This window comes from Bubalus kerabau, chromosome 17 (assembly GCF_029407905.1).
Source record: "Bubalus kerabau isolate K-KA32 ecotype Philippines breed swamp buffalo chromosome 17, PCC_UOA_SB_1v2, whole genome shotgun sequence".
Taxonomy (NCBI): domain Eukaryota; kingdom Metazoa; phylum Chordata; class Mammalia; order Artiodactyla; family Bovidae; genus Bubalus; species Bubalus kerabau.
In genome coordinates this window covers 55,283,604-55,353,633 of record NC_073640.1, presented here as the reverse complement: position 1 = coordinate 55,353,633, position 70,030 = coordinate 55,283,604, and the positions used below count along the sequence as shown (strand labels likewise).

The window sequence follows — 70,030 nt, the reverse complement described above, 5'->3', positions numbered from 1 at the left end:
GGCCCAGGGCAGGCTCTGGCCCTGCCACACACTGCCCAAGACCTTAAGCAGGACCTCCCTTTGTGACCCCCAAGATTACTGAGAACTGTTCACTGCCCTCTTACAGAAATGCTTCTGAACCCTTTGCCTCATCCCGCCCCCCTACCCTGACCTGCCTGGTGGACACCCTCCTGACTGCCCTCCCCAGCCAGGCAACTGGCTTTTCCCTGCCTTGTCACAACTTAGCATGCCTGTGTCTGTCCCATCCCCGCGATTCCCAGGGGGCTGCTGGTTGATGCGGGGTTCACCAGAAGAGGGAAAATAGGGGCCATGGCCAGAGAGGGCACAAGACCCAGGGCGCAAAAGCACGAGACAGCACACGGCTCAGTCCAGGACAGTTAGGAGCTGGAGTTTCTTCTTTCCCCTCCCCCAACACCCCCCCAGCCTGGGCACAGACAGAGCCTGCAGGCTCCCAGCCCCTCGCTGCCACCTCTGGCTGGCCTAGGCTCTGGGCTGGGACCACTGACCATCCGGGAGCCTGCGGTCGGGGTTGAGAGAGGCCTGAACCAGCATGCTCTGGGCATCACTGACAGCCACGTCCAGGGAGGTGCAGAGCATCCGGTAGACGGTGGCGAAGGACAGGCCACAGGAGGCCAGGGAGCCCAGGATGGGCACGTTGAGGAGTTTCTGGCTGAAGGCCGAGGCATCCCCGGAGGCCTGACCCAGCAGCTCTGCCACCAGCGCCTCGGTGACCTTGGTCTTCGGGCCCTGGAGCACCTGCAGGATCTTGTGCAAGGGCTGGCCCGTCTGCTCTGCCAGCCTGACGAGGGATCCCCTGTCCAGGCCGAAGCTGTGGCGGTAGCCCTCCAGGGCCCGGGTGAGCATGTACAGGTCACACGCCACCTCCGGCAGGCCTGGCACGGGCCTTGGGTTGGCCCTGCAGGCCACCGTGGCCACAAGCCAGGTGTGCTGCCTCAGCGAGGCCGCCTTCCGCTCCAGTGTGGGCTTGGAGACGTTGGGCAGGGCCACCAGGAATGCATGCCGCTTGTGACTCTCAAGGTCCCTCACCATCGACTCCTCCAGCAGGTGGAAGTCGTACTTGCCCAGCTCGAACATGGACAGCAGGAAGACCTTGGGGTCCCTGAGTCCCTGTGCTGCAGGAGACAAGGGCACCTTGGGTGAGTTTCCCCACTGAGCAGACCCAGGTGTCCTGACAGCTGCCCCTGTGTGTGGGGGAGGGGAGGGAGAGGGGGCGGTGATAAGCTGTGTCTACATACCATGCGGCTTAAGAGCATCAGCCCTGGAGCCAGGCTGCTTGAGTTCAGATCCCAGCCTCCCTCCTATTCGCTGTGTGGCCTCAGGCTAGTTACCATACCTACCTCTCTAGGCTTCCCTGTAAGTAAGTAAGTAAGTAAGTGAAGTCGCTCAGTTGTGTCCAACTCTTTGCGACCCCATGGACTGTGGGCTACCAGGCTCCTCTGTCCATGGGATTTTCCAGGCAATAGTACTGGAGTGGATTGCCATTTCCTTCTCCAGCGGATCTTCCCTTTCCCAGGGATCAAACCCGGGTCTCCCGCATTGTAGACAGATGGTTTACCGTCTGAGCCACCAGGGAAGTCCATGTACTTATCTGTAAAACAAGAGGATGGGTGTACCTTCCTCCTAGGGATGTCACGCTGGTGAAATAAGCTGTGAACATGGTGCCTGGCCTCTGGTGAGCCCCCAAGAAATGTTAGCTGCCCCCCGGCCCCCGGCCCCCGGCCCAGAGGTGTGTCAGTGTGGTGTGGGTGCATAGCATTTCCATTGGCCAGTGGGACTTCCCGGGTGGCACTAGTGGTAAAGAGCCGGCCTGCCAATGCAGGAGATTTATAAGAGACTGAGGGTTCGATCCCTGGGTTGGGAAGATCTCCTGGAGGAGGGCATGGCAACCCACGCCAAGACTCTTGCCTGAAGAAGCCCCATGGACAGAGGAGCCAGGCAAGCTACAGTCCATGGGGTTGCAAAGAGTCGGACACGACTGAGCGACTTAGCACACACACATCCTTTCTTTTCTTTAATGCAAGTGACTGGTCTCTATCATCTGTGACTGAAATGGCAGCTGTAAGCGGCATTTCACCAACAGGGGCCACATAACTTGGGTGGCCTTACCCCCACCTTGGGCCTCAGTGGGAAGATGTAGGGGAACCGGGGTAATCCCTCAAGAATCAAGCCCCCCCCAATCGATGAATAAATAAAATAATTAAAAATAAGATAGATAGGAATTTCCAGGCAGTCCAGTGGTTAGGACTCAGCGCTTTCGCTGCCAAGGGCAGGAGTTCAATCCCTGTTCTGGGAACTAAGATCCTGCAAGCCGCATGGTGCGTCCAAAATAAATAAATAATAACCCAGCCCCCCAGAGCCTGCCCCTCACCCTCCAGCCGCTGCGCACAGTCATCCCGGATCTGGTTGAGCACCCTCTCCTCCGAGAAGGAGCTGGGGCGGCGGCTGCGGGAGGCGGCGATGTCCACATCCACCTTGGAGCGGACGCAGTAGAAATGCTTGCCCCGTCGCAGGATCTCGAGAGCCAGCTCGGCGAGGTCGGTGGTGAAGCTCTCCGAGGTAATGATGAGGAAGAAGTCATACTGGAAGAGCTGCACCCGCTGGAAGTATTTGTCAGCCCGGAAGGTGGGGGTGCCAACACCCGGCAGGTCCCAGAAGACGACACTGGGGTACTTGGGATGTGGGTACGGTGTGGGGTCCACGGTCATTTCTACCACGCCCGTGCAGGCCGAGTTGGGGTCCTCGTCCCCCAGCCCCCGGATGGCATTGACGAAGGTGGACTTGCCTGAGCCCATCCCCCCGGTGACACCGATGTCCCAGCCGGACGTTCTCCAGAGAATGAAGCGTAGATTGTAACTTGGCGGCGACTGCTGGCAGATCCCCCGCCTCAAAGGCCTCCTTCAGGGCCCTGGTGTCCTTTGAGAGCTCCAGGATCTTGCATTGGCTGAAGCATGATTGGAAGACCTCGCTGGCCATGGGCTGCCAGAACCCCAGTTCTCCGTCTTCAGGACTTGACCTTGGACAGGGAAGGGAAAGGAGTGTTTTCACTCTGAGTTGCCCTATCTTCTCTACATCCCTCAGCTTGCCCAGAGTATTTGTGGCATCACCAGTAATAGCGCTGAGGGTGTTACAAGATGCCAAGTCTGGTGCTAAGCGCTTTATTTTAATTCACATTTACTCATCACCGCCAGCTTCTCCTGAAGTATCCACAAATCCTCAAACCAGCTGGAGAAGGAATTTCCCTCCTTTCTTATCCACATTTGGCATTGAGAAAATAAATGGGGCCCAAGGTCCTCCCCTGGAGAAGGAAATGGCAACCCATTCAGTACTCTTGCCTGGAAAATTCCATGGACGGAGGAGCCTGGTAGGCTACAGTCCACGGGGTTGCAAAGAGTTGGATACGACTGAGCGACTTCACTTCAAGGTCCTCCAGCTAATGCATAGGAAAACTGGGAATGGGGCTAAGGTCTTCTGGCCCTAGAATTCAAAGTCTTAACTTTGAGGAAGGGGGCAGGGGTTTTACCACGCGCCCAGCACCAGGATTAAGAGCTGGAATCTTCATCACTGGTAGTCATAGCTCGGGTTTATTTGAGGTTTACTCGGGGCCAGCCACTCTTCTAACCACATGCATGATTTTGTCAAGTCCATATGATGGGTGGGGCAGCCACGCTCACATCCTGGGATTGTGTGACTGTGTCTGGTCCCAGCCGTGCCAGGGATTTGCAGGGGTGACACCAGCCAAGTCACAGCACCCCAAGGCTTTTATTTTCCCCTCCGTGAAGGGTGGGGGGCGCCAGTTTCCTCACCTGTGGATTGGAAAGATGACTCCTCAGAACCCTCCAAGCCCTACTGTTTTAGGAAGACTCGGGGTCTTACTGCTGACGAGATTCAGGCAGAGGCCAGCTTGGGAAGGGCGTGGAGCATTCGGCTGCACTTGATCGTTATCTGTGGGTAGCTGTGGAAGGGTTCTGAGCAGGGAAGGGAGAGGTCCACTGGGGACGTTACCAAGAGCCCTCCTGGGAATTCCTTGGCGGTCCAGTGGTTAGGATACCACACTTTCACTGCTGAGGGCCCAGGTTCGATCCCTGGTTGGGGAACTAAGATCCCACAAATCTCATGGTGAAGTCAGTAATTTTTTCCAAAGAGCCCTCCATGACCTTACAGTGCAGGAGACTGGGGCCTGGGAGACAAGGGGAGGGGCGGGGGCAGGACCTGGGTGGGCAGGGCCAAGAGCTGGAACAGGGGCTGGGGGTGGAGATGGGGAAGGGAGAGATAGAGGCAGAAGGGACAGGACAGAATGAGGCCACCAGTTGGAAGCAGGGGACAGTGGTCACCTAGGCGCTCTCTTTTAACCTCAGGCCCATTGTATTGAGAGCATGCCCAACCTTTCCATCCCAGCCACTTGGGGCCAGTGAGTCCGAGGGTCTCACATAGGGATGTGGGCTGTGCCTTTTGAGAATGGATTTGAAAGAGACCATCTTTCTTATGCATCTGAGAAATGCCTACCATGGGGATTTCCCCCTGGGCATCTGGAATATCCCTACCATGATCCTTTGTACCCTCTTTGGTGCAGAAAGGTCCATGTGAACCCCAAATAGTCCTCGCAGAGCCAATGGGAGGCCTTCTGGGAAGACAGGAATCTTTTTTGCAAAGCAGAGAGTTCTTCAGCAAAGAAATTTTAACACCCCAGGTAAAAGTGGACCCTCAGTCCATTTCCCAGAGTCAGGGGTAATTTGAAGCCCCTAGATGGGGCTAGAGGAGCTTCCCAGGTGGCGCAATGGTAAAGACTCTGCCTACTAATGCAGGAGACGCAGGAGATGTGGGTTCGATCCCTGGGTCAGGAAGATGCCCTGGAGTAGGAAATGGCAACCCGCTCCAGTATTCTTGTCTGGAAAATTCCAAAAACAGAGCCTGGCGGGCTGCAGTCCATGGGGTCGCAAAGCATCATGTATGACTGAGCACGTATGCACATACACATATGTACAATGAGGCTAGAACCATCATCAGGTCCTGGAACAGCTCAGGGAGTGTTAGTGAGGCCATCTCCACTGCACCAGAACCACCCTGTGAATTGCTGAAATCCCACCCTTCCTTGGACCCTTGTCCCAGTCCACGGATGCTCTTGGGGCAACCCCTGTCCTGTCCAAGTGCCCCAGTCTGGTGATTCCTTTTTAAACATGCGTGACCCTTGACTTGGCATGTGAGTTTTGGTTTGAGCAGATAGGGGGTCAGATTCACTTCTGTATCCAGCTGGAGAGCCCAGTACAGAGCCGAGGGGCTGTGGCAAGCAGTTGAGGTCCCAGGGCCGCCTCACTGTGTAATACATCCCATGTCTTTTGAAACCTCGTGCAGCTTCAGAAATCCCAACAGGTGCCCTGTCAGACCCACGGCCTTACAGCACCATCCCCGAAATTCGTTCCCAGCCGTGCAGCTAGGTACACACAGACCTGGAACCCCAGTCTCAGCCAATCACTCACAATCTTAGACCCACCCGCAGCATCCAAATCACCAAGGCTTACCAAGATCCCTCCCAGTCAGACACACCAGCAAGCTCATTCCCGCATGCATCCACATGCAGACACACTGGCCATCTTTCTGAAATGAGGCTTGTTCCAGGGGGCTGGTGCCGTCCCCGCCTCCTTTCTCCGTGGATGCTCATAGACACGCCCACCCACCCCCGCTCTCATTCTGTGTCCCCAGGTTCTGCACAGAGGCCAGTCCAGTGGCCACCTAGCTGCACCCTCCCTGCTCCCCACACCGCCCCCACCCCCCCATCACTCACAGGCAGCAGAGCTGGCTCAGGATGTCCCATCTCCCTGGCATCTTTCACTCAGTTGGTTGCTAGGCACTATTGTGCCCAGCCCGGGGAACCAATTGGCTGCCCCTCCCCCACCAGAGCAGGCCTTTGGAGTTCTCAGAAAGGGACATGAGAATGCAGGCCCCAGGGCCCATTCAGCCACCCACCTATGTTGACAGTGGGCTCCTGGCTTGGCTCCAGGCCAGGTTGTCCTGTTGCCCCCAACGCCCCCCCTCCACCCGCCATGGCCACTTGGGGATCAGGGGAGAGAGAGGCTTTTTTTTTTTTTAAAGAGTCCTGCCCCACCCTCATCCACACCTTGAACCTCTGCCTCCCAAGATAAATTCCTATCCTCAGTTAGGGACTTGGCCCTGGGCCTCCCTCCACCTGCCTCCCTTAGCCCGCCCCACCCCGTCCCCACTCAGCAACTGCATCTCTCATTTTCACCACATTAGGCCTTTTTTGATTGTTTGGTGGGTTTTCAAAAGGCTTGGTTTGTGGGTGAGGCAGTGGATAAGGGCTGCACTTTCATTTGTCTTCGGCCAAGTCTCGCTTCTTCCAGCTGTCCAGAATGTACTTAAGGAGGAGGCCAAGCTTCCCGCGGGTCGAGAGGGGGGCTTCCTCCATGCTCCCCTCCCCGGATCCCCGCTTCTCCACTCCGTTGTCACCAGCCGCCTCCAGGCTGACATCGGGCTGAGTGTCCTCCTCCTCCAGAGCCTTGATGCGGACGCGCTGGGCATCCTCGGCCATTTCGTTTAGGCAGCCCTGGAGCATGGTGTAGACGGTGCCGAAGCTGATGCCCCCCGCCACCAGCGTCCCGAACACGGGGATACCCTTCTCAAAGGCCCGGGCCACCCTCATGGCACCATCGGACGACTGGGAGTAGAGCCGCAGGACCGTCTCAGGGGAGACCTCGTTGGCCAGCGGGGAGCGGATGACGGAGCGCAGGTCCCCCGCCTGTTTGCCCACCTGCTCGGCCAGCTTGGCCAGCGAGTCGTCGTCCAGGCCGAAGCTGCGGTGGTAGCCGCGCAGCGAGCGGATGAGCAGCGCGTCGTCGTAGGCGGCCGCCAGCCCGGGCACGGGCAGGGCCTGGATGACGCCGGACACCAGGGCCGTCTTGAGCACCTGCTCCTGGAGCATGTCCTTCTTCTTCTGCAGGGCCTCCAGCGAGATGTCCGGCAGCGACAGCAGGCCGGCGTGGCGCCGGTGCGCGGGCAGATCGCGCTCCCAGGTGGACATGAGCAGCGGGAAGTCGTAGCGCGCGGGCGAGAGGTTGGACACAAGGAAGACGCGCGGGTCGTGTACGCCGGCCCCGCGCAGCCGCTCGACGCAGTGCTCGCGGATCTCGCGCAGGACCGCCCCCTCGCTGAAGCCCGACGGCCGCTGCATGCGCGTGGCCGCCAGGTCCTCGTCCACCTTGGTGCGCACGAAATAGAACTTCTTGCCCTGGCGCAGGATCTCGGAGGCCAGGCGGGTCTCCACCGCGCCGCAGCGGCGGGGCGAGACAAGTAGGAAGAAATCATAGCGGCCGAAGTCCACCTGCTTCAGGTACTTGTCGGCCGAGCAGCCGGGAGAGCCGGCCCCTGGCAGGTCCCACAGGGTCACGTCTGGAAACTGCAGGTGCGGGTAGGGCGAGGGCTCTATTGTGGTCTCCACGACGCCGGTGAGGGCCGCGTCGGGGTCCTCGGCGCCCAGGCCGCGAAGGGCGTTGATGAGGGACGACTTGCCGGCCCCCGATTCGCCTGTGACCCCCACGTCCAGCCGGGTGCAGTCCGAGGAGGCCAGCAGCTCCCGGAGGCGGGAAGCGGCCTGCGGGATGTCGCCCGACTCGAAGGCAGTGCGCAGGGCCTCCAGCTCTTCCTTGGCCATGAGGATGGTGGTCTCCTCCTCCCCGGACACCGCTGGCAACTTCGAAGTAGCCATGGTGACTGGCGGGTCAGAGGGTGCGGGGGGGTGGGGGAGAGTCACGGACGGACGCGTGGTCCTCAGTGTCTGCGGAGGGGAGAGCAGAAGGGAGCCAGCCGTTCAGGCCTCCTGGAACGTGGCGTGGGGCAGGGAGAGACACACCAGGGCTATGAAGGAAGTCTCTCTGGAGCCCCATAGCCCTCTCCTTCTTTAAAAACAAACAAACAAACAAACCCGGGATACCTTTTAGACAGGAGGTAGGGAGGGGGCTTTGTAGTCGGTGGCCCCAGGTTCCCATCCCATCTCTGACACTAACCTGCTGTGTGACCTAGGGCAAAACGAAGCACACCTCTCTGAGCCTGTTGGATTCTTGCTTAATGAGTGTAATGACTGACCTGCCTCCCAGGGCACTGAGGAGTCTTTGGGATAACCCTAGGAACTCCCACCATTTTGTGAGCAGCTTGAGACCCATGCCATCACATGGGGCCCCACATTAAAAGGCCCAGCTCTCCTGGGACTTCCCTGGTGGTCCAGTGGTTAAGAATCCACCTTGCAAAGCAGGGGATGGGGTTCGATCCCTGGTTGGGAAACTAAGATCCCGCATGCTGCTGGGCAAAAGGCTGCGTGCCACCTCTAGAGAGCCCAATTGACCCGACACAGCCAGATAAATAAATTAAAATAAATAAAATTTTAAAATAAATAAAAAACAAAACCCAGCTCTTGCCTTAATGCTCTTTTGACATTGACTAAAATTCTAAACATTCTAAGCAAGGGTGCTGCATTTTCACTTTCGACTGGGCCCTGCAATTTGTGTATGTAGCCAGGCCTGCAGTGGAAGGGGCTTTAGCTCAGCTCCTGGGCCCAGGAAAAGGGAGCAGTGGATCTTCCGCTGCTGCCTCTGCGGTGATTAGAAGCAGCAAGAAGTGATGGCCAAGGGGACCCAGACCCTGGAGACACACTGCCTGGGATTCCATCCAGGCAGGCCCCACCACACACCAGCTAAGAGACGGGGCAAGTTCCTGACCGCTGCCTCACTTTCCTCATCTTACAGATCAAAGCGATCTGCAAGCCTTATAGCAGACCACCTCCTAGAGCTTTTGAGAATGAAATGAGTTCATCCAGAAAAAGCACTTAACATAGTGCCCAACCCATATCTGTCCAACAGAACCCATTGTGAATTTTACCGCAGAGGCCAAGTACGGTTAGCCTGGCATTGAGCTGTAATAGTTTTACTTTGATGTGCATTTTGAATTTCAGCTACACCTAGATAGACGTAAAATGATAATTAAAGTGCTGTAGCCAACTTATCAAATGAAATCAGCACCCAGCCACTATTTTGTTGACTATGAGAAAGTTTATGTTAATTTTTAGGGTCTGATAGAATATTTCATGTGTATTACTGTGGTATTCATACGCTATGTCTCTAAACTTTATTTTCAAAAGCTTAAGGCCCAAATAAAAACTTCTCTGGAAAAAAAAAAAATAGTGCCCGACCCAGAGCAGGTGGTCTGCATTATCAGCATCACTGTTATCATCATTATTAATATTCCCGGCTGTGTGACATCCCTGCCCTCCTGTAGCACCTGCATGGTGGAAGATAACCTTGCCCACATCACAGGGCTTCTGTGACCATCATGAGCCCCATCACCTGTCTGTCTCTAGGTCACCTTTGAAGATATTCTTGGGTTCAGCCAGGCATGGGAGGGGTGCCCCCACCCTGGGCGTCTCCTTAAACACCCAGCCCTGCTTGGCAGGGCTGGCTAGGCTAAGTCCCCTCCCTCCTCCATGAGCCTGTCATGGTGGTCTCTCCTGAGATCCTTCCTCCTCACCTGGGAGCTTCCCTGGCCCTCCCTCTTCCCGATCACACACTCTCCTTGTCTATCGCCTCTAAAATACACTTCCTCATTGACTAAAGACTCTTCAGAGAACCCTGGGAGAGATGCTCAGGTCAGGGATCAGTGTCCCCATCAGATGGAGATGGATTGAGGTTCAGACTAGACATGAGAGGTCCCCACTCAGAGGCACAGCCCGGGCTCCAACCCAGGTCCTTCTGAAGAGCTGCTCTCCCTTCAATCACGTGTCTTTACCTCCCCTCTCTCTCCTCAGCTGCACCTGGCCCCATCCTCACCCAACCTTCTGCAGGAAGACAGTCCTTATTCCATTGTTCCCGCCAGGTCTAATCTCCCATCCCAGGTGGGGGCATTTCACCCTGGGGCTCAACCCAGTCCCTCCTGCGTCCCGACCCCTAACCCATCTCAGAGCGTGGTCTGGGTAGAGGAGAAGGGGAATCCTTGAATAGGTCTCAGTGCAAGGGGCGGACGGGCCAGTGGCCACTGGGGTGGACCGAGGGGCTGAGGGAGCTGGGCCTGGGATTGGACAAGGGGAGCTGCCCTTGGGGGGACTCACCTGCCCTGTGGGCTCTCCCTCTCCCCTTCACTCTCTCCGCTGGTGGGGCCTCCTCTCCTGTTAGCACAGGATCAGGGCCTGTTGCTAGGACCCATTATAGTAGCAAACCACAGCTTATTGGTCAGCCAGCCCTGGTGCAATAATGTGAGGGTGATGTCAGGGGGCGGGATCCCAGCCCCCCTGTGGGACCCCGCCCCTAGCTGTTCATGGGACCATCACTGGGTAGTCTCAGGCCCTTAGCCCCCCTCTACCCGCCCAGGGACCCAGAGAGAGCTTTCTGACACCAAGACTTGTTCAAAACCCGCCCGTGGTCTCCATCACCCCCAGCACACAATCCGAGCTCTGGCATCTGAGAATCTGGCCCTGCTCACCATCCCACCCTCTATTTCTCCTCCATCCCAGGACTCTAGTTTCCCAAACAAGTCATTCACTCTCCCTCCTTTGCACTGTCTACCCGTTCACCCACCTCACCAAGGGTGGTGTAGGCTCTGTGTGGGTGGTGATTAAGCTCAGCCAGCTCTGGCTGAGCTGGGAGAGCCCCGTGCAATTTGGCCTGTTCCTGGCCGGGACTGGTGGTCCATGGGGCAGTGGGGCAGCACCCACACCCCAATTCAGTATCTGGTTTCCAAGCTCCCTTTTGGGCTTCCTCCTTCCCTAGCATTTTAACATCCTCTGATGCTGGGAAAGATTGAAGGCAAAAGGAGAAGAGGGCGGCAGAGGATGAGATGGCTAGATAGCATCACTGACTCAACGGACATGAACTTGAGCAAACTCCAGGAGATAGTGAAGGACAGGGGAGCCTGGAGCGCTGCAGTTCATGGGGTCTCAAAGAATCGGACATGACTGAGCGGCTGAACAACATTAACAGCAGTGTACCCTCAGCCCATCCTTCAAATCCCAGCTCGGGTGCTGACTTCATAACACTTTCCTCCTTTCTCCTGTCTCCCTCCCCTGCTTCCTCACAACCATTTAAAATGGCATTGAGGGGGCTTCCCTGGTTGTCCAGTGGTTAAGACTCCACAGTCCCAGTGCAGAAGTCGTGGGTTCAATTCCTGGTCGGGGAAGTAAGATCCTGCATGCTGCATAGCATGGTCAAAAAATAAAAATAACTTAAAAAAAATAAAATGGCATCTTTTAGTATGACAAAGAGGGAGATGGAAGCAGGGGGAGATGTGAATGAGAAAAGAAAGTTGAGGGGGGTGGTGGGAGGGAGGCTCAAGAAGGGGAGGATATATGTACACTTGTAGTTGGTTCACATTCTTGTACAGCAGAAACTAACATTGTAAAGCAATTATCCTCCAATTTAAAATAAATTTTAAAAAAAGAAAAAGAGTTGGGATGGAAAAGAGACTCCTTAAGGAGGAAACAGAGGGAGAGTCAGGCAAGAATTCAGGGATGAGAGACTGAGTCAGAAAACCACCAGAGATACTCTCGGAGGCACAAGTTACAGACAGAGCAAAAAGATGCAGAACCACAGAGATGGAAAGCAAGGCGTGGACCCAGATGCGCACAGGGAAGAAGCCAAAGGTCTAGAGACCAGGACACAAGAACGCCAGCCTTCTGGGGGATATCTCTGGCTCTCCTCAATTCCAGCCCCCATCTCTGCACCTTCCAAGCCTCCCTTCCAGTCTAGGGAATCTTTTATGACAGTCTCCACCCTGGCTCTCCTCCCAACCCCTTCTCTGCCTAGGCCATGTGTCCCACCCTTACTCCCATTTCCTGGGATGTAGCCAGAAGCCCCCACTACCCAGAGGCCCCTGCTTCCAAGGTGGCACTAGGGGTAAAGAACCTGCCTGCCAATGCAGGAGACATAAGAGATGCAGGTTCGATTCCTGAGTCAGGAAGATCCCCTGGAGGAGGGCATGGCAACCCACTCCAGTATTCTTGCCCGGGAAATCCTATGGACAAAGAAGGCTGGCAGACTATAGTCCATGGGGTTGCAAAGGGTTGGACATGACTGAGCAACTTAGCACGCACACAGCCAGAGGCCCTGGCTACTCAAAGGGTTTTGCTGACAATCTGAAGCTCAATTCTGGAAAGAACCCTCCAAAAGAACAGCTGAGGAAGAGGTGGAGCCCCAGAAAGGAATGAGAGGGGACTCCCCCCTCACCAGAAAAAAAAAAAAAAAGGGAAGAGACTAGTTGAAGACCACACTGAGAATGGGAAAAGGGTACTCTGCTGACTACACCGAGTTCTTAAACCACAGGCGAGACAGAAATGCAGGTCAGCACACAAACTCATCCACATCCTCAACTGACTGACACAAACACAGAGACCAAGAGTTGAAAAAAGATCCTCAGACATTCCCAGACAGCACACACACGAACTAAGGTTTCTCCCCGCAAATCCAGACCCAAAGCCTGGCCCAGGAGGGAAAGGAAAGACACAGAGCCTCAAGTACAGAGTCATTACAGACAAGTCCAAAGCAGGCAGACTTAGAACAGCCTCGCAAGCCACACGCACGCAGGCACACACAGACTAGCAGACCAGAGGAGACCAGTCACACTAGCATATTCAGATGGCAGCCCCTGAAACCCTCCACGTCCATTCATTCTGCTCCAGCTCCTAAGCTGTGTGAGCAGCCACGAGCCAGGGTCTCCAAAGTAGATACATCAGGCTCTGCCCTTGGGAGCTCCCGGTTGGAGGAAAGGAGGGGGATGGTCACGGCTGAGGGTAACTCTGGACCAAGACCAGGATGCAGGACGCCTGCGCAAATGTGTCTAATGCAGGCTGGCACATTGCCAGGGGCGCTTCTCCTGGCTCCGGAGAGTGCCAGCCCGTGGGAGGCTGTGCCTGTGCCTGTCTGGCGGACGCCAAACCTCCTCTCTGTCTTCATTCATCAAACACTCAGCACCTCTTCAAGGCCCTGTCCTGGGCTAGATTCTGGGAACACAGACAAGACCAACACCCCCCGCCCCCGGCTCTGTTCCCGCAGGACTGATTCATAGTGCAGTTAGAGCGTTAGTTGCTCAGTTGTGTCTGACTCTTTGCGATCCCATGGACTGTAGCCAATCAGGCTCCTCTGTCCATGGGATTCTCCATGCAAGAATACTGGAGTGGGTTGCCATTTCTTCCTCCACGGGACCTTCCCAACCCAGGGATTGAATCCGGGTCTCCTGTATTGCTGACGGATTCTGTACCATCTGAGCCACCAGGGAAGCCCATGTAGTGGGGGAGTCAGATCCATCCCCAGGCAATGATGACCTGGAGTGGGCCAGACTGGGATGGGGAGGGTGGCCCAGAGGACTGTGGGAGCACCAAGGGACCACCTGAACTAGCTCAGGGGTCAAGGAGGGCTTCCTGGAGGAACAGGCGCCTGAGCTGAGAACTGAAGGATGAGTAGGAGTGAGCCAGATGGTCAGCTAGGAAGTTGCATCCCAGCCCTAAAGAACCTAGGCAAAGACCCCGAGCTGAGAGAGAGCTCTCATTTGTCTTGTAACTGACTCAGCTGTGTGGTCATCCCACAAACATTTGTGTAGACCTCACCAGTCCCTGTGCTGGTCCCAAGATGTGACTCACACATCCCTGCTCCTACAGACCTCCCAGGCTGGTGGGGGCACTATCGTGCTCACATGCTAAAGCCAAATGCTCACTTACAGGACATTTTTGATACACCAGGTGTGCATGGACTTCCCTGGTGGCTCAGTGGTAAAAATATCTGGCTGCCAATGCAGGAGACGCAAGTTCAATCCTAGGGTCAGGAAGATCCCCCAGAGAAAGAAATGGCAACCCACTCCAGCATTCTTACTGGGAAATCCCATGGACAGAGGAGCCTGGTGGGCTACACTCCATGGGGTTGCAGAGAGTCAGACATGACTTAGCGACTAAACAACAACAAGGTGTGTGAAGCCTGTCAGGTGGAGTAACTCATTTAGCCCAGACTAAAATTCTGTTCTGCCACCTGTCATCCCAAGATAGACACAACACCCAGGAGCTGAGACTGGAATAGAGAGAAAGATAGAGACAAACATACCAATTCATCCTCTCCGTCTGTGGGTTCCCCAGCTCATCCAATCTGAGGTACCATGGTTGTCAGATGCACTGTTTTCTATCCCATTAACAAAATTTTAAAAGTGCTGCCAATAAAATTATGATGTATTTCACTATCACTTAAAATGTTTAGGAAATTCCCTGGCGATCCAGTGGTTAAGCCATGGCACTTCCACTGGAGCAGGTATGGGTTTGATCCCTGTTGGAGAACTTAGATCCCAAAATATCACATGAGGTGGCCAAAAAAACCCAGAAAATAAAATTAAATGCAAGAGCGCTTGGTAGACTTACTTAGAAAATATAGGTTTGTATCTTATACTATCCGTGTGTGTGCATCTAACTAGGAAAATACAAGAGAAATGTTAGCTAAGCTGAGCCTAAAATCACAGACTCGGACTCTGTGGAGTCACTTTTGCTCCAAGCAGTGGATGTCCACACTTTTTCACACAACACATCTTCTGTCCTCCATGCCAACAGGCACAGCCATGAGGCTATTAAAAGCAGCTCAATTATGGGTAAAGAAGATGTGGCACATATATACAATGGAATTCCACTCAGCCATAAAAAAGAATGAAATAGTGCCATTGGCAGCAACATGGATGCAATTAATGATTATCATACTAAGTGAAATAAGTCAAAAAGAGAAAGACATATGTTATCACCTATATGTGGAATCTAAAATATGACACAGCCACAACTAAACTGAGCCCATGTACCCTAGAACCTGTGCTCTGCTATAAGAGAAGCCACCTCAATGAGAAGCCTGCTCACGGCAACCAGAGAGTAGCCCCCACTCGCCACAACTAGAGAAAGCCCGCGTGCAACAGTGAAGAGGCAGTGCAAGTGCTACTCACGCAGTCGTGTCCGATTCTTTGTGACCCCGTGAACTGTAGCCCTCCAGTCTCCTCCATCCATGGAATTCTCCAGGCAAGAATGCTGGAGTGGGTTGCCACTCCTTTCTCCAGGGGATCTTCCTGACCCAGAGATCGAACCGAGTCTCCCGCATTGCAGGTGGATTCTTGACCATCTGAGCCACCAGGGAAGACCAGTGAAGACTCAGCAGAGCCATAAATAAATAAATAAATAAATAAAAATGTTAAAAGTAGTAAAATGTGACACAAATGAGCTTATTTATGAAACAGAAACCTACTCATGGACATAGAGAAGACTTGTGGTTGCCCAGAGGGGCAGATGGGAGAGGGATGAAGTGGCAGTGTGGAATCAGCAGATGTAAGTTATTATATGTGGAATGGATAAACAGCAAAGTCCTGCTGGGTAGCAGAGGAAACTATATTCAATATCCTGTGATACCTCATATTAGAAAGAAATATTAAAAAAAAAAAGTGTGTGTGTGTGTGAATCATTCAGTCGTGTCCAACTCTTTGAGACCCCACGGACTGTAGCCCGCCAGGCTCCTCTGTCCATGGAATTCTCCAGGCAAGAATACTGGAGTGGGTTGCCATTCCTTCCCCAGGGACTCTTCCCAACCCGGGGATCAAACCCAGGTCTCCTGTATTGCAGGCAGATTCTTTACCACTGAGCCACCAAGGAAGCATACGTATGTGTAAACTGAATCACTTTGCTATATAGCAGAAATTAACACAGCATTGTAAATCAACTACACTTCAGTAAGAAAATAAATTTTAAAAAATGCTCTCCGGTGAAAATAATGATAACCATCCGGGGCGGGGGAGGAGGGGGGAATCTCCGTATGCACACCCAGTCAGTGACAGCTGCCTCACAATGACTGCCTGGCTGTAAGGTGTAACCTCTATGACTCTTCCTGATCTCAGAATTACTAAAATGCAGGGTGGGTGCGGGGGATGAACGGTGCATCTTAGAATCGATGAAAGTGCTTCCTGTGTGTTTGCTCTGCGTCTGCTAGTCCGGGAACACAGCGATGACGCAGACGGTACTTCCTGCAGGGAGGAAGTTTGTGCAATAGACACTGACTGTGGGCCAAGGCTGTTGGTGACGGGTCTCATTGTGGTGGCTTCTCTGTTGGGGAGCCCGAGCTGTAGGGTGCTCGGGCTTCAGTGGTTGCAGCCGCAGGGTCAGTTGTTGCGGCTCCCCGGCTCTAGAGCACAGGTTCAGTAACTGTGGCACATGGCCTCAGTTGCTCCGAGGTCATATGGGATCTTCTCGTATCAGGGATTGAACCCGTGTCTCCTGCACTGGCAGGCGGATTCTTTACCACTGAGCTACCAGGGAAGCCCCACCTTCTCTCCATTTGCCATCATCCTGGGGAAACCTGAAGCTAGCCCCCAAGGATTCATTCATTCATTCAGATAGGTATTGTTCTGCCTTCTGGATCTAGACAGAGTTCTGGGCACTGACACACGGGCGAACAACCCACAGATGACCTTTGCACTCATGCAGCTTATATTTTTGGAAAGATATAGATAATAAACAAAAGCAAGATAGTGTCCAATAGCAATAAGAAAAGAGAAGAACAAGGCAGCAAGTGTAAGGGATGGATTGAGGGGTTGGTGGATCGCCTGCAACTATGACTGCTGACCATCTCTCCATCTCCTTACACACACACCACTCTTCCCCACAAGAGGGGGAGTCTTTGTCCTCTCCAGAGTCTGAGCTGACCTTGTAACTTGCTTCGATCAACAGAATGTCTGTATAGGATTGTCTGAGTTTGGGAAATGAAAACAGGAAGAGATATCTGAGATTGTTAACATGAGATTCCTGGGATGAGCTTCCCTGGGGAAAATCTCTGGGGAGAAAAGAGAAAATGAAAAAGGAAAAGGCTTGGTTCAGAAAACTCAAAGCATGGACATAGGTAGCAAAACTGCCACTATCGTGTTTGGGGCAGAATTTATCTCAGGTGAGGAGAGAGGAAAGGCAAGAGGCCAGGGAAAGGGACGCAGGAGATTTCAACTGTTTTGTTAATTCTTTCTGCCTTTTAGCTGAGCCGTGAGAAACACTACCCATTTCTTTATTTGTTTTTATAGGTTGATTTTGTTTTTTGTTTATTTTTTAAATTATTTAAAACATTTTGTTTGCTTATGTAAGCTTAAATAATTAATAGTAAAGATTTTTACCTTGAATCATGGACCCACATGTATGCTGTTACAGAAAACTGGAAATTAAAAGACTTGACAATAAAAAGACCTGAACAGTAAAATTCAAGCTTCTGCCCAGGTCAGCCCCACCCCACTCCCAAAGTACCTTTCTCTTCCTGCAAACTCCAGGGTTGCTGCTGCTGCTGCTGCTAAGTTGCTTCAGTCGTGTCCAACTCTGTGTGACCCCATACAGCCCACCAGGCTCCCCTGTCCCTGGGATTCTTCAGGCAAGAACACTGGAGTGGGTTGTCATTTCCTTCTCCAATGCATGAAAGTGAAAAGTGAAAGTGAAGTCGCTCAGTCGTGTCGGAATCTTAGCGACCCCATGGACTGCAGCCTACCAGGTTCCTCCACCCATGGGATTTTCCAGGCAAGAGTACTGGAGTGGGGTGCCATTGCCTTCTCAGGACTCTAGGATTAGAGTCATTCAATGATTGTTTCCTTCTATGAGCAGTTCCTGACCACCTGCCATGGGCTCCAGCTCAGCCCAGGTGGATCATATCCTGGCCTCATCCCTACAGACCTCTGATCTCACAGAAACACTTCCTTCCTTCCTCTCCCCTCCCTGCCACCCCAGGTCACTCCACACTCACACCTCAGGGCAGGCATCCTCTAGACAGGCCATGTTGGGGAGCAGAAAGAAAGGGACTTTATTTTTTTTAATAGTGTATGTTGTTGTTGTTGTTCAGTCGCTAAGTCATGTCCGACTCTTTGCGACCCCACGGGCTGCAGCACGCCAGGCCTCCCTGTCCCTCACTACCTCCTGGAGTTTGCCCAAGTTTATGTCCATTGAGTTGGTGATGCTATCCCACCACCAATAAACAGTGTGCGTTCTTTTTTAAAGATTTATCTATTTTATTTTTTATTTGATTTTTTGGCTATGCTGGGTCTTCGCTGCTTTGTGCCTGCTTTCTCTAGTTGCCGCAAGCAGGCGTGGTGTGCACACCACACTCCTCGTTGTGGTGTGTGGGCTTCTCATTGCCGTGGCTTCAGTCGCTGTGGCGCACGGGCTTAGTTGCTCTGTGGCGTGTGCAATCTTCCCAGACCAGGGATGGAATCCATGTCCCCTGCACTGGCGGGTGGATTCTTAACCACTAGACCACCAGGGAAGCCCAAGAAAGGGATTTTTAGAGCCAAAGGACATTCTCCGTCCCAAGTAATAGTAGTAAATGTTCTTGGTTACTTACAAGAAACTCTTTCCACATGTGCTTTTCTGATTTCTGTACACATATCAACTCTTTCAACCCTCACTTCAACTCTTGAGTAGGAAGCATGATCACCCCATTTCACCAATGGAAAAACTGAGGTCTAAGGGCTCACCCAATGTGATAAAACTAGTAACTGGCTAAGCTGGACTTCTAGCCTAGACAAACTGGTATCAGAGTCCATACTCTTAACTACTGCGTTGGACTCTCTCTTTGATTGTGTCTCCTGACTGCAAATTGAACTTTTGACATGATTTTTTTCTATGAAGACTTTAGAAGAATGTCACTACTCCAGGGGTGAAGTGAGATAGATATCTGAAGGTGAAGGACATTCTGGAGCCTTTTGCTAATGGGCAGGGATGGGGGCAGGTCATGCTTGGCTCTCATCAGGTTTATTTTAGTTAATCCTCTCTCTCAGGAAGGATGGGTAACCCAAAGGGACTTCCCTGGCAGTCCAGCAGTTAGGACTTTGCCTTCCATCGCCAATGCTTTACAATGTTATGTTGGTTTCTGTTGCACAACAATCATTCAGCTGTATGTAAACATACATTCCTTTCCTCCTGAGCCTCCCTCCCACCCCTCCAGGTCATCACAGAGCCCTGAGCTGGCTCCCTGGGCTACACCGCAGCCTCCCACTAGCTAGCTATTTTTCACATGATAGTGTATATATGTCAATCCTCCTCCCCCAATTCATCCCACCCTCCCCTTTTCCCTCTAGGTCCACATGTCCATTCCCTCTCCATCTGCATCTCTATTCCTGCCCTGCAAATAAGTTCGTCTCTCCCATTTTTCTAGATTCCACATATATGCGTGAATATAGGATATTTGTTTTCCTCTTTCTGACTTTCTTCACCAGATCAGAGTTTTGGATGACAAATCCGGCACAGTCTGAAAGGTTATAGCGATGGCCTGGGAGAAATGGGTGATGGTGTTATCTTTCCAGACCTGTGACAGAGTAAAGGAAAGAAAGGCAAGAAGAAAGAAAGAGTTTTATGTTTAGCTCAAGTACAAAGTCTTTATCTGGCATCTTGGGATGAAGCAGTCCACCGCAGTGTCAGCTACATCTCTTCCCAGTCAATTTGATTCGGAGGTCTCTAGCATTTTCACGGGATCAGATGCCAGGCAGGGCCATTTCAGCTGTGAAATGTGTGGCCAAGTTTCCTGTGCCTGAAGTTTGGCTGCCATCCAGGTAATGAGGAAGACCTGGTGTAGTCCCTACCAAGGAGATCCAAGGGCAGTGGATCCTTTGTTCCTACTGATTGAAACATTAGTTTGGGGATTAATAGCCAGATATCTGTGGAAACTAGCAGAGTTTAGGGGCTTCCCAGGTGGTACATTGGTAAAGAATCCGCCTGCCAAGGCAGGAGATGCACGAGATGAGGGTTTGATCCCTGGGTTTTGAAGATTCCCTAGAGGAGGGCATGGCAACCCACTCTGGTATTCTTGCCTGGAGGATCCCATAGACAGAAGAACCTGCCGGGCCACAGTGCATGGGGTTGCAAAGATGCTGACCACACACACACGTACACACGAAGAAGAATTTCCAACATCCAGTTCAGTTTATAGGTATATAATAAAACCTCAGAAATTGTTGACAAGATTAGAATATATACAAAGGTGCAAACATAATTTCTCTCTCTACAGTTGCCCTCATTTTTATCAAAGATACACAGGGAATCCCCTGGCATTCCAGTGGTTAGGACTAAGCGCTTTCACTGCTGGGGCCCCAGGTTCAATCCCTGGTTGGGGAACTAAGATCTCACAAGCCACACACATACACACAAACAAACAAGACCCCCAAACCCACACACAGTCAAAATAAATTTATTTGCATGAAATGTTGCCCAATTGTTGACACAAATACAGCAAGAGCAGTGATTGACTACATATTAATAAGCTCTTTTTAAGACTGCTTTGTTGGAAATTTTTATAGGGAGTCTCAGATTAAATGCTTAAAAAGAACTCTCAAGGCCAGGAAGTCATACCAAAGTTAAAGTCACTCCTTAAAGCTGTCTGGTCATACTTAAGCCTATGCATATCTCTCTTGACTACAATATTCCGGTCAACAACTTGGTAATACATCCAGTGTTTCTAATTATCCTGTTACTAGGAGAATAGTTTTTTTGGGGGGAGGGAGTGGGTTGCTGCGTGGTATGTGGGATTTTAGTTTCCCGACAAGGGATCGAACTCATGCCTTCTTCAGTGGAAGCACAGAGTCTTAACCGTTGGACCACCAAGGAAGTGCCAGGGAGGACAGATTTTTATTGAACTTATGTAAATAGCTAACTATATTGCCACGAGAATAATGTGCTAGGATTTCCAAATTCTGGAAAGATCAAGTAGAAAGAGAAAGTAAATGTTTCATTTTTGTTTACAAAGTTATACTTTGCCAAGTTGCTATATGTCATGATAGCTTAAGGCAAAAATGTATATGTTAGTCTCTCAGTTGTGTCCGACTCTTTGTGACCCTCATGGACTATAGCCTGCCAGGCTCCTCTCCATGGGATTTTTGCCAGGCAAGAATACTGGAATGGGTTGCCAAGCCCTCCTCCAGGGGATCTTCCTGACCTAGGGATTGAACCCACATCTCCTGATTCTCCTGCCTTGGCAAGCGGGGTCTTTACCACTCGCGCCACCTGGGAAGCTGAGCCAAAGACAAAAGACTTCCTTAAACTTGAAAAAAAAAAAACACTAAGGAACAGTATGGTTTCAAATGAAAAGTGATTTAAAAATTATAATCCTCTCAGTTCATTTGATCCTATCTGATTAACACTTGTTCTTGAATCCAGTTTTTCCTTTAGCTCTGGAAATTCTTACCTAGTTCAGTTTGATGATCTTCAAGCTATCAGAAACCTGTACTTGTGAAAAGCCCTTTCCTTGAATCTCTTTGAATATGAAATACTTCCACAGGAATGCTTTTGTGAAAGCATGAGGATAAAAGAATGTCTATCAATGACAAAGGCTTAAAAATGGCAATGGCTAGATATCTGATGAGAGTTTAGTACAATGCAATTGACAAGAAAATGCCATTGTTTCTGTGACACGCATTTTAAGACGGTAACTAGAATTACAACTGAAAACATTATGCCAGAACATATCAGAATGTTAGGGTTTTATACAGTTTCTAGAACACATATTAATGATATTCACCCATGCAATATAACTTAAGGACATTTATCATCACTTACTTGACATTGCTTCTCATGTCATTTAACATACCAAAGAAGCCTAGTTAATTTAAAATTCTATTTTCCATAAAGAGAACAATTTTTTTGCAATGTTCCAGAGGCCCTCTGGAAATCCCCAGAGTTACTTTAGATCAAAAAGACTTTCTTTAGAATTTGGTTTTGGGGAAGTTTGGCAAAAATATCAAAAGATTTTAGACACTTGACTAAATTGGGTCACAGACTATCATGAAATGATAATTATCTACTTTACCAAAGTGACAAAAAGATTTCTAAGGTAAATGTAGGAAGTTTCATAGTTCTGAGCAAAACTTAGCTCTTTAAATATTAAGGAGTCTCTGTTTTCCTTAAGTAATCAAAGATCCGATTAAGATGACATGAAGCCCAGGAAATAATTTTAATAAAACACAGAATCTTTGCTTTTTAGGCATATTACTTAAAAAGTAAGGGAAACTGATTCACATTTTTGTACAGCAGAAACCAACACAACATTGTAAAGAAATTTTCCTTCAATTAAAATTTTTTTTAAAAAAGGGAAACCTTTAACAAGCCCCTCTCAGAAGCAGACCCATACTCCAAGAAGCTGTCATTTTAGCAGAAGAAAGAAGGTTAAGTTCCAATTTTACACATAAGTACACCATTGATATTGAAGCTTATTTAAAAAAAAAACTTTCATAACAAACTTTTTTTCAATCTTATCCAGCTTGATCACACCATAAGATTTCTTTCCCAGATTCCTTTTCCACAAATCTTCAGATTCCTGTGTTCATTTTCATTTCTTTCCCTTTCCAAAACAACCAGCTTTATTTTAAGACAAAATCACTTTCATTTCCCTCAACAAAAATGCATCTCCACACCTTGTACACTTTTGTATTTTATTTATTTTTTTTGGCTGCACTGGGTCTTCGTTGCTGCACACGGGCCTTCTCTAGTTGTGGAGAACGGGGGCTGCTCTCGAGCTGCGGTGCTCAGGCTTCTCATCGCAGTGGCTTCTCTAGTTGCAGAGCACAGGCCCTAGGGTGCTCGTTGTGGTTCACAGGCCTGGTTGCTCCTCAGCATGTGGGATCTCCCCAGACCAGGGATAGAACCCATGTCCCCTGCATTGGCAGGTGGATTCTTAACCACTGGGCCACTAGGGAAGTCCTCTCATACCCTTTCTAACAATAACAATAACAACAAACCCATATCTTACTTTTCTTGCATACTGAGTCATTTCCCTTATCATTTCCAGTAGCTTTAATTGCATATATTAATTAGAATTCTTTACCCTTAGATCTTTCTGTGTTGTTGGGTGTTGTCAGTATAGACATGCCTGAACCGGCTAAGTCTGCTCCTGCCCCTAAAAAGGGCTCTAAAAAAGCTGTGACCAAGGCCCAGAAGAAGGACGGCAAGAAGCACAAGCGCAGCCGCAAGGAGAGCTACTCCGTGTACGTGTACAAGGTGCTGAAGCAAGTCCATCTGGACACCGGCATCTCGTCCAAGGCCATGGGAATCATGAACTCCTTCGTCATTTCTCTTCTTCCAACGACATTTTCGAGCGTATCGCTGGCGAGGCGTGGCGCCTGGCGCATGACAACAAGTGCTGGACTATAACATCCAGGGAGATCCAGACCGCCATGCGCTTGCTGCTACCTGGGGAGCTGGCCAAGCACTCCATGTCTGCGGGCACTAAGGCTGTCACCAAGTATACCAGCTCCAAGTAAATATAATATGCCCAGCCGCTGTTAACAGAGAAGGCAATGGCACCCCACTCCAGTACTCTTGCCTGGAAAATCCCAGGGACGGAGGGCCTGGTGGGCTGTAGTCCATGGGGTCGCTAAGAGTCGGACACGACTGAGCAACTTCACTTCACTTCACTTTACCCTTAGAAGGGCTTCCCTTGTGGCTCAGCTGGTAAAGAATCAGCCTGCAACGTGGGAGACCTGGGTTCGATCCCTGGGTTGGGAAGATCCCCTGGAGAAGGGAAAGGCTACCCACTCCAGTATTCTGGCCTGGAGAACTCCATGGGCTGTATAGTCCATGGGGTTGCAAAGAGTTGGACATGACTGAGCAACTTTCAAAAAACCCTTAGAAACCTCAACTTTTAGTGACTATAAAAGAGTAAAGAATTATGAACTTTCTTTTCTAATTAGCATTCTCTGGCTTGGCAAATTTAGATATACTTTTTATAACTTCCAGAAACATACTTTCTCATGGAACATTTTCTCAGTATGGCATCAAACGTATTTACCAATAAGCCCAAATGTCTAAAGGAAGCCCAAAATGATAAACCTATGTTCAATATTTAGTGTTTCAGTGTTTTATCTTATTTGGAAATGATCTGGATATTCAATGATTTTGGCTTAACTCATTATTTAACTGAATTTGACTTCCCTGGTGGCTCAGATGGTAAGGCATCTGCCTACAATGTGGGAGACCTGGGTTCGATCCCTGGGTTGGGAAGATCCCCTGGAGAAGGAAATGGCAACCCATTCCAGTACTCTTGCCTGGAAAATTCTGTGGATGGAGGAGCCTGGTAGGCTTCAGTCCATGGGGTCGCAAAGAGTCGGATATGACTGAACGACTTCACTTTCACTTCACTTAACTGAACTTAGCAAAACTAAGGTTTCCAGGCTACCAAAAGATATGGGGAAACTATTTGTAAAATTATCCTTAAAACTTTTTATTCTGCTTACATCTATTTACTTTTGGAGGAGGGAATGGCAACCCACTCCAGTATTCTTGCCTGGGAAATCCCATGGACAGAGAAGCCTGGCAGGCTACTGTCTATGAGAGTGTCCAAGAGAGTTGGACATGACCTAGCGACTAAATAGCAACAACTATTTAGATTATTTGTGAAAATTTCTTCAAACCAACTTACTTTTCTTACTGACAGATTTTGTGGCCTGAACTTATTTGACTAATAAACCCAAGTAGAATAAAAATTGTATGTTTTCATTACACTCCATATTTATAATTCGAAGACATGTCTATTTTAATTGAACCAACAAAGTAGCTCTAATATTGAATATTTTCCCATATCACATGAACCTGAAAAGCATTTTGGTGATGTTCTACTGTATTTCCTAAAGTTTTATGAATACTTAATTTATGCAAGCACTTTATTTTCTTTAAGCCAATTCAATAGAATTCTTTTACACATTAATTTTTGTAATACCATCCAAAGGTAAAAAATACCACACATCTATAACACACTTATTGACACACATAAGCAGAGACAGATACAGAGACCTTAATAGTTTCATTCTAAAATTTCTGCCATGAATCAGGTACGATAATACAAAACACGCTAGTTATAAAAGGACAGTTGGAACAAGTTCAGCTTATCTTCTCAAATGGCTATAGCTCTTCTCTACCACCCAGGTATATTTTAGCTTAAAAGAAAGGGCCTTACAGGACATGGAAGCAACCTAGATGTCCATCAGCAGATGAATGGATAAGAAAGCTGTTGTACATATACACAATGGAGTAATACTCAGCCATGAAAAAGAATACATTTGAATCAGTTCTAATGAGGTGGATGAAACTGGAGCCTATTATACAGAGTGAAGTAAGCCAGAAAGAAAAACACCAATACAGTATACTAACGCATATATACGGAATTTGGAAAGATGGTAACGATAACCCTGTATGCGAGACAGCAAAAGAGACACAGATGTATAGAACAGTCTTTTGGACTCTGTGGGAGAGGGAGAGGGAGAGGGTGGGATGATTTGGGGGAATGACACTGAAACATGTATAATATCATATAAGAAACTAATCACCAGTCCAGGTTCGATACAGGATGCTTGGGGCTGGTGCACTGGGATGACCCGGAGGGATGGTACGGGGAGGGAGGTGGGAGGGGGGTTCAGGATGGGGAACACATGTACACCCATGGCGGATTCATGTTGATGTGTGGCAGAACCAATACGATATTGTAAAGTAATTAGCCTCCAATTAAAATAAATAAATTTAAAATTAAAAAATAAGAAAGGGCCTTAAAAAAATTTATATCAGGGACTTTCCAGTGGAAAAGAATGGACTTTCCAGTGGATAAGAATCCACCTGCCGATGCAGGGGACACGGGGTCAATCTCTGGTACGGGAAAATTGCACATGCCACAGAGCAGCTCAGCCCGTGCACCGCAACCACTGAAGCCCTGGCGCTCTGGAGCCTGTGCTCTGCAACAAGAGAAGCCACCGTAATGAGAAGCCGAGCACCGCAACTAGAGAAAGCCCATGAGCAGCAATAAAGACTGAGCACAGCCAAAAATAAACCAATTAATAATAATAATAATAAAAGAATCTGTGCTTTCACTGCAGAGGGTGTGGGTTCAACCCCTGGTCAGGGAACTAAAATCCCACATGTTTGTGCGTTCTTAGTACCTCAGTCGTGTCTGACTCTTTGTGACCCCCATGGACTGTAGCCCACCAGGCTCCTCTGTCCATGGGATTCCCCAGGCAAGACTACTGGAGTGGGTTCCCATTTTTCTCCTCCAGGAGACCTTCCCGATCCAGGGATCGAAACCAAGTCTCCTGCATTGCAGGCAGATTCTTTACTGTCTAAGCCACCAGGGAAGCCCTAAATCCCACATGGTGGTGGTGGTTTAGTCACTAAGTCACGTCTGACTCTTTCAACCCCACGGACTGTAGCCCACCAGGCCTGGGATTTAGGGCTTCCCTGGTGGCTCAGACTGCCTTGAACGTGAAAGTTGCCCAGCCATGTCCAACTCTTTGCGACCCCATGGACTATACAGTCCATGGAATTCTCCAGGCAAGAATACTGGAGTGGGTTGCCATTTCCTTCTCCAGGGGATTGTCCAGGAATCGAACCAGCGTCTCCTGCATTGCAGGCAGATTCCCACATGTTCTGTGGCAAAAGGGGTGGGGGGAAGGAAGGAAAGAAAGAAAGACAGTGGTTATCTCTGGGAGAGGAAGAGGTCTGGATCTGGAAAGGAAGAGACATTGTGAAATTTTATATTCTTCTCTCAACTGGACACTACAGATGGAGATGGGGGAGAACTGATTTGGGTAAGAATTTTCACCTTTTGTTGGCTCCTACCAGATTTTTTAAGCATCCTGTCTACAGGTTCTATGTGGGATTTAAAGTGGATAGTGTAGCTCCAATATTTACCGGAATTTGGCAAGGTTTTCTTATTAATTTTTAATTTTTGTTTCCCCTTAGCTATTTAAGGGTATAATGTAGCATTTACCAGGAAATCCCAAAGCCTTGTCAACTCTAGGAGAAACTATGTGTCAAGACAGGAAGTGGCAGCTGGAGAGCCAGAGAAAAGGGGAAATTCAGTGAGAGGGTTAGAATGAGGAAGAGGAGGGTATGAAGGAGACAGGGTAGGAGCCAGAGGGAAAGAGGAAATGAGTGTAGTGGGGTGAAGGGGGTGAAGAGCCTTCCGATGACTTTTTATATCTTTCAATCATTTATTTGCCTCTGTCAATTTAGAGATTGTTGTCATTCAAGCTAAGTTATGTCCAACTCTTTGTGACCCCATGGATTCTAGCCCGCCAGATTCCTCTGTCCATGGGATTTCCTAGGCAAGAATACTGGAGTGGGTTGCCATTTCCTTCTCCAGGGGATCTTCCTGACCCAGGGATCGAACCCAGGTCTCCTGTGTTGGCAGGAGGATTCTTTATCACTGAACCACCTGGGAAGCCCTTGAATCTTGATTAGGCAAAGTCAGTCGAGATAATCCATCACCTTGCCACAGATCGGCTGATGGGACATGACAGAGTCTGCTTGATGATGGGGTTTCTGACAAGACAGAGATGGGAAGCCCCTTCTTCCAGCTTTGGATGTGGTTGTACGAGGAAATGATGATGGAGCTCTGGCCACCATTGTGCAAACACCAACATGCTGAGGACAGGAGGGCAGCAAGGTAGGTCCCTAGTGACTTCTAGGAACTGCTGAATTAATGGCCCCTGCATATCTCCATCTCCATTCTTTCTGTTATGTTGTATTATATTAGGTATTCCTTACTGCTCTTGAGAATCCCTTGGACAGCAAGGAGATCAAACCAGTCAGTCCTAAAGGAAATCAACCCTGAATACTCATTGGAAGGACTGATGCTGAAGCTGAAGCTCCAATACTTTGGCCACCTGATGCGAAGAGCCGACTCATTGGAAAAACACCCTGATGCTGGGAAAGACTGAGGGCAGGAGAAGAAGGGGGTGACAGAGGATGAGATGGTTGGATGGCATCACAGATTCAATGGACATGAACTTGGGCACACTCTGGGAGATGGTGAGGGACAGGGGGGCCTGGCGTGCTGCAGTCCATGGGGTCGCAGAGTCGGACACAACTTGGCAACTGAACCACAACTGCTCCTACTCTAGCACCTTTGTTTGCCGTTCTTTCTACCTGGAATGCCTCCCACTCGCTCTCCAGACCTCTGCATGGCCCTCTCTGTCAGCCCCTTTCAGGTCTTTATTCAGATGATGCTCTAAATCCTCCCTGCATAAAAGTGCATCCCAGAACTTCCCTGGTGGTTCAGTGGCTAAGATTTCGAGCTCCCATTGCAGGGGACCTGGGTTCCCTAGTCAGGGAACTAGATCCCAAATGCTGCAACTATGAGTTAATATGCTGCAACGAAAAGAACCTGTGTGTTCCAAGGAAGACTGAAGATCCTGTGCGCCGCCACTAAGACCCTGCATGGCCAAATCAATAATAAATATAAAATATAAATGCAATTTTTTAGAAAGTGCACCCCTTTGGCAGCATCCCCACTTCTTTTTCCAAACTGTGTTCTCCAGATTACTCATTACGGTCTGGAATATCATGAAGTGAAGTGTTAGTCACTTGGTCTTTGTGACCCCATGGACTGTAGACCACCAGGATCCTCTGTCCATGGGATTTTTCAGGCAAGAATACTGGAGTGGGTTGAGATTTTCTTCTCCAGGCGATCTTCCCGACCCAGGGATCGAATCCGGGTCTCCTGTCTTGCAGGTGGATTCTTTACCATCTGAGCCACCAGGGAAACCCAAATGAGAGGTTTATTATCTTCCTCTCCCATAAAAACGTAAACTTCCTGAGAGCAAGAGATTTTGTTTACTCAGTGTCCCCCGTGTCTACAACTGTGCTTGATGTATATAGTATTGTGATCAATACATTTTTGTTAAATGAATCGTTTCAGTTCTTCTCGTTGGACTTTCTATTACTTTCAGCTGCAAGCAAATGTTCCTGGCATTCTGCCTGCGGTGAGCTCCTCGATTTTATTATACCTCTCTGCTCCGTCCTTTGGATCCAAAGCTTGCTCTAAAATGATGCTCACTCCACATTGAGCATATGATCTCAAGGCTCCCAGACCTTGCCATCGGAATCCCCAGGGTATAGAGACATCGGGAGGCCCACTTGAGGCTGCAGTGTCAGCAAAAGGAGGTTCAAACCACTAGGCACTGTGCAATGCGATTCATTCAGTTTTGGTGACAGCTAGGATCAAACCAGTCAGTCCTAAAGGAAATCAACTCTGAATGTTTATTGGAAGGGATTTAAGCAAACTCTGGGAGATGGTGGACAGGGGAGCCTGGCGTGCTGAAGTCCATGGAGTTGCAAAGAATTGGACACAACTTAGCAACTGAACAACAGCACAGCTGAGAGACTGTGCTGCGACTGAAGAGGGCCCATGGTGGGGGTGGAATGTGCTGCCCTGAAAGCCTGAGGAGGGGGTGTATTTTGTCCTCAAGCCCCAGGTTGGCTGCCAGGACTTTACTAGACCCTGAAGAGGGAAAGAGAAGGAGGAGCTGTTCTCTAATGTTTGTGAGAAGAGATACAGTCTGAGGGAATAGCCTGGTATTGGGAACCTCCTAGTTTGAGGAAGGATGTTTATTTAGTCTTTGGGCCCCCCAGTAGGAAGGAGAATGTGTAACCATGGAAGCATCTCTCATCCGAGGAGGAAAAACAGCCTACTCTGAGGAAGGAGGCATAGCCTTTGAGGCCCATGGTGAGGAAAGAGGACCAGACTTGAGGAAGCCCTAGTCCGAGGGAAGAAGCACAGCCTCTGGGGTCCCAGCGTGAAGAAAGAGGACTAGCTTTGGGGAATCTCTTAGTCTGAGGGAGGAGGCTCACCCCTGCTTTTTTGCACTTTCTCACCGGAAGCTTCCAAACCCCTAGAAATGCCCTAGTAGAGGGGCACCATCTGGCAGAACAAGCAGGGAGGCTTCAAGGAGGGGGTCGGGGGTGCAGGCGGGCTGGCTCAGGAGAGGGTCGCGGTGCCCAGCGCGACGGTCAGCACCGGCAGGGCGAGGCGGAGGCCAAGCGCCGCGCCCGAGTGGCACTTGGGGTCCAGGATGGCGCGTTGCCTGGCGTTGCAGACGGGCGGGCCGGCCAGCCGGTGGCCCGGGAGCGCCGGGAAACCCTCTTCCTGGCACAGGTCGCGGGTGCCGCAGCCGCGCACGCTCAGGTTCCGGCCGCCTGCGGAGACGAGGGTAGGGACGAGGACATGAGGATGCGCCCCGCGAGCGCGCGCCTGGCGCACGCAAGTCGCCACTGGCACCAGCGCCGCGTCGCTGTCTCCAGACTCCCGGAGTTCCTCCAATGCAACAGATTGCCCGGAAACTCCCTCCAGCCTCGCGGGGTCGCCTTCCTAAAAGACTCTGTCACGTGGAAAGGGGAACACAGAGCGGCCAACCTCGGAGGGAATGGCGCCCTCAAGTCCATCCGTGCCCTCCAGGAAAACTTACCGGCAGTGTTCTGAGCCTTTATCTGGAACTGGTCACGACCGTTCCTTTCCTTAATCTTTGTATGTTACTCATGTGTTACAGGTGTTCTTTCACTTGTATTCAATATTAATAAAAATTATGACACCTGGAGGCCATTCGGCTTCATACATCCCTCCAACCAGTTTCCCAATTATTTCCTAAGCTCCTCACAGCCCTATATGATTAGTATGACAGGATGTGACGTATTTATATAAAAATGTAAATATGCCAGAGTAGCCAGTTAATTAAGCACTTGTGAGAAATTTGAAAGTGAAATAGTCTGGCTTCCCAGGTAGCGCTAGTGGTAAAGAAACCACCTGTCAAGGCAGGTAGAGATAAGAGATGAGGGTTTGATCCCTGGGTCGGGAGGATCCCCTGGAGGAGGAAATGGCAACCCACTCCAGTATTCTGGCCTGGAGAATCCCACGAACGGAGGAGCCTGGAGGACTGTAGTCCATAGGGTTGCACAGAGTTGGACTTGACTGAGCAGCAGGTAGACACCAGCAGGAAAATACTTAACCAGAACTGTTGGTGTTATTTTTAGGTCCTTATCTTTTAGCCATATGTGGAAATGCTTATGGTTGAGTAGTAGGATATCTGCATGTATTCAAAATAACATGGGGCCTGGGTAGAGATGAAGCAGGATCGGCCATGAGTAGATAATGATCACAGTTGGGTGAAAGGTCCACAGGGCTTATTAAACCGTTTACTCTTATATTTGCCTTGGAATTTCTCCATAATACAAAAGTTAAAAAGAAATGTAAGCCTCACAGCACAGTCTGAGTTTATGTCATCTTGCCCTGAACTGGAGTACACTTCCTCAAAGAGCCAAGTTTGTGAGTCATGGTCCCACACCCACCATCATGCACACCCACCCACACATGTACACACACACACACACACACATACCTCAATCACAGTCCATATGAAACCCAAGAGACCACAGAACAAACCACACACACACCCAGGCTTCCTGCTCACTGACATATCACCCCTTCTCCAGAAACAGCCACACACTTACCCCATTGTGCACAAAAAACTAACTTCCCCAGTTCATCCCTTCCCTGGACAGTGATCAATTAAAGAGCTATTCAGTCCACCTGAGCCTTATTCACATTTAACAATGATAACCACTAACACTGCTGCTGCTGCTGCTGCTAAGTCGCTTCAGTTGTATCCGACTCTGTGCGACCCCATAGACGGCAGCCCACCAGGCTCCCCCGTCCCTGGGATTCTCCAGGCAAGAACACTGGAGTGGGTTGCCATTTCCTTCTCCAATGCATGAAAGTGAAAAGTGAAAGGGAGGTCGCTCAGTCGTGTCTGACTCTTAGTGACCCCATGGACTGCAGCCCATCAGGCTCCTCCGCCCATGTGATTTTCCAGGCAAGAGTACTGGGGTGGGTTGCCATTGCCTTCTCCCAACCACTAACACTGAATGTCATCAATTCCAAGATGCAAATCCCTATTCCCCAACAGACATACACACACACACACAGTTGAGTCACTCAGTTGTGTTGTACTCTTTGCAACCCCATGGACTGTAGCCCACCAGGCTCCTCTGTCCATAGGATTTCCCAGGCAAGAACACTGGAGTGGGTTGCCATTTCCATCTCCAGGGAATCTTCCCAACCCAGGGATGAAACCTGAGTCTCCTGTCTTGGCAGGCAGATTCTTCACCTCTGAGTACATACATATATTTTTGAATACTTTGGAAGACAGCTGTCTTCCTGTCTTCCCATCACCTTAGATTTGCTGACATGCCATACATAGCCCTTACTATGTTCTAGAATTATGCTATTCAGTACAGTAGCCACTAGCTGTATGTGGCTCTTGAGCCCCTTCCATGTGGTTGGTTTGAACTGGGATGGGCTATGAGTGTAAAACCCATGTGAGATTTCAAAGACTTAGTATGAAAAAAATGAATGTAAGATTTCTCATTTATCATTTCTTATGTCATTTGCATGTTGAAATGATAACTGTTGGATAAGTTGGGTTAAAAATATATTATTCATTTGGTGGAAACCAACACAATTCTGTAAAGCAATTACCCTTCAATTAAAAAATAAATCAATTTAAAGTTAAAAAAAGAAGCCAGAGGAAAATATATTATTCAATGAATTTCATCTTTTACCTTTTGCAAAAGGCTAGTAAAAATTTTTAATTTGCATATGTGGACATTGTATTTCTTTTGGACAGCACACATCTATAAGCTTCATGGATTATCTTATTTAATATTTATAACGGATAAGAGACTTTGATTATCCTCTTTCTCAGATGGGGAAATTGAGGCACAGACAAAGAAAGTCCCCTGCCCAGAGTCACCCAGCTCATAAGGGCTAGGATTTGAACCCAAGCAGCCTGGCCCCAGAGTCCTGCTTTCTGCCCTCTACTCCATCACCTCTCTCATGAATTCATCTCATCCTCATCAAAGCCCATGAGGTATGTACCGGGGTCCTGTGCTGGCTCCCGGCAGGTATGCTTCTAGCATCCCCACTTATCAGAAGAGAAAAATGAGGCTAAAGGAGATGAAGGTGCTTGGGCCTCACAGGGTCAATGATGGAACTGGGCCCCCCAAACCCAGGCATCCCTGTATCCAAAACCAGTGTGTTCAGATGCACTCATGCACACTTGCATGCACACACACACACATCTTACCTACTTCGGACACCAGGTTTATGTGGATACACTCGCTCTCCCTGCTGGGACACTGCATGTAGAAGGAGGGGCTGCAGGGCCCCGAGTGGCCCCCAGGACATGTAGGGCACAGGAACTTACTCAGGGTGCTTGAGCCTGGCAGGGCGGCTGTAAAGGGGAGAGTGATGGTTAGCCGGGAGGACTCTCAGGACCTCCCAGGGTCCTTCGTGTGCTCATAGGCTCTACTACAGGGGGATGACCTTAATGGGATTTCCCAGGGAGCTGCAGTCAAGGTGGCTTAGGGCATCCTGAATGGTAATGAGGATTGAGTGCCCACCCTCCTCAATCCAGGACAAACTCTCCTCCAAAGTCACCCCACCACCTCCTTGGCCTCCCATCTGACCACTTTCTGGTGGCAGCTCACCAAGAGGACTGGGCTCTTGACAGTTGCCTTGACAACAGGTGGTGTTGACCCAGAAGCCGAAACCAATACTGTAGGTCAAGGCAGAGATGGAGTTGGCAGGTGTGCAATCCTTGGAGGCCACACAGGAACCATTTCTCCAAGCGACAGAGTTAGTTGCGCCTAGGACTGGAAGGATATGGAGGGTGGGTTCATGAGAAGCAAATACGAGCCATCTTCATTCACCCACCAGGGACTGAACCCACACGTTCACCAGCACCCTCTGCTGTGAAAGTGCTGAGTCCAGATCACTGGACCGCCAGGGAATTCCCCAAATCATTGTTAAGTCATGAAGTCTGTTTTTTTTATCATCGTGGTAAAAAGTATATATATACATAATACAAAATTTACCTTCTCGGCCAGTTTTAAGCGTGCAGTTCAATAGCGTACACTATATTACATTGTCGGGTAATAATACATCTCTAGAATTTTTCATTTTGCAGAATTCAATCTATCACCACTCTTCTTTCTTTTTCCATGATTTTGGCCACTCTAGATACCTCATGTAAATGGAATTATACAGTATTTATCTTCTTGTGTCTGGTGAAGCTTCTATATTTTTAGCTGCTTTGCATTCAGGAATTCCTATGACACTTGCAACATCAGGTTTTAAACTCCCATCCTCTGTTGCAACCAACCTCTGTCCCTCATAGCCAGGAAAGGGTTACCATGGCTAGAGTTGAAGCAGCAGACATAGGAGGGCAAGGAGAGGTCTTGGATGCCTTCTGTCCCACTTCTGCCTGTCCTCGCCCATCCTGTCCCAGGGGCGCTCACCTGTGATGCCCACCGTCTGAAGGCAGTGGTTCCTATCTTCAGTGCAGGGGAGAGGGCTGCAATGGTGGAGGTCTGAGCAGGTGAAGCACGTGGTGACCTTAGCCTTGCTGTGGGCTGTGTAGGGACCTGGGGAGAGAGGAAGATGAGCTGGCTGGAGGCTATGTGTGTGTGCATGCACATGTGTGTGTGTCAGTTTCTGGGCACATAGCTATATGCGTGTGACGGTGCTGTGTGGATGCACTTCTGTGATGATGCGGTTTGTGTGTATGAGCATCCAGGCCTGTTTCTCTATGCACACGTGGTCATGTGGCTACACATGCATGTGCTGCACTCTGTGTGTTCTGGAATTGTCTGAAGAAGGGCAGGAATGTTTGTGTGTCTGCTTTCGCGAGCCCCTCTGTGTGTGGGTGTCTATGTGGCTGTGGTCGTTTAGTCTCTAAGTCGTGCCTGACATTTTGCTATCCTATGGACTGTAGCCCACCAGGCTCCTCTGTCCTTGGGATTGCCCAGTCAAGAATACAGGAGTGGGTTGCCATTTCCTTCTCCAGGGGGTCTTCCCCACCGAGGAATCAGACCCGCGTCTCCTGCATTGTTAGGCAGATTCTTTACCACTGAGCCACCTGGGAAGCCCATGTGTCTGTGTAGGAGGCTGGTCTAGGGAGTCTGTGTTTCCAGCAAGGTTTAGGGGGGTTGGATATACATGTTGGTGCACAGATGTGTACGTTAGCTAAGTGTTTCAGTGTGTGTGTATATTTTGTACTTTTGTGTATTAATATGTGTGTGTTTGTACCTGTCTCTTTCCCAGTCCCTATGCTTGGATCTGGCAACCAACAGACATCTGTGTGTGTCCCTGCACAGATGTGTCATATATCCACAAGGACTGTACCCACAAAAATTCCGTGTCCCGTCTCCCAGTTGTCAGTAATCCTAGTTTGCCCTTTTCCTCTTTCCACGTTGTAAATTGTAGCTCTCAAGTCTACCATTTTTTTCTTCATCGTCTTCATTCATTTAATCCTCTGATTAGTTTTGAAAAGTAAACTGCCTAACAGCTGGTACTCTGAGATAGTAAAGGTGAGAATGTTCCTGCTTTGCCTGTAAATTCAGCAAACACATCTTCTTTATCACAGGACTGTCTTTGCTGTGCAGGTTCTAACAAGAGTATTTTCTATGCCCCCAGGACACTGAATCCAGGTTTGAAAATTACCTTTGCTCCTCTGAAATGTCCATAATTCCGCTCAGTTGTCACTTAAAAACCTGTTGCTGGGACTTTGCTGCTGGTCCAATGGCTTAGATTCCACTCTCCCAATCTGGGGGGCCTGGGATTTCATCCCTGGTCAGGGAACTAGACCCTACATGCTGCAGCTAAGACCTGGCACAGCCCAATAAATTAAACAGATATTCTACAAAAAAAAAACAACAACTGTTAACCTGGTAAATACTATCTAAATTAACATCTCTCTTTTCTGGAAGACAAAAACTATTGTCAGTGTTCTTTGGTAAGCCAAAAGAAGGCTGTTGTCAAATGCGTCTTCTTTCACAAGCCAGGAAGTGAAGAAAATGAAAAGACCATCAGATTTCTTCTAAACCGAGTTTAGATCTCGAATCTCATTTACACAACAGGATGTTCTCGTTTTGACGTAGTGCTCCTCTGCAGGCGTGTTTTGGGTGCTGGGATGTAAATGCAGATGGTCTGTGGATGTGGGCCAATGGGATTTTCTGCATCCAGGTGTCGGGTGGTGTGAGTGCATCTGTGTGCATCTGTGTGGTGGTGTGTGTGAGCACGCGCCTGCGCACATATGAGTAATTGCATTCTCTGGGAGCTTGATGGTAGGGAGAGGGGATACTTGGGAACACATAAGATCAGGAAGGGCATTAGGGACCCAGAGAGGGCAAAGACAGTACAGTCTCAGGAAGTCTGGGTTCAAAGTACCTGGCTGGGTGGTAGGAGTCACACGGCTGCATTTGGGCTTGGTGATGAGACGAAATCCAGACGCTTCCGGGCCCAGGGTGGTGTTCGCTTGTAGGTGGCAGATCTCTGGTGTAGCACAGCCTTTCAGGGTTTGGAGGGTCCCTGTAGAAACAAGGTAAAGTTGGCGGGGGAGACTCAGAGCTTGAGCCTTCCCAACTTGATGTCTGTCTTTCTCTGTGTGAAAGTTTCCAGCTCTCTTGATTGTTCTGTATGATTCATTATCAAATCTATCTGGTCATTTCTTACAACCTCTTGTTGCCCACTCATTTGAAGGGTTCTAACATTATTCCTTCATATATGTCACATATAATTATGCTATGTTCTGTGGCTGCTAACTATAACTTAAGCTGAGTTCCTTGTGGGCCTACATCCGTCATTTGTTGCTGCTGCTCTCACTCACGGTGGCCTGTTTCTTTGTGCGTTTCATGGGCTCTGGATTGGGAGCTCACATGGGGTTGATGTCATCCGTGGGAGTCCTGGGGGCTTTTCCCTGGAGAGCATTTGCCTTTACTTATACTGAGATCAACTGGCCTATGCTTTGTCAGATAAGTCAGATCAGCTGTCACTGGAAAAGACCCTGATGCTAGGAAAGATTGAGGGCAGGAGGAGAAGAGGAAGACGGGATGAGATGGTTGGATGGCATCATCAACTCAATGGTCATGAGTTTGAGCAAACTCTGGGAAAAGAGTGAAGGACAGGGAAGTCTGGCATGCTGCAGTCCATGGGGTCACAAACAGTCAGACAGGACTTAGCAACTGAACAACAAAATACTGAGAGCCAGGTGTTCTACCAACCTGGGATCATTTCAGCTTCCTTCCAAGATCCCTGACTTACATAGGGGTTAAAGAGTCAGTTCTCCAACCATGCTGTGGACCCAAGATCTAGTCACTTAAAGCAGGCTTTTTTTTTTTTTTTTTGGCCCACACTGAGAAGCATGTGGGATCTTAGTTCCCTGACCAGGGATCAAACCCACACCTCCTGCACTGGAAGGTGAGGTCTTAGACATAAGACCACCGAGGAAGTCCCTTAAAGCAGGCTGTTATAAGTATTTGCTCTCAGGGCCACTGTGCGTTACATGTTCACTCAATGATCTTCTGATTTCTGCTCACACTTTAGTTTTCTTTGGGGACCCTTGAAAATCTCCCTCAAGCTCCCAAAATCATGGGGAAACTTTTGTACAGCATCTAGTTCATCTGTAAACAGTGGAACCAAGGGGGATGGGTGGTGGGAGCAATCCATCCTGGAAGCAGGCTAAAGGATTAGAGTGTATTGCCTGCAGAGCAGTTAAAAACAATAAAACCAACTGAAAGTCGGTCGCTTTTTATTATCATCATATACCAGCATTTCTAAACAGTGGTGGTGATAAATACCTCTCTCCACCGGAGCAGACCACTCCTACCATTCTTGTTCCTCTCACGCCCACCCTCCGAGCATGCCACTGTTTGTAACAGAAAGACCCTGCAGAGGATCTAGTCCACCAGACTGCTAGGAGCAAGAAGCCCAGACCACTTCTCTCCTTGACTCTTCACAGGTAATCTAGTCTCTGATCAGTGTGGTTGTGTTCCAAGCCTTTTGTTCAAAAAGCCTCTGCTCCAGCCATTTGCAAACACGTGATGATTTAAAAATACACCTGCAGGGATTTCCCTGGCGGTCAGGTGGTTAAGACTCCACCTTTCAATGCAGAGGATGCCGTTTCAATCTCTGATCGAGGAGCTAAGATTCCACATGCCTCATTGCCAAAAGACAAAAACATAAAACAGAAGAAATATTGTAACAAATTCAACAAAGACTTTTAAAAAAAATGGTCCACATTAAAAAAAAAATCTTCCCTGGGGTAGGAAATGGCAACCCACTCCAGTATTCTTGCTTGGAGAAGCCCATGGACAGAGGAGCCTGGCGGGCTACACAGTCCATAGGGTTGCAAAGAGTCAAACACAACTAAAGGACTTAGCATGCATATCTAAGGCTTAATAATAATAAACTTATTTTAAAAAAACTTAAAAAATAAAACTACATGTGCAAATTCTTTAAGACCAATCAGTGAGGGTCTATACCTCTTCTCCAATGAAACCAGATGGACTTTTGTGATGATTTCAATCAATAAAACATAGAAGACACAACAGGATGTGAATTCCAAGGCTAGGTCATAAAAGCCCATGCAGCTGCCACCTTGTTTGCTGGAATACTTGCTCTTGAACTCTTCAGCTGCCATGCAAAGATGGCGGCAGCCTTGATATGAGGAAGCCCAATGGAGAGAAACCACACAGAGAAGCTTTGAGATTACATGGAGAGAGAGGTGGGCCAACTAGCCCCAACTGCTGCCTTGTCTGCTGCATTAATCAATGTATTGGAGCTCCAGCCACTGTATAAAAAGCCCCAAGGCAGCCATGATGTAAGGAATGCCAATGTAACCAATATGGAGAGAACACATGGAAAAGCCCAGATTCTACACGTACGAGATGCTCATTAAGCCCCTAGTTGCCCCTCGGTGTCAGCTCCAGCAGCCCTCTAAGTGTATCTACGTGAGAGAACAGAACTTTCCAGATGAGCTTTTCCTGAATTCCCAGCCTACAGAAACCATAAGAGTTAATAAAATGATTGTTTTAAGGCACTACAGGTAAGAGACATTTAAGAATCAATAAATAACCGGAGCACACATGCAAATGAACCTCAACACTGATTTGTGCAGACAGCGTGGAGGCCGGCCACGCAACTGACCTCCTGAAGGGAACCCTTACCTCCATGCCATGTCCCACTGAGGGTGAAACACACAGTCTGGTTTCCAGTGCAGTTCATGACCGAAAGGGAGTCACCCTGGGCCAACTTATTCCTGGGGCAGTAGCGGCACTGCACCCCGTTGGGCTGGGCGCTGGGTCTTGCTTCTGGTGGGAGTGGTTGTAATGAGAGTGAGATGGGGCTGAGGGAGACCCCCCTTGCATCCCCCCTTCCCCACCCTCTGTTCTTGCTGCTTCCACCCACCACAATCTTCCTCCAAAGTGAGACCACTCTGGTCTGAGACACCTCCTTCTGGTCCTTGAAGACTGATTCCAAGGAGCAGTGAACAGAATCAAAGGTGGAGTTGGCCCCATGCTTTCCGTTTGTCCTAAGCAAACCTTCATGCTGAAGTCCAAGGGTTCTTTCATTCATTCCACAAACATTTCTTGAGCACCTACCCTGTGCCAGGCCCTGTTTTCAAGACATTGGCCACACGGACAAAAGCCCTCCCTCTAAGACCCCAAATTCCAAATGTGATGAAAAGGTGATGCTGTTATTTTAGATTTTAAAATATTGTGGTGTTTTACAAAAGAGTAGTTCACCACCATCTGGTTAATTCCAGGTTCTCCACCATCTGATTAGTGTTCAGAGCTTTCTTAGAGATCTGGAATATTGAAGAGGAAGCTATTTAAGCATATTTTTTTTCCTTAGTCAAAACAGCCACAGATTGTTTAAACATGGGTTTATACTGAAACATTGGCAGATACAGAAAAGTAGAGAACTGTGCTGATTAATAGATGGCTTCTCTCTACACGTGGTTATTAAATATTAAACTGTGGGTGGTTCCCTTTGGGATGTGCTCTGAGTATAAAACACACCCTAGAGGGTGTGTTTTCAGAAGTTTCACTTGGGAAAAGAAAGTAAAAATATCTCATTAATAATTATATATTGATTATCACCATGTTGAAATAATAGCTTGGATATGGTACCTGAAGATCTATTCTTAAAATTAATTTCACCCGCTTCTTCCTACTTTTGAATGTGGCTACTAGAAAAGCTTTCATTCTTTGTGTAGCTCACAGTTTATTTCTACAGACAGCTATGGGCATCTTGCACGTGTGTATGCTAAGTCACTTCAAAGGCCAGTCGTATCTGGCCCTTTGAGACCCCATGGACTGTAGCCCGCGAGGCGTCTCTGTCCATGGGGATTCCCCAAGCAAGAATACTGGAGTGGGTAGCCATGTCCTCCTCCAGGGGGTCTTCCCAACCCAGGGATCGAACCCAGATCTCTCGAATTGCAGGTGAATTCTTTACCACCTGAACCACCAGGGAAGCCCTGCTGCTGCTGCGTCGCTTCAGTCGTGTCCGACTCTGTGCGACCCCATAGAAGGCAGCCAACCAGGCTTCCCGTCCCTGGGATTCTCCAGGCAAGAACACTGGAGTGGGGTGCCATTTCCTTCTCCAATGCATGAAAGTGAAAAGTGAAAGTGAAGTCGCTCAGTCGTGTCCGACTCTAGCGACCTCATGGACTGCAGCCTACCAGGCTCCTCCATCCATGGGATTTTCTAGGCAAGAGTACTGGAGTGGGGCGCCATTGCCTTCTCCGAGGGAAGCCCTACCAAGGGACAATTACTCTAGTACACCTGAAACTAACACAACATTGTAAATTAACTATACTGCAATATAAAATGAAATATAAAAATATTTAAAAATCTTAAAGGGCAATAAAGTAAAAATATGGACGTCTCTGGTGGTCCAGTGGTTAAGACTCCATACTACCAATGTAGAGGGTGTGAGTTCGATCCCCGGTCAAGGAATTAAGATTCCACATGCCATGTAGTGTGGCCAAAAGATAAGAATTATATTACGATTACCAGTAGAAGAATCTGAAAAAGAACAGATATATGTGTATGTATGACTGAATCACTTTGCTACTCATTTGAGATTAACACAATGTTGTAAATCCAACATAAAATTTAAAAATTTTAAAGGAACAAAAAAATAAGATAAAAATGATCAGTAGAAGAATCTGAAAAAGAATGGATATATGTATATGCTTATTTTGAAATTTAAAAGAATGAAAAAATGAGACAATTGCTCCAAGTATTCTAAAGTAGTCTCTGCAACCTTTCTTTACACATAGGAGCTTTGTTTGATGCAGTTATACTCCTAACTGACAATTTATACGCTGACTAGCATACCCTGCTTTCGGCTCAGACCTGGATGTTGGATTTGGTTGATGTGCACAGTTTAGAAGGAGGGAAGTCCCAGGGGTCTGGACGGATGGCTAGTAGCCCCAAGTGTGGAGCTGTCTATAGAGTCTCCCCACTGATACACCTGCCAAATTCAAAACTCCTTCTCTGGGAAAAACAGCCAAGCAACAAAAAGTGATCTTTATCACCGTTCAGAGCCAAGTTTGGAAGGAGCCAGCGAGGAGATGCTCACTGTCAAGGCTGAGCAAGTGCAGACTCAGCACCAGAAAGCAAGCATTTCCCCTTACCCTAGACCGGAGCCCATCACCAATCATGACATATCTTGTTCTGTTTGACTAGACTTCAGGCAACCCCTCTCCTAAGGAGAAAGAAGAGTCTGGGGCTTCTGTTAAGTGCCGCCCCCCACCACAATAACTCCATAAGTACAGCTACAATTTATAGAGTGCCTACTCTGTGTCAGCTTTGCACTCTGCAACTCTTGCACAAATTATTGCACACCCATTTTCCAGATGAGAAAACCGAGGTTCTCCTTGTCCCCATCAGCCAGGCAGAGCCAGAGACTAAGGCCAAGTTCCCATGACACCCCACCAGGGTGTGTGATCCCCAGGGCCTGGCCAACAGACCTTGTGGGGTAACACTGCTACAGTTCTCTTCACAACAGGCTGTGCGGATCCAGAGACTCAAGCCAGGACCGTAGGTCAAGGAGTAGACATCTTTTCGACAGTCCCCAGGGGCCACGCAGGACCCATTCTTGATGACAGTCCCATTTGCTGGTGACAGAAATTGAGGATGGGAAGTTAGAGACCTCCCTGCCCCAAAGCCCTCCGGGACCTCTGCCCCCTCTGCAGCAATCCCCACAGATCAGTCTGGGGCTTCAGATGGTGTTGAGACCACCCCCTGCCACCCCCACCTCCCCACTGCCATCCCAGCAGCCCTGAGCTAGCTCAGCTACGAGGTGAAGTTTGAAACCTTCAGTCCCAGGCGGGGCTGGTCCAGGCCAGTCTCCTCCAACCCCTGCCCACCCACTTTGTCCATCCTCCCTACCCATCCCCCACCCCGGCCGGCCCATCCCCCACCCAGCTGCAACTGGCTAAGCAAGCAGGAGTCCTGGGCCGGAGGACAGGTTTTCTCTATGCAGTTTCCCAGCAAAGGGCAGACTGGACACGTCTTGGTGGTCCCTGTGGGGAGAGAGGGGTGATTATACCCTGAGATTTGAGAAGGAGGGAAGGAGAACAAACACATATACTCACACGCAGACACGCAAGTCAAAAATAGAGCTAAGAGGGACTTCCCTGGCAGTCCAGTGACTAAGATTCTGTGCTTCCAATAGAACTAATGGTGGTGGGAGGGCTGCTGGGAGAAGATCAAGGAACGTTTTCCTGGTGGTGGGTGAATGGCATTCCAGGTGGGTGAAACATTGCAGGCAAAGGCTGGGAGCTGAAATCAGCATCTCCAAGCTGGAGCTTAGGACAGTCTGCATGTAACTTACCAGTTCTCACCATGGAACTCTTTCTCCAAACATCTCCCCCTTCCCCCACCAAGTCCAGAACTGAACAGATAAGAGAGTCATTTCCTGAACTTCCCCCTTGAGGTCCAGTGGTTAAGAATCCACCTGTCAATGCAGGGGACATGGGTTCTATCCCTGGTCCCGGAAGATCCCACATGCCGTGGAGCAACTAAGCCCGTGTGCCACAACTATTGAGCCTGTGCTCTAGGGCCGGGGATCCAAAACTACTGAAGTCCTGACACCCCAGAGCCTGTGCCGCCAAGACCTTGTGGGGTAACATTGCCAGTGCCACCCAAGAGAAGCCACCACAATGAAAAGCCTGCACACCGCAGTGTAGCCCCACTACTCTCCTGCAGCAACCAAAGGCCCCTCCAAAAATAAATAAATCATTTTTCTTTTTTAAAAACAGTGTCATTTCCCTTCATCGGCTGATGACCACCCTGTCTGTCCAGCAGGTCTTAACCCCCAAGACATCTCTGAGGCTCTTCCAAGAAATCTCAAGGCTCTAAGACACACACCCTGAAAAGGTGTATGGCTGACCTTGACTCACACCGTCTACTTATAGATGAGGCAACTGAAACCAGATGGAGTTAGAGTCTTACCCAAGATCACACTGTGAGGTCCTGGGCTGGGTCTTGACCATTTAATTCCTATCCTGAGCCAAAGTGAAAGTGTTAGTTGCTCAGTTGTGTCTGACTCTTTGTGACCCCATCCTCCAGGCAAGAATACTGGAGTGGGTTGTCATTTCCTTCTTCAGGGGATCTTCCCGACCCAGGGATCAAACCCTGGTCTCCCACATTGCAGGCAGATTCTTTACCCTCTGAATCACCAGGGAAGATCTATCCTGAGCCAAAGGTAGCAGAATCATAACCAGAGGGAAGATAGTCAGGTGAGGTAAAGGAATAATAAGTTATTATTAATAACTCACCTTCAGGCAAGGCCACTTACGGCCTGATATTGTTCTAAGTCCTTAAAAATCTCTTCAAACAAAAATTTTTGTAAGTTTAGAATTATGTTTTATTTGGGACATTCCTGAGGACTTAAGCCCAAGATACAGCCTCTTAGATTGCTCTGAGGGACTGTTCCAAAAACGTAAGGGAGGAGTTTTCTGGAATATAGTACAGTATAGGAGTTTTTGCAAAAACAAAAACAAAAAAACAGATAGTTGAACACCAAAAGGTTACTGTTAATTAAAGAAAACCCAGAGGTATCAAGTTATTTAATTTTGCACTTTTCTATCCCCTCTAACACATTAGTTCAGTGAGAGCCCTGCCCTCAAGAGCCCCCTGAGGGCTCTATCATCCTCATTTCACAGATAGGGAAACCAAGGCATAGAGAGGTTAAGTGGCTTGCTCAAGGTCACGCAGCTGAGAAGTGGCAGTGCCAGGATTTGAGCCCAGGCAGCCTGGCTCCAGAACTACGCTCTCAAACACCCCATCCAGCTGCCTCTGCTGAACAAAAAGCTAAGATACAAGAAGCTGCCACCCCCTCCCTCTCCGAGGAACCACACACAATGCACCTTACCTTCTGGGACTGCCAGCGCTCCCAGGAGCACTAGAAGTGGGGGGAGCCAGAACATGATCCAGGCTGGAGAGGAGGAAGAAGGACCAAGGTGCCCTGGCCTTTTATTCAAGGGCCTTGTCTAGGGTGTCAGCCCTGGAAGAGGGAGAGCAAATAGGCTGGGCGGATAGAGCCCCACCTGCCAAGCTGGCCACTGGGAGCGGGGCAGGGGCCTAGAGAGCTTGGAGATGGGGAAACTGAGTCCTGAGGGGCCTGGGGGACAAGCCAGAGGCTATTTAGTGAAGCCAAAGAAGGACAATTGGCCTGTTTTTGTTGTTTTTCTTTTCTTCTTTCCTTTTTTGCCCTTTTTTTTCTCCCTTTTTTTTTTGTTTGTTTTTTGGGCATGTTGCTGTTATTAATATTATTACTAATAGGTTTGCTGGTCATTTTATAGGAGACATTAACTCACTGGATCCTTCTAATAATCCTACAAGACATTATCATTAACCCTAGGAGGCATATTCCAAAATATTTGACCAGGGACATCCTTGGTGGTCCAGCAGTTAAGAATCTACCTGGCAGTTCAGGAGACGCAGGTTCAATCCCTAATCAGGGAACTAAGATCCCACATGCTGAGGAGCCACTGAGCCCACATGCCTCAGCTAAGACCCAACACAGCCAAATAAAAAATAAATAAGTATCTTTTTAAAATATTTGACCGTCAGTCAGTACAGGGCAGGCTCTGCAGCAGTAACAGTTCAGCCCCATTACCAGAGCGCTGTTCTGGTCCCCTTCACCAACCTGGTGATTCCGTTTTAGTTAGTAGAACTTGGGGGTGTCTGGGAAGACCCAGACATGCCACGAGTTGGGGAGCAGCCAGGGTCTTGGAAGAGCAGATTTCTACCAACCAAATCTGGTTAAAGTCTCAATATTTTAACAGTTGGTACAGTTGCAATCAGCCCTGAGTTTCCCCATTTTACAGAGAAGGAAACTAGAGCTCAGAACAGTCCAGGCCCTTGTCTGAGGCCCCAGCTTGAGGATTCTGGCACAACCAGGATTTGAACCCAGGCCCCACTGACTTGACTGTTGGGCTCCACCAAGAGCGGAGAGGGAAGACAGCGCGCCCCTCCTGACGAGGCCCACGTTGCTCTCTTGCCCTCACCTCTGCAGAAAGGCTTGATTTGCACATCTGCTCAATGGGAGTAAGATCCATCCCAACCACCCACAAAGGGCCTTTCAGTCCCAAAGTTTGGAATGTCTCTTCACCAGCTTTGAGTCCCACCTGCCTCTCCTTTGAGAAGTAACTCTGGGGCTGCCCCTTCCCTCTCGTTTGGGGCCTCGGTGTGTTGAACCCTGAGGTCCATTTCTTTCAACTCCGAAATCCTTATGATTTGAAATCAGAATTGATCATCTTCAATGGGCAGTTCCATCCTCCTGCAAGCTCAGGCTCTGACCTCGGGGGCCTCGGTCAAGGACCCCTGCCCTACCCCCAGGATCTATATCTGGTCTTAGGAGACCACGGCTTGGCTGACACTTCCCAGGAAGGAAATAAGTTAGACCCTCAGGGCTCCACCAGTCCCTAAGCAGGTAAGAAGAGAGATCTATCACTGCCCTGGTGACACTAAACTGGGATCAACCCAGGGCCCTCAGGAAAGGCTCTGTTGGCTACATTCCTGTGCGGGTGATGTATACTAGTGATGCTCAAGCTTCAAGGAAACCACACGCGCATGCCAAGGAGGGTGAGCACTGAGGAATCAGAAGGCCAGGATTCAAGTTCCAGTTCTGCCTCCTCAAGCTGGGTGATCTTGGACATGTCACACCCCCGAGTCTCAGTATTCTCATTTGTCAAGGAGCGCACGTAGGAGGACTTATGTCATAGGGCTGCCGTGAGGATAAAATGAGCTGATGCATCAGAGAAGAACGCTGAGAACAATAGATGCTCGATGGCATCATCATCTCATCATCGTCTCATCATCATTTCCCCATTATAATCGTCATCATCTGGCAGTGGGCCTGACAAGGCTGGGGTTGGGCTCCCCTCTTGGCTCAGAGGAGATATCCCAGCAGAGAGAAAGGACCACTCCAAGGTCACTTCACAGGCCTTGCCGGGCTTTCCAGACTCCAGGGCGGGGCCCTCAATCAGGGTGTAGAGTCAAGGAGCCCACTTGGGAAGGAACCAGTCCTAAAGAGAAAGGCAGGAGGCTGGGATGGGGCGGTGTCTCTTCCCACCATGGGATGGGATGCTGTGGCAGAGATGAGTTTGGGGAGGAGGCCACCTCCTTCCCAGGTGGATCCCCAGCCTCTTGGTTCAGGAGAAGTGGGAAGAATGGAGAACAGTCCCCAGGGAGCCTGGGGTTCTTGGAGGAGGGAGCAGCTCCTGGTGTTTCGTGAGTAGCAGCCAGTCTCCTCAAAGGTTAGCTGATAACTGAGGCTGAGTAAACAGGCCACGGACTGCACAAACACGAGGTTTTCTGAGTAAAGATTGTGAAGGGCAGGGAAATGTCCCCTCCATGCCTCCCCGCCCTTAATTTAAAACCTGGAGGTGGGGGACCTCAGGGCAATTCTCTAATGCATGTCCAAGCAAATATTCCCAGATAGCTGAGGGATAAAGAATCCTCCTGCCAAAGCAGGAGATGCAGAAGATGCAGGTTCAATCCCCGGGTTGGGAAAATGCCCTGGAGGAGGAAATGGCAACCCATTCCAGTATTCTTGCCTGGAAAGCACCACAGACAGAGAAGCCTGGCAGGCTATAGTCCAGGGGGTCATAAAGAATTGGACACAACTGAGCACGCACCCAGCCCCCCCTTTTATAGACAAACAACAGTATATGATACACACAATTCTGCCCCTAGATTTTTCCACCTGACAATAAGGTAACCTGAATTACACAGTTTCCTCTTTCTTTTTCCTGTTGGATAAGTATACCTCTTGTACAGCTTGGTACAAACCTCTAGGACAGTTCACTGAATAATTACAAACCGCTTCGGTGAAAAACGTAGGTACAGAGTTCTGCGTTTCAGAAGTGGTGAATTGTTTTTGCAACATCAGGAACGTTTTCTACATTTGTAAATTTGAGAGTGATTGTGAAACGACCGTCCATTTACACGCCCGTCAGTAGTGTGGGGAGTGCGTTTCCCCATAGACTCCCTAGCTTTGTGCATCATCCAGGTGTTTCATTTTGGCCGACCTGTAGGAGAAAGGGGTGCGGTAGGACAGCATGCTGCATGTGCCCACTTGCATCCGACTCTTTTGCAGCCCCATGGACTGTACGCAGCTCGCCAGGCTCCTCTGTCCATGGGACTCTCCAGGCAAGAATACCGGAGTGGGTTGCCATTTCCTCCTCCAGAGGATGTTCCCTACCCAGGGATTGAACCCGCATCTCCTGCATTGGCAGGCAGATTCTTAACCACTGGATTACCAGGGAAGTTTCGCCGTTGTGTGTCTTCTTCCATCCTTTCCTAATTTTTTGTCAATTCACAGGAGCTATATCCATGTCCTGTGGCTACCACCAGACTACCACAAACTGTGTGACTTGAAAGAGCAGAAATGTATTATCTTGTAATCTAGAGGCTGCAAGTCCAAAACTGAGGTGTTGACAGGACAGTGCTCTTTCTGCAACCAGTCAGGGGATCCTTTCTTGCCTCTTGGCAGCTTCTAGTGATTTGCTAGAAGTCTTTGGCTGGCGGTTTATAACTCCAATCTCTGCTTTCAGCATCACATGGTCTTCTCCCTGTGTCTTTGTTGTCACATGACCACCTTCTTATAAAGACATCAATCACATTGGATTAGGGGGTCCACCCTACTCTACTACGGGTCTTCTCTGGTGGCTCAGACAGTAAAGAATCTGCCTACAGTGCCGGAGACACACACCAATGTCATGAAACCAGGGGCAAGCGTGGCAAAGAGGACTGATGGAGGATGGTCTGGAAAGAGGCTAGGGGCTCCCCGCCCCTGGTTCTTGTCCCCCCAGGACAGCATGGTAGTTACCCAAACCCAGTATGGTAGTTATGAGCGTGAGCCGTAGAGCCTTGGGTCCAAATCCTGACTCTCCACTCTGACCTCATCTTAACTCATTACATCAGCAACAACATCCTTGTTTCCAAATAAGGTCACATTCTGAGTACAGGGAGTTAGAACTTCAGCATATCTTTTTCTTTGTTTACTTCTTCTTTTTTTTTTTTTTTAATAGGCACACCTTTCAACCCCTGATTGGAACTTTTAATCTATTAGCAATGTTAACTCTCATATCACAATGATTATTTCTGCTACTGCACCTAAGTGGGGAAACGTAAGCTGCTAAGAGCTAGAGGTAGGAAAACCTTTCGTTGCACAAACTCGGCAAATGTTTTTCCTCTGGCTCCCATCCTCTCTCCAGGCCGCCCCAATGTCATGAAACCAGGGGCAAGCGTGGCAAAGAGGACTGATGGAGGATGGTCTGGGAAGAGGCTGGGGGCTCCCCGCCCCTGGTTCTTGCCCCCCCAGGACAGCATGGTAGTTACCCAAACCCAGTATGGTAGTTATGAGTGTGAGCCGTAGAGCCTTGGGTCCAAATCCTGACTCTGTACTTACAAGTCATCACAGGCAGGGAACTTAACCTCTTACGTGCGCCCAGTCCCTAAGTCGTGCCCCACTCTTTGCAACCCCACAGACTGTATGTAGCCCACCAGGCGCCTTTGTCCATGGGATTCTCCAGGCAAGAATACTAGAGTAGGTTGCTATTTCCTCTTCCAGGGGATCTTCTCGACCTCCAGGGGATCTAGTTCACATCTCTGTCTCCTGCATTGCGGGTGGATTTTTTACCACTGAGCCACCTGGGAAGTCCAATAACCTCTGGTATTCATTTGCTATTGTTGCCATAATAAATTACCACCAACTTACTGCTTTAAAGCAAAAGGAATATATTCTCTTACAGCACAGGAGGTTGAAAATCTGAAATGAGTTTTTTTAATATGTAATTACACATTTATATATTCATTTATATTTATTTATACTTTATATATTTTATTTATAGACTGCGCTGGGTCTTAGTTGCGGCATGCAGGATCTTTAGTGCAGCATACAGGACCTAGTTCCCTGACCAGGGCTGGAAACAGGGCTCCCTGCATTGGGAGCGCAGGCTTAGCCACTGGACCACATGAGAAATCCTTGAAATGAGTCCTAAGGGGTCCAAACCAAGGGGTTAGCAGGATGGCGCTCCCTCCAGAAACTGTAGGGGCTCAGTGATCTCTTTGCCTTTTTTTAGTAGCTAGAGCTGCCCCTCTTCCATTCCTTGTTTAGTGGCCCCTTCCTCCATCTTCAAAGCCAGCAGCAAAACATCTTCTTTCTCTGACCCCAGTTTCCTTCACTCTGTCTATACTCGCATGCCCACCTGCCTCCCCTCTATATTGATACCAGCGGTTACGCGTAGGGCCCACTCAGAAATTTAGGATAAAGACTGTCCCCATCTTAAGCTTCTTGACTTAGTCGCATCTGCAGAGACCCTTTGTTCACATGAGGTAACATCACAGGTTACAGAGCTTAGGACCTGTATCTCTTGGGAGGTCATTGCTCAGCCTAAGGCAAGAGATAGATGCGCGCCTCCCTCCTGCCCAGGGTAAAGTGATTGAAGATTCATTCCCTGTGGGCTGAAACTCCAAGAGGAGAATAGCAGGACAATTAAGAGAGGAGTTCAGGCCCTGCCTAGACCACATATTTCTTTTTCTCAAAGTCAGGAGATTGCTCCTTGGAGGCCAAAGGGGAGTTAGGATAACAGATATTCTCTACCCATACACATTTTTGGTAGAATTCATCTTGGCTAAGAGATGCGTGTGCACACATGGGAAGATCTTGAGATATATCACCTACGGACTGTGAACCAGGCCAGTCAAAATGATTGGCCAAAGGAAACCCAGAAGAAATGCCCCATGAGAGTAATTCAAACTGCACGAAGGTGCAACTCAAGAACTCTCTCTCTCAGTCCACCTGCGTGTCTCTCCACACATACTGTACTCTTTTTCCTCTTAATAAATACTTGACCTGCATCATGACTTTCTGTCTTGGTGGAAATTATTTTCTGCAGAGCCAAAGGGCCAGGACCCTTGTCACTGGCCACCGGTCTAGTGGCTAGGATCTGGTGCTCTCACCGCCGCAACCTGGCCTCAGTCTCTGGCTGGGAACCCAAGCCCCGCTCCAGGCCGTCTCGGGCCAAGGCCACCTGATCAAGCCTACTACACCTCTCTGAACCCTCAATTTCCTCAACTGTAAAATGGGGGATTGGGAGGATTCACCAGGTTATATAGATAAAGGACTCAGACCACTCCTCAGCATGGCTACAGAGCCCAGTCAAACCGAGAGGCGGAGGTCCTCATTCATGGTGTCCGGCTTTGGGCCTCAATTTCTCTATCTGGAAAAGGGGGGAAAAGGAGTGTGGACTTCAGGGTCTCCCAGCTCTGCCTCTGCCAAGGGCAGGTCCTCTTTTGTCCCTCATTTTTGTAGAGGGAAAGGCGAGGGCCTGAGAGGAGATGTCCCCCATCTGGGAGGTAGCCAAGCCAGGATGGGAAAGCCCATGAGTATTGCCTGTCAGGCCTCCTGGAGTTGGGAAGGTAATAGCTACAGCCCCACCTCCACCATCAGCCCAGGCCAGAGGGGGTCACTTCCTCAGTCAGATGGCAAGAGGCTGAGGGGATTCACACACACACACAGGCAGTGTCTGTCAATCTGTCTCTATTTTTCTCTCTTTGAAGGAAACAGAGGGTCCTTCTAGCTAACTCTGTCCATTAATCTCTCTCTGCCTCTGTCCTTGGCTCTCAGCTTCGGTCTTCTTTTGCAATGAAAAAATATTTAATTTTGATAAAATGCATATAACATAAAATTTGTCACATTAAGGGTACTGTTCAGTAGCCTTAAATACATTCACATTGTTGTGCAGCCAGTATTCAGAATCTGGGCATTTAAAAAAACTGTATTTTATATTGGGCTATAGTTGACTTATAATGTTGTACTAATTTTAGTGGTACAGCGACGTGATTCACTTATACCTATACACACATCTGGTCCCATCACGTCATGGCAAATCGATGGGGAAACAGTGACAGACTTTATTTTGGGGGCTCCAAAATCACTGCAGATGGTGACTGCAGCCATGAAATTAAAAGAAGCTTACTCCTTGGAAGGAAAGTTATGACCAACATAGACAGCATATTCAAAAGCAGAGACATTACTTTGCCAACAAAGGTCCATCTAGTAAAGGCTATGGTTTTTCTGGTAGTCATGTATGGACGTGAAAGTTGGACTGTAAAGAAAGCTGAGTGCCGACGAACTGATGCTTTTGAACTGTGGTGTTGGAGAAGACTCTTGAGAGTCGCTTGGACTGCACGGAGATCCAACCAGTCCATCATAAAGGAAATCAGTCCTGAATATTCTTTGGAAGAACTGATGTTGAAGCTGAAGCTTCAGTACTCTGGCCACCCGATGCAAAGAACTGACTCATTTGAAAAGACCCTGATGCTGGGAAAGACAGAAGGCAGGAGGAAAAGGGGACGACAGAGGATGAGATGGCTGGATAGCATCACCGACTCAATGGACGTGAGTTTGAGTGAACTCCGGGAGTTGGTGATGGACAGGGAGGCCTGGCGTGCTGCAGTCCATGGGGTAGCAAAGAGTGGGACACAACTGAGCAACTGAACTGAACTGCTACACACATCTATTCTTTTTCAGTTTCTTTTCCCATTCAGATTATTACAGAGTACTGAACAGAGTTCCCTGTGCTATCAGTAAGTCCTTGTTGGTTATCTATTTTAAATATTGTTGTTTAGTGGCTAAGTAATGTCTGACTCCTTTGAGAGACCATGGACTGTATAGCCCGCCAGGCACCTCTGTCCATGGAATTCTCCAGGCAAGAATACTGGAGTGGGTTGCTATTTACTTCTCCAGGGGATCTTCCCGACCCAGGGACTGAACCGGCATCTCCTGCATCGGCAGGATTCTTTACCACTGAGCCACCAGAGAAGCCATATTTTAAAGTGTATGTCGCGTCTCTGTGTCCCTCTCTGATTTCCCCTGAGTCTGGCTGTGTTTGGCCCCTAGCTCTCTCACTCTCTCTCCTTTTCTGTCTCTCTCTCGATCCCTCTCCCTCTATATCTCTACAGGAGATTTTCCTCTCCTCAGCCCTGGGAAACCCCCGAAACCCGTGGGCCTCACCCAGGACCCCACAGGCAGGTAGGAGCTGGGTGAGGCCCAGGTGAGTCAGAGGAGGAAGGAGCTGACATTCCTGCAGTTTTTTATCTGGAACTGTCCACAGCCCAGCTTCCTGCCCTTCTCCTCCCATAACACGTCACTGGACCTCACAGTGTGTCACTTAGAGAGAACAAGTCAGAGACAGAGACAGCGAGGGAGAAAGAGCCAGAAACACAGAAATGGAGGACGGAGTCAGAGAGACAGGGAGAGACAAAGAAAAGGAGTGGGGCTTCCCTGTTGATCCAGTGGCTAAGGCTCCATGCTCCTAATACAGGGGCCCCGGGTTCAATCCCTGATCAGGGAACTGGATCCCACATGCTACAATTAAGAGTTCTCCTGCTGCAACTAAGACCTGGTGTAGCCAAATAAATATTAAAAAGAAAGAAAGAAAGAAAGGAGCAAAACAGACACATTGAAAAAGACAAAGAAGGACTTCCCCCTGGCCATCCAGTGGTTAAGGGTCTGTGCTTCCACTGCAGGGGTGAGGTCCAGGAACTATGGTCCCATATGCTGCACAGCCAAATAAAAAAAGGCAAAGACACAGAAAGGGAGAGACAGGTGGACAGATTTCAGGAAACTAGAGCAGTCTGGGGTGGGAGGATGGGAGGCCTCCGAGTTATTTCTCAGTCTTCAAATAAAAGAGGAACTCGTAGTCCATAGCGATGACGTCATCCAGGCAGGAAGTGGCAGCGCCAGACCACACAGCTCCATGAACTAATGAACCTGAAGCTACTTTTCACCGAGAGATGCTTCCACCCACCCCAGACCCATTTCACAGCTGGGAAAAGCAAGGATCCATGGAGTGAAGCCACCTGCCCAGGGTCCCCCAGGAGCAAGGGGCTGAACTGGGTCTCAAGGCCACCTGGGCCAACACCCCGACTTTCTATCTCCTCACCTCATCTGCATCAGTATCTCATTCAGTCTTCACGCCAACCCCAAGAGGGGCTGAATTTTCCACATGAGGAGACTGACACTTGGCGATGAGGATATCAGGTGGGCTGTACTATCCTGCTGCCTTCAGCACGACAATTGCTGTCCTCATGAGTCAACATGACAGTTCTACCTCCTGCCCTATCCTACCCACAGAGAGGAAACACAGGACCAGAGTCTAGAATCTGGACCCAACAGGGATAACAATGGCAGTGACTTTTTTATTGAGCACTTGCTATTATTATTATTATTGAGCACTAGCACAGCGCCAGGCACTGTGCAAGAATGTACACTTTTCTGTCTCTAGCTCACCAGCTGTGGGAGGGAGGCAATTAGCTTCCCTTTCCAGATAGGGGACTTGAGGCCCAGAGAGGTTAAGTAACCTGCCCAAGGCCACACAGCTAATGAGTAGCTGAAACTGGAACCCCCACAGCCTGGTCTCAGGCCCCGCACTCTGAACCACTAGGTATACTGCCTCTTAGAAAAGAGAATTTCTTGGAGACTTTTCTTACCTTATCTTTTTAATTCATTCATTCATTTTTGCCTGGACTGGGTGTTCGTGGCTGCACGTGGGCTTTCTCCCATGGCAGAGATCCAGGGCTACTGTCCAGTTGCGGCACTCAAGCTCAGTACTTGCAGGGCAAGGGCTTAGTTGCCCCAAAGCATGTGGAATCTTCCTGGATCGGGGAATGAAGTCATGTTCCCTCCATTAGCAGTTGGATTCTTAACCACTGGACCACAAGGGAAGTCCTTTTCTTATCTTATCTTAAAATGATTACCTTAAGGCTTTGATACGTTAGTAAGAATAATGATAGTTTAATCATTATTGCCGTGGTAGAGGTAGCTACTGCTTACTTACAGCCTACGACTGTGTCCCTCTTGATTCTGTTCCAGTTACACTGGCCTCTCTGCTGTTTCTAGGTCTCATCAGATCCACTCCCACCCCAGGGCCTTTGTACTAACTGTTTCCTTTCCCTGGAACTCTTCCTGGACCATCTGTCTGAACATCTATTCTCACTACATTCAGCCTCTGTTCAAATGTCACCTCCTCAGGAAAGCCCTCCAGGATTACCTGGCCTAAAACCAATCTCACCTCACTTGTACCCTTGCACCTCCTTCAACCCGATTTGTTTTTCTGCATTTTACTTATCATAGTCTGACAGCGATAGACCAGGTAATACATATTTTACTCCCTATTGTCACAAGGTCAGGGATTTTTCTGCTGGGTCCACAGCTTCTGGACCAGTGCCTGGCAGAGAGCAGGTCCTTGGTAAATGTTGACAGAAGTTGTTGAGGCACTCCATGTGGGCCAGTGACCATTTCAGGCATTTAATTCTACCACATTAAATTGCTCTGACTGGGAGGGAGAGGCTGTTTCATGTTTTGTATTTTATTTTTCTCTTTTAAAAGCTTATTATGGGGACTTCCCTGGTGTTTCAGTGGCTAAAACTCCATGCTCCCAATTCAGGGAGCCTGGGTTCAATCCTTGGTCAGGGAATTAGATCCCACATGCTACAACTCAAAATCTCAGAGGTTTAGTAAAATACCCAAGGTCGCACAGCTAATGACTAGCTGAAACTGGAACCCCCACAGTCTCATGCCACAGAGAAGGTTGGAGATCCTGTGTGCCAGAACTAAGACCCAGTGCAGCCAAATAAATATTAAAATAAATAATTAACTGTGACTCACTGGTAAAGAATCTGCCTTCCAGTGCAGAGATTTGGGTTCAATCCCTGGGTTGGGAAGATCCCCTGGAGGAGGAAATGGCAACCCACTCCAGTATTCTTGCTTGGGAAATCCCATGGACAGAGGAGCCTGGTGGGCTACAGTCTGTGGGGCTGCAACAAGTCAGACACGACTTAGCAACTAAACAATGATATTTTGCCTTTTTTTCCTAAAGTTTTTTAAGGCAAATGCAAATGCCACAATGACATTCAGCCTCTAAATATTTCAGCATCTGTAGAATACAAGAACAAGTTTTCCGCATAACCACAAAACTATTGTCATAACAGCAATATCTGCTTCTTGGCTGAAGTGTTTTAAAGTAAACTGGAGACACTGTATTATTTCATCCCCAAATATTTCAGCCTGCAGCTCTAAATGAGAAAGACACTTTCCCATATAACCACGATCCTTCCTAACAAGACTAAGGAAAGCCCTGTAATATCTAATAGCCACACATTTCCCGAAGGGATAAGTTTTAATTTAAAAAGTGAGGTCCCTTCCCCTAGGTGATGTGGCATTGAGAGAAAAGTGGAATTCACACCCAGGCAGTCCAGGGACAGCTGTGACTACCGCCAACGTGAGTCAGAGCAGGGTCAGTCCCCGTACCCCCAGCTAGCCACACCCTGGTAAAGGAAGTTTTTGAGGAAGGTCCGGGAGGGGTGGGTAGGGGAGGCGGGGGAGGGGGCGGCGAGGAATGACCTACACATCTGGGGCTGACTCGTTCTTTCGCAAACTTCTGGGAGGAGCCCCCAGGGCCACAAAACTGTCTCCTTCCGGGGGCCAGACTGAGAGGTGCAGGGAGATCGCGAGCTGGAGCCACCGTCGGACATGGGCCAACCGCTGCTGCTACTGCTGTTGGTTTACACCTACATTCCAGGTAGGGGCAAGGTGCCCGGACCTCTAAGCTGGGCACTGGGGTCTGACGGAGGGAAAGGGAGAGGGGAAGAGAGCTCAGAATCTGATGACTCGGAGAAGGAGGGCTCAATCCCCAGCCCCCACCCCACAATCAAATAATTCTCCTGTTCTCGGCGCCTCGCCCCCCGCGGTACAGCATCGGGCACACAGTAGCCGCTCAGGAAATATTTATTGAGCAAAGGAGCTTAACGACTGCCATCATCTGGTGAATACGCTCTTTATGCCAGACACTCTTCTAAGCTTCTGCAACTTCCGACTGGGTGGGCAGAACTATTTTAACCCCCTTTTACAGAGAAACAGGCAAAGAGAGGTTAACTAACTGGTCTGAGGTCACACAGCCAGCCTTTGTAAGTGGGATTCTGACCCGCAGTGGCTCCTACAGCCCTCTCCATTCTATCAGATCCCTCCCCCTCCAACCCCCGCCCCGCCACACACACATTCGTAAGACAGGGAGGACAGCGCCTTATTTTACACAAGGTCTAAAGAGAGTCAGGCTGAGTCGGGCAGAGCCAGGGGCTAGGGAAGCGGGGCTTGTACCGAGGCTCCTTCCCTTTCACTATACTCTAGACGACGGGACCTCTTACCTCTTTTCTTTGGAAAATGGGTCGAAAAATGAAAGGAAGTTGAGTTGGAACTGTGAGGGCGGGGCGGGGGGGGCGGATAGGAGTTGAGAGTTGGTTCGTTAATGAACCAACCGCGGGAGGCCTAGAATGAGTAATAACTCGATTGGGGACTCCGAATTTGGAGCGGGCAAAGGACCCTGGTGGCTCAGAGGTTAAAGCGTCTGCCTCCAATGCGGGACGCCCAGGTTCGATCCCTGGGTCGGGAAGATCCCCTGGAGAAGGAAATGGTAACCCACTCCAGTATTCTTGCCTGGAGAATCCCATGGACAGAGAAGCCTGGTAGGCTACAGTCCACGGGGCCGCAAAGAGTCGGACACGAATGAGCGACTTCACTTCACTTCTTCACTTCAAGGGACCACAAGGGAGGTCTGATGGCAAGGTTGAGCCTTGGCAGGGGAGCTAGAGGGCGGGATTACAATATCCGGGCGGAGGTGGTGGGCGGGGTGAGAACTTCGGGGCGGAACCAGTGGGTGGGGCTGACAGGTCACGAGCCCCTAGTGGGCGGGGTTAAAACTGCTCAAGAGCCGCTAGGGGGCGGGGGAAAACGTCGGGGGAGGACCTAGTAGGTGGGGTTAGAATCTCCGCAGGGCTGATGGGCGGAGTTGGAAGTTCTCGGACTTCTGTGTGGCGTGAGAAAGTTGGGGAGAGGTTAGGAAAGGGAGGAGAACCTGTGGGCGTTAGTTGGGGGAGCTCCAGGCACGAAGGTAGAATGAAAAGATCGGCGGAAGTCGGAACACCCCTAGGAGAGCTCGCGAGGTGGAATAGGCCCAGGCGGGTGCAGGTAGAGGAAAGGACTAGGCTACAAGTCTGCACCCGCGGAGAGGGTGGGAATCTCACTTTCCGGATGGCTCCGGCGCTCCGTTAGAATTAAAGGGAAAGGGAGCGAGGACTGGACTTAGGAAGGACCTGTGGGCGGGGGGAAAAAAAACATCAGGGTAAAAGACAAAGACAAAACGTTGGCCTAAAGATAGCATAGCAGGCTGGAACCCAGCCTTGGAACCCAGTCAGGGCAAAAGTGGAGCCTGAACCTGAGTGCACAAGGCCTGGAGATCTGGTCCAGGTGTTGCCGCTTAAAAGGGGCCGGGATGGGAGGCGGTGGGGGTGGCGGGCGGGGCGGAATCCTGGCTCAGAGCAATAACACCTCTTCTTTCGTCTCCTCCCTCTGCCCCCAGGCTCTTGGGGCCTGCGGTGCTTACAGTGTAAGAACATGACGAGCTGCAGTGTTGAAGAGTGTACTCCTGGTCAGGACCTCTGCAGGACCACGGTCCTGAGTGTGTGGGAAGGTGAGTGTGTGGGGCAGGGAAAGCGAGGGACCGAGAAACCTTATCTCACGAGTTATCAGGGAAATAGCAAAAAAAAAAAAAAAAAGACTCTGAGACCCGTAACACACCCACCAGATGGACAAGCATTTAAGAATCTGACAGTACTGAGATCGATGAGGTTGTGGAACTGCGGGCTCTGCTGTTAGGGAGGTAAATTTGTTCATTCACGGAACAGAGCCACGTGGCAATATCTGATACAAATAAAGATTAACATAACCTACCAGCAGCAGTTAAACTTCAAGGAACGTAGAGACCCCAAAGAACCTTAGCCACACTTGCCTTGAGACACATGTAAAAGGATGTTCCTAGTCCTCATATTTGTGACACAGAAAACTGGAAAGACTGAACTTAGGGGCAGCAGAGGAGAAACCTTAAAGTATAATCACACATTATACCCCACAGCAGCTGAAATGAAGGAACTAGGGCTGTCGGGGACTTCCCTGGTGGCTCAGATGATAAAAGAATCTGCCTGAAATGTGGAAGACCCAGGTTCAATCCCTGGGAGAATCCCCTGGAGAAGGGAGTGGCAACCCACTCCAGTATTCTTGCCTGGAGAATTCCATGGACAGAGGAGCCTGGCGAGCTACAGTCCATGGGGGTCACAAAGAGTCGGACACGACTGAACAACTAACACACACACACACACACACACACACGACTGTAAGTATTAACCTGGATACATCTCAAAAATGTAAGATTAAAAGAGAAAAAAAAAGCATGTTGCAGAGTTGGACACCTTTTACTAGAAATAGTATTTAACAGTCAAAATAAGCAATAACATATATTCTGCATACACAGGTGTGAGAATTACTTATATCAGTGGTTGCCTTCAGACAGGGAATAAGAGAAATGGGATTTGGAGGAGGGCAGTAAGCAGGAGGCTTTAACTATCTTTTAAACTTGGTTTCTCTTTTTAAAAAAAAAATCTGAAACAAATATAACAAAATACTAATATTTTATAAAGTTTTATGACTAATGTACAGTATTTATTATATCATTCTCTTGTACTTTTTGGTGACCTCAAAGCATTTTCCTTTAAAGATTCCTACTAGAGGCCTCTCTCTGTTAAGATCTCCAAGCTGGGAGGGAGGAGTTGATGGATCCAGAATGTCCCAGGTACAGTGTTGTCACTAAGACAGAGTAGGCTTCTGGCATAAGAGGTTGATGGGGAGGATGGGTAAGTCTAGAAAAGACAGAGTTGGACTCAAGTAAGAGAAGAGGCCTGGCAGGGGTCGGTCCTGGGAGCAGGTGACTTTATAACCAGGAGTGCCAGAGGCTGGTTGGGTCCAGGGGAGCTTCTGGGAGTGACAAAGAGACATTTCTCATAGGTAGCAACGAGATGAATGTGATGAGAAAAGGCTGTACCCATCCGGACAAGACCAACAGGTCCATGAGCTATCGGGCTGCCGATCAGATCATCACCCTTTCAGAGACCGTGTGCAGGTCAGACTTGTGCAACAAGCCCAACCCTGGTGAGTAGGGCAGCCCTTGCCATCCCCAACCCCAAAACATCCCCATCCCAGCCTCAACATCACCCTGGTCTTATCCCCAATCTGGGGCCACCCCAACCCCAGCTCCATGCCTTACCCCAGGACCAATCCCCCAGCTCAAACCTTTGCTTATCCTAAACAAATCTCCAACCTGACTCCATTTCCATCCCCAACCCCAATCCCTTCCCCAACTTCATTTTATCCCCAACACTCTCCAACTCAAACCTATCCTCCTCCTGAACACATCTCTAATCCCATCCCCCAATCAATCCCAACTCATCTCAAACCGTCACTGGCCCCACTCCCAACTACAAACTCATCTCATCCTTTCTCATCCTGCACTGCTTGTGTGTCTGTGTGTGTGTGGTTGTCATTTATAAGATGCATCACCGGCCTTTAAGAAGCTGTATATACATACACCCACTTGAGTGGTGGGTGAGTTATTTCACTGACATTTTGCCATCTCATTTTTCTCATGGGACAGGAGATGGTTCAGGCAACAGATGCTTTGTATCTTAGCAAGGGACCAAGATACAAAAACCAGAGAGGCCAGTGACTCAAAGTCCTTAAAGAAAGTCAAAAGAGGAGGGAGCCAGACAGGCTTCCATGGGCTGGTAAAGTTCCCTAGACTCAATTCTTGAGTTGGGCAATGAAAAAAGAATGCGAAGAAACTTTTGCAAGGCTTTTTGTAGAGTTTCATGACTTTAGGCTCTGGTCCGTCAGTGTAAAAAAAAGACTTAGAAAGGCTCAAATTCCTCTGAGTTCTCACAGGAGAGGAAGGATAGGAAGGAGACCATGGTACAGGGTCAAGCAGAGATTCCTCTTTCTGGCCCCAGGGAGAAAGGAAATGTGTTAAGACCAGTCCAGTCACAATGACGTCAGAAAACAGAGCACCTGCGTCTGCACTCAGTTTTGTCCTTGTTTTGCATCTGCCCTGATTCTGCTAGATTTTCACTGATCCTGACCTCAGACTTTCATCTGTTGGTGGGAATTGAGTCAGATGTTTATTTTCAAGGAAGTGACAAGAGAGAGGATGTTGGCTTCCTCTTTCTGTTAGATGTGCCAGAGGAAAGCAGTAACAGTTGAGTCTCAGGAACACTTGTAATCAGAGATAACAACCAAAATAGTTAACAGCACTGGTCAGTGCAGAGGACTTTGACCAGTCGGGACCTATTTCCCTCAAGGCCTCCTACTGGGCCTGGTGTTCCCCTTTAGTGGATATTGGGGACGTAGGGATTTTAATGGGCTTCCCAGGGGAGATAGTGGTAAAGAACCCACCTGTCAATGCAGGAGATGTAACAGACATGGGTTCAATCCCTGGATCGGGACGATTCCCCAGAGGAGGAAATGGCAACCCATTTTTCTTGCCTGGAGAATCCTATGGACACAGGAGCCTGGAGGGTTACAGTCCATGGCATCACAAAGAATCAGACACAACTGTTCTTCTGTGATGCTGGGGACATAGCAATGGCCAAGACAGCCTTGAGCCCTGCCCCTCTGGGGCTCATAGTCCGGTAATGTGTGTCTATATGGCAGGGGTGGGAGGTGGGGAGGGGCAGGATAGACCATCACCAGACAGTGACTGCCCTGCCCCCAGTCAGAGCTGGGATCAGGGAAGCATGGAGAAAGGTGTCAGGACCCTGACAGAGGAAACAGACCAGAGAGGTCAGAGCTGTAATAGGGAAGCACAGTCCAGAATCATCAGGTCTGAGATGGGGCAAACAGAGACCAGAGAGTGATCAGAGCTGGGATAACTATGAGTAGGGGCTGTAGGACCCTAGAGGAGATAAATGACTCAGGTCAGAGGAAGTTTCCTACAGGAAGCAACAGCTAAGCTGGATCTTGAAGGAGGAGGAGTCAGGCTGTTAAAAAGACGGTGGAAAGGGTTTATCCAGACAGAAGGAGCAACAGATACAAAAGCAACAGAAGAGAGTCAAACTAGCATGGCTGAAGGAAGGACAAGATGGGGCAAGAGGAACTGATGAAATTGGCAAGGTCACCTTATACAAGGCCTTCTAGACTGTGGTGGGGAATATAGACTTCATCTGGGGAACACTGGGAGGTCATGAAAGGCTACAGGGTCACTATCAGATTTGTATTTGTGCACAAGTTATTCTGACCTCTGGCTTCCCAGGTGGCACTATTGGTAAAGAACCCAACTGCCGATGCAGGAGACGTAAGAGATGTGGGTTCAATCCCTGGGTCGGGAAGATCCCTTGAAGGAGAACGTGGCAGCCCACTCCAGTATTCTTGCCTGGAGAATCCCATGGACAGAGGAGCCTGGCGGGCTACAGTCCATTAGGTCGCAAAGAGTCGGACAAGACTGAAGCAACTTAGCAGGCACGCATTCTGACCTCAGAGTGGAAGACAGATTGGAAGGAACAAATGATAGAGGGAAGGTAGATTAGGGGAGACCAACCTGGAGGTGTGTGAGGTTGTCCAGATAAAGAAGGGAGTGTATGACTTCCTTGGCAATCCAGTGGTTAAGACCTCATGCTTCCACTGCAGAGGATATGGGCTCAATCCTTGGTCAGGGAACTAAGATTCCACATGCCACATGGTGTGGCTAAAAACAAAAAAAGAAGAAGATAGTATCTGTCTGATCAGCAGATGGAGAAAAGTGGATGGATTTAAGAGCTATTTAGCAGGCAGATAAGCATAACTTAATGATGGGTTAGATGGTGAGGGCAGATATGCAGTTCTGGCATGTGGAGTTACTTGTCTCAGACCAACTCCCCCCCTCCCCACTATCCACCACCAATGATAGTTACAAAAGCTGGATAAATTATAAACAATCATTGAAGTCACTCAAGAGCAGCAAATGGAGAGAGGAAGTAGAGGTGCTCCAATCCTTGAAATAAGGGAAGCACAGAAATTGAATTCCAGAGACAAGCTGGCTTTTACCTTGAGTGCACTTGCCAATTCACTGCTCTGGAAGGGAAGTAGAACGCAGATAGAAAGAGATTGTCGCTAGACTGAGAAGGCAGAGGTTGAAATCTGGGGCTGCCAGAGTGTCTGGAAAATGAGAAGTAAAATCATGGAATGCATGGAACCACAGAAAAGGGAGTCCCCAAATCTGCAGATTTCCTTCAACTCATTGGCAAGCCGTACGTGCATAGCATTAGACTCCAAGAAACTCTACAGAAAATAGTATCTGGGAAACTACAGAACCGAGCAGGAATTCCAATGAGCATGTGATGCTGGGAGACTGAAGCTGCCAAATTGGAAAGAGAAGTCTCAGGCTTTCCTCTGAGACCACACCCTAAGAATAAGGGCAAAACCAGAAATTGACCAGCCCCGGTCGGTAAAGAATCCACCTGCAATGCAGGAGACCTGGGTTCGATCCCTGGGTTGGGAAGATCCCCTGGAAGCGGACATGGCAACCCACTCCAGCCTGAAGAATCCCTGTGGACAGAGGAGCCTGGTGGGCTGCAGTACATGGGATTCGCAAAGAGTCGGACATGACTGAATGACCTAAGCACAGCACAAAAATGCCTACATCCAATTTCTACAGGAAGAAAACCTAATCTCTCTTTGGCAGAAGATAAAATCATTTAAAGCCTTTACAAGTAGTTATCTATGTCTGGCATCTAATCAAAACATACAAGGTATCCTGAAGAAAATAAACAGGACAAATCGACTGGGGAAACCAAGAGAAAAATCCTGCAACAGAAACAGACTTGTCGTGAATCCGATATTGGAGTTATTAGACAGGGGAGGTCTAAAATAGCTATGATCAATATCTTTAAGAAAATAGAGGAAAGGATAATTTTTAGCAGAAATCTGGAATCCAGTTTAAAATGAGTCCAACAGGAAATAGAGAACAGGGTCTAAAATTAAGAACTCAATAGAACATGCTTAATGGAGATCAGAAGCAATATGGCAAAAGGATTACAGAAGATAGGGAAGTTGGAGTAATTAGATTGATGCCTAGATATGGAAGATCAAGGAGTCTGCCAAGTGTCTACCCTGGGAGACCAGATGGGGCCACCTCAGAGACATGGAATTCAGGAGAAGCAGCAGTTTGGAGAAGATGGAGAGTCGTGTTGGGGCCAGGTAGAGATTCAGGTGTTTGACAGATAGCCAGGGGACCACCAGGAGGCCTGTGGGCGTACAGGTGTGGAGTGCAGAGGAAAGTCTTGCCTGGAGAGAGATTTGTGATTTCTCCGCAGATAGGTGGAGATGACGTAATGTCAGTGGATAACACCCAATGGGAGAGAGTATATACCATGAGAAATGAAAAAAGGACCTCAGACAGAGCCTGGGTATCATCCACATTTAGAAGAGCGACATAAGAAGAAGAACTCACAAAGGAGACCCATGGGTGATGTGAGACATCTATGTTGGCAGTGATGGCAATTTGTATTTTCCTTTTCATGGTGGTTCATCTGAGAAGACGTGGGTTGTTGGCCTTTTAAGTTATTTTTCTTTGGGGAGGGGGTGAGGAAGATTTGGCTTTGAAGGTAAGTGCTTCACCTAATTACAGCTGCTGGCCTGCCGGTTAAGTGTCTTGGCTGAGAGAGCCCTCTAATTTCTCTAAGACTTGGCTCAAACTCAAACTTGGATATCTGGGGTCAGGAAGGAGAGGGCATGCCAGGCTTGGGGATGGTGTGAGCCAAGGTCTGGGCAGAGGAATGACTCTGGTGTTTCCAGGAAAAACTAATTCATCCACTTGGCCTGGATGGGAAGGTCCATGTGGGAGGCAAAGTTATCACAGATTTAATCAAGTGAGACTTTGACCTATGACATAATTAGGAAGTCCTATTGCTGTAGGACTTCCTTGATGGTTCAGTGGTTAAGACTCCGTGCTTCCAGTGCTCGGAATGCGGGTTTGATCCTTGTTCGGGGAGCTAAGATCTCATATGCTGATAGCACAGCCAAAAAAAAATAATAATAATTAATAAATATTTATTGACTATTTTATCTGGCCCTGGCCCTGTGCTGGGTCATGTTGGCACACAAGATAGCCCAGGCTCTACCTGGGACTTGGTACAAACAGAGATGATCCAAAGTAGACAGAGCTGGGATTGGAGAGCCCAGAGGGGCACCTAATCCAGCCTGGGAGGTCAAGGAGGGCTTCTTGGAGGAGGTAAAAATTAGGGAAGATGACTCCTGAAGAATGAGTAGGAGATAGGGAAATTAGGGAGCAGGGTAAAATGTTGTGCAGAAGCAAAGGCTGGGTGGGAGTCAGCACTTACACTTGGGGACTGAGAGAAGCTGGTATAGAGTCTGAGCAGATGAGGGAAAGAAATGAGGCAGGAAGGGTGGCCAGGAACCAGTCTTTGATGGGCCTTGAATGCCATGCTGAGTTTATTGGATTTTATTCTGAGGGCACTGGAGACCCATGGAAGAGTTGAGCAGAGGAGAGACTGGGTTCGATTTGAGTATTAGAAGCATCCTTCTAGGGCCATGTGGGAGGCACTGGGGTGGGAAGGGCCAGAATGGAAACCAGGAGGCCAGGGAGGAAGCTGGTATTGAAGGAGGTCTGACCTGGTCATGGAGCTGGAAAGGAAGGGATGGACCCTAGGAAGATTTAGGAGATAGGATGGGCAGAACTTGCTGACTGGCTGAAGACTGGGATAAGGAAGAACTGATGTGCAGGTGAGTCCTCTAGCAAGACAGGTCTCTAGGACTCCTCCCGTGGGGTCTCACCCTCCTGCTCCTCCCCAAACAGGCCAAGATGCTACTGTTTCCAGAAACCGCTACCTCGAATGTGCTTCCTGTTCCTCGACAGACCTCAGCTGTGAGAGGGGCTGGGACCAGACCATGCAATGCCCCAAATCTAGAGATCAGTGCGTGGATGTGATAACCCACCGGAGCCTGAAAGGTGAGCCCCAACGTGCCAGCAACTCCCCTTCCCAGCTTTGTTCCTCCCAAAGGCTGCTGTTAACAACAACCCCCCAAATAACAGGGAGGTAAGCAAGGTAGAAAGTTAGTACTCACACAGGAAGCCCAGTGATGGGAAGTCTAGGGCCACTAAGACAGTTCCACAGTCACCAGATGCCTTCTCATTTCTTACATGCTGCTTCCTTTTGCAAGATTGCCTCATGGTCCAAGATGGTTGCCTGAGCACCAGACCTCGTGCCCCAAAGAAGGGGCAAAAGCGGGGTGGCCCTGCTTTTGTAAAGCTTCTCCTTTCTGCAAGTCCCATAAGCCTTTTTACTTAGATCATATTGACCAGAACTTAGCCACATGACTTATACCCACGTGTGCATGCTAAGTCACTTCAGTCACATCTGACTCTTGGCTACCCTATGGACCGTAGCCCGCCAGGCTCCTCTGTCCTTGGGAGTCTCTAGGCATGAATACTGGAGTGGGTTGCTGTGCCCTCCTTCAGGGGACTTTCCCAACCCAGGGATGGAACCCACATCTCTTATGTCTCTTGCATTGCCAGGCGGGTTCTTTACCACTAGTGCCACTTGGGAATCCCTGACTATACCCATGGAGGCTGGAATCTGTGTCTCTTGGTTAGATATATGGCTGCCCCTCATACAGTGAGAGTCCTCTACTGAAGGATGAAGCAGAAGATGGACAGGTGACAAATCCAGTCCCAGCTCCTCAGCAACAGTCTAACCTCCGCTGTCCCCACAGAGAATCCAGGTGATGAGCGCCACATAAGAGGCTGTGGCATCCTTCCTGGCTGCCCAGGCCCCACCGGATTCCACAACAACCACACCTTCCACTTCCTGCGGTGCTGCAACACCACCAAATGCAATGCAGGCTCAGGTAAGGGGGCAGGGGACCTGGCCTAAGACCTACCTAGGACTGGGGGCAGAGAGGTGCATTCAGGCTGCTTGCTTATCCCTCCACTCTGCTTTCTCCTCTGGGAGAAAAAAAAAAAAAAAGGGGACCTATTAAGCCCTCAAGAAAGATTTTGTGGGAATTCACGGAGACCATCAAAGCCTCACCAAGACCTGTGCTTTATGCTTCTATATCTTGAATCCTTCCGCTGCTCACCACGCTGGTCCCCACCAGGATGGCCTCTCACCTAGATTGTTGCGATGACCTTGCTGGCCCTCCTGCTACCCTACATTCAACACAGCAGCAAGAGTGATTTTTTTTTTTAATATAAATCAAAGCATGTCCCTCTTCCTCAAACATTTCAGTGCCTTCCGCTTGCTTTTAAAATGCTGTCCGAAGGTTCTATTATGCTCTCTGTAACCCAGCATGTGTCTGCCTCATGGCCTTTGCACATACAGTACCCTCCACCAGGAACACATCTCCCCTAGGAGTTTGCCTGGCTGGCTATTTCTCCTTCATCAGGTCTCAGCTTTAAAGCATCATCCTCAGGAAAGATGTCCCTAACTCTGCCGTCCTAAGTATAATATAGATCCTTTGTGTTTCTCTGTCTCTGCAACCAATGATTTGGCCAACAGGACTTTCGATGGTGATGGAAATTTCTGTATCTGTATTGCCCAATAGAGTAGCCTCTACTACATATGGCTATTGAGCAGTTGAACTGAATTTTGGATTTCATCATTTTGGTGTCAGTGTAAACAACCACAGGTGGCTAGTGCCTGTCATATGGGACAGTGGAGCTCTATTATTTATTTATTATTTCTTTTTATGGCCGCACTGGATCTTTGTTGCTACCCATGGGCTTTCTGTAGCTGCAGAGAGAGGGCTACTCTCTAGTTGCGGTGTGTGGGCTTCTCATTGCGGTGGCTTCTTCTGTTGTGGGGCACGGGCTCTAGGGCACGCGGGGTTCAGTAGTCAGTGATTCTCCAGCTCTAGAGCCCAGACTCCAAAGCGTGGCGCCCACGCTTAGTTGCTCCGCGGCATGTGGGATCTTCTTGGACCAGGGATCGAACCCAGGTACCCTACGTTGGCAAGTGGATTCTTAACCACTGGACCACTAGGGAAGTCCGGGGACAGTGTAGCTCTAAATCGTAAGTTCTCTGAAGGCAGGGACTGTTTCGCCTTACCCAGGGTCTAGGCAGGTGAGGACTCATGGGGAGATTTCTGTCACAAGCCTCAGAGAACCATCCCCCACCCCAACCCCCACCCCCGCCCAAAGAGGGTGCTGTTCCAAGGTCTGACCACAAGGGAGCGCCATGACATATCTGGCTGAGAGGTGGGAGTCCTGGAGACCTAATGATGGGAAACCCTTCGGGCTAATTTCCTTGGTTTCTCTGTCACTGATCTCCCAAGTCCTGGAGCTTCAAAACCTGCCACCAAACGGCTTGCAGTGTTATAGCTGTGAGGGGAACGGCGCCCACAGGTGTTCCACTGAAGAAACTTTCCTCATTGACTGCCGCGGCCCTATGAATCAATGTCTGGAAGCGACAGGCACTAAAGGTGAGGATACTTGGATGCTTGAGGTGGGGGGGGGGGGGGGTCTGCAAGAGGTAACCTCCTATGAAACCGGACTTAATTGAGGTGGATCGTCTTGTTGGAAAAGGTAGGACTTCCTTAGGAGGGTGCAAAGTGTAGCAAGGACTTAGGACTCCTTCGTTAGGAAGTGGATATCTTCACTACAGACAAGTGGATTTCTTTGTGGGGGAGTGGAACTTCCGTGGGTGGGTGGGACTTCTGTGGACCTCATGAGATTCCATCCTGAGATGTCCAGGGCAGGTTCCTCTATTCCAGAGCTTTTCAAACTTTGGGGTCTCAAAATTCCTTGATGCTCTTAAAACTCATTGTTTATGTCAGTTACGTCTGTAGCTATTTACTGCATTAGAAATGAAAACCACGAGACTTTTTAAAATGTACTTATTCATTTTAAAAGAACAATTGAAATACTCATGACATGTGAGCATATTTCTATGGGGGGGGAAAAAAAGAGACATTTTCCAAAATGAAAAAAAAAGTGAGCGAGAAGATGGACATTGTTCTTTGCAATCTCTTTAATGTCTGGCTTAATAGAAGACAGCTGGACCCTTATATCTGCCTCTGCATTCAGTCTGTTGCAAGATCACATGCCCTTGGGTTTCTAGGAAACCCCTTGTGAGAGCAAAAAAAGAAAAAAGGCAAATGAGGTTGTAGCATTATTATGAGAATAATTTTGACTTCACAGAGCCCCTGGAAGGGTCTGAGGGAAAGCCCAGGAGTCCCTGGACCAGGCTTATAACAGCTGCTTTTCCAGGTGGCACCCACCACAAGGTGGCGCGTCACGCAGTGAGAATTCCAGTTTTCCAGTCCCGAGAACTCGGAGTCTCACGTGGTCTTTCTCTCTCTTCAGGACTGAGGAACCCAAGCTACACCGTCAGAGGTTGCGCAGCCCCCTCGTGGTGCCAAAGCCTCCACGTAGCTGAAGCCTTCGACCTCACCCACGTCAACGTCTCGTGCTGTACTGGAAATGGCTGTAACCATCCAGCCAGGGACACCCAGCCCGGCAAGGGGGGTGCCCCCAAGACCAGCCCTGCCCACCTCAGCTTCTTTGTCAGCCTGCTCTTGACTGCCAGACTTTGGGGAGCCACTCTCCTCTGCACTTGAACCCCACATTCCCACCACACTGGCTGGATTCAGGAGATCCCTTTGCCCTTCCCTCAGTTCCCAGCCCTACCAACTTGCTGGGTGACCTCAGGCCAGTGGGCTGCCCTCTCTGGGCTTCAGTTTTCCCAGCTGTCCAGAGAGAGGGCTGTGAGAACCAGAGGAGAAAAGCTAGCAAAAGCTGCAGGCCAGCAGGAGAGAGCTCATATGATTATTGATAGTGTTACGGCTATTGTTATTATTAATTAATATTTGTTTTATTTAATATTTTATACTGAAATAAAGATTTTTGAACCAGCGAACAAGGCCACATCTGCCCTTCTCCAGAGAGGATGAATGAGGCGGGGGGGCCACTTTTTCACAGGCTCCTGGAATTAGGGGGTCATATTGTAGGACCCAGGCATTCGAGATCCCGGCCTTGGGAGCTGTCCCACGCAGCCTTCTACCCAAAGCCACTTCCACATCTATTTCTGGCCTCCAAATGCAACTTTCCAACTCACTGACCCAAGCATTAACCTTCCAGTCTCTTCTCCCACATCCAAAGGTCAAGACTATTTTGTTGCTCTAAAGGGACACATCTGCGTTTCCTAGGGGGCTCTGAGACAGGAGATGAATAGGAGATGACCCCTGGGAGCCCTGCCATGAGGACTAAGGTCAGGACTTCATCCCCCTGCTTCTCTGTGGGCAGGAGATAAAGGCTGGGCTATATTTCCTAGGATGCTCTCAGGCCAACTGAGAAAAAGCCAGAAGTACCATTTCTTTTGTTTCTCTTTTAAATTTATTTTTTGTGAGAACTACCATTTCATTGGTACTCTTTGACCACAGAATTCATGTTTTCCATGGTTTGCCGAGGCAAGCCCCCAGAGACAAAATTGTTTCCCTGGAACCCTATGATTTAATGAAGAAAAAGAACATTTTCTATGGTATCTGGGGGCAGGTGGAGGACAGGGTTTCTTTTCTTTTCTCAATTTTTATTTTATATTGGAGTATACTTGATGAACAATGTTGTGTTAGTTTCAGGAGTACAGTGTGTAATTCAGTTATACATATACATGAAAGTGAAAGTGTTAGCTGCTCAGTCATGTCTGACTCTTGTGTGGCCCCATGAACTGTGGCCCACCAGGTTCCTCTGGCCATGGGATTCTCCAGGCAAGAAAACTGGAATGGGGATCCATCCTCCAGGGGATCTTCCTGACCAAGGGATCGAACCCAGGTCCCCAGCATCACAGACAGATTCTTTACCACCTGAGCCACTAGAGAAGCCCCATTTTAAATATAGTGGTGCTATATGTCAATCCCAAACTCCCAACCTATCTCTTCCTGCCCACTCCCAGAGA

The 70,030-nt window shown here is 49.0% G+C and overlaps 3 protein-coding genes, 1 long non-coding RNA gene and 1 pseudogene across 9 annotated transcripts; 2 read left to right on the top strand and 3 right to left on the bottom strand.

Annotated features, from left to right (window-relative positions):
• Positions 1 to 480: 480 nt before the first annotated feature.
• Positions 481 to 2,813, bottom strand: LOC129630669 (interferon-inducible GTPase 5-like). The gene is made up of 2 exons (XM_055551169.1): positions 2,390 to 2,813; positions 481 to 1,133 (listed from the first exon to the last, which is right to left on the bottom strand). The coding sequence occupies exons 1-2, from the start codon at positions 2,811 to 2,813 to the stop codon at positions 481 to 483; spliced, it is 1,077 nt and encodes a 358-aa protein (XP_055407144.1).
• A 3,530-nt stretch (positions 2,814 to 6,343) lies between these two features.
• IRGC (immunity related GTPase cinema) lies at positions 6,344 to 7,738 on the bottom strand. The gene has a single exon (XM_055553478.1). It carries the CDS (start codon positions 7,736 to 7,738, stop codon positions 6,344 to 6,346), a length of 1,395 nt encoding a protein of 464 aa, XP_055409453.1.
• Positions 7,739 to 22,888: 15,150 nt separating this feature from the next.
• LOC129630668 (histone H2B type 1-K-like) lies at positions 22,889 to 28,360 on the top strand (annotated as a pseudogene).
• A 5,000-nt stretch (positions 28,361 to 33,360) lies between these two features.
• LOC129632088 (uncharacterized) lies at positions 33,361 to 36,172 on the bottom strand. Its single transcript, XR_008704301.1, has 3 exons — positions 36,069 to 36,172; positions 34,139 to 34,264; positions 33,361 to 33,493 (listed from the first exon to the last, which is right to left on the bottom strand). It is a non-coding gene; the product is annotated as an uncharacterized LOC129632088 (long non-coding RNA).
• A 19,552-nt stretch (positions 36,173 to 55,724) lies between these two features.
• PLAUR (plasminogen activator, urokinase receptor) lies at positions 55,725 to 68,998 on the top strand. Of its 6 annotated transcripts, none has more exons than XM_055552825.1 (7): positions 55,725 to 55,788; positions 57,622 to 57,732; positions 59,100 to 59,243; positions 64,936 to 65,088; positions 65,853 to 65,987; positions 67,413 to 67,559; positions 68,443 to 68,998. In XM_055552825.1, the coding sequence occupies exons 1-7, from the start codon at positions 55,740 to 55,742 to the stop codon at positions 68,694 to 68,696; spliced, it is 993 nt and encodes a 330-aa protein (XP_055408800.1). In that variant the 5' UTR covers positions 55,725 to 55,739; the 3' UTR covers positions 68,697 to 68,998. The 6 variants fall into 6 exon arrangements, with proteins under 6 accessions (XP_055408800.1, XP_055408803.1, XP_055408801.1 ...); XM_055552828.1 differs by lacking the exon at positions 55,725 to 55,788 and adding an exon at positions 56,983 to 57,097; XM_055552826.1 differs by lacking the exon at positions 55,725 to 55,788 and adding an exon at positions 57,092 to 57,230.
• The last annotated feature ends 1,032 nt before the right edge of the window (positions 68,999 to 70,030 follow it).

Coding starts and splice junctions, on each gene's coding strand:
- LOC129630669 (XM_055551169.1), bottom strand. CDS start 2,813: ATGGGCTCAGGCAAGTCCACCTTCGTCAATGCCATCCGGGGGCTGGGG. Junction 1,134..2,389: donor CTGTGCGCAGCGGCTGGAGG/GTGAGGGGCAGG, acceptor TGTCTCCTGCAG/CACAGGGACTCAGGGACCCC.
- IRGC (XM_055553478.1), bottom strand. CDS start 7,738: ATGGCTACTTCGAAGTTGCCAGCGGTGTCCGGGGAGGAGGAGACCACC.
- PLAUR (XM_055552824.1), top strand. CDS start 57,159: ATGAAAAGATCGGCGGAAGTCGGAACACCCCTAGGAGAGCTCGCGAGG. Junction 57,274..57,621: donor AGTCTGCACCCGCGGAGAGG/GTGGGAATCTCA, acceptor CTCTGCCCCCAG/GCTCTTGGGGCCTGCGGTGC. Junction 67,560..68,442: donor GGAAGCGACAGGCACTAAAG/GTGAGGATACTT, acceptor CTCTCTCTTCAG/GACTGAGGAACCCAAGCTAC.